The sequence below is a fragment of the Hydra vulgaris genome, chromosome 02 (assembly GCF_038396675.1).
Source record: "Hydra vulgaris chromosome 02, alternate assembly HydraT2T_AEP".
Classification (NCBI taxonomy): domain Eukaryota; kingdom Metazoa; phylum Cnidaria; class Hydrozoa; order Anthoathecata; family Hydridae; genus Hydra; species Hydra vulgaris.
The window spans coordinates 8,959,915-9,032,003 of NC_088921.1; the positions used below are offsets into that span (position 1 = coordinate 8,959,915).

The 72,089-nt window shown below is 27.2% G+C and overlaps 3 protein-coding genes and 1 long non-coding RNA gene across 4 annotated transcripts; 1 reads left to right on the forward strand and 3 right to left on the reverse strand.

Annotated features, from left to right (window-relative positions):
- Window positions 1-4,777: 4,777 nt before the first annotated feature.
- Window positions 4,778-7,807, reverse strand: LOC136075805 (uncharacterized). The gene has a single exon (XM_065789243.1). The coding sequence runs from the start codon at window positions 7,805-7,807 to the stop codon at window positions 4,778-4,780; it is 3,030 nt and encodes a 1,009-aa protein (XP_065645315.1).
- A 2,637-nt stretch (window positions 7,808-10,444) lies between these two features.
- On the forward strand, window positions 10,445-11,185 carry LOC136075806 (uncharacterized). Its single transcript, XM_065789244.1, has one exon. It carries the CDS (start codon window positions 10,445-10,447, stop codon window positions 11,183-11,185), a length of 741 nt encoding a protein of 246 aa, XP_065645316.1.
- Window positions 11,186-32,839: 21,654 nt separating this feature from the next.
- On the reverse strand, window positions 32,840-44,529 carry LOC136075807 (uncharacterized). Its single transcript, XM_065789245.1, has 5 exons — window positions 44,493-44,529; window positions 40,691-40,738; window positions 40,028-40,075; window positions 35,284-35,331; window positions 32,840-34,202 (listed from the first exon to the last, which is right to left on the reverse strand). Exons 1-5 carry the CDS (start codon window positions 44,527-44,529, stop codon window positions 33,760-33,762), a joined length of 624 nt encoding a protein of 207 aa, XP_065645317.1. The 3' UTR covers window positions 32,840-33,759.
- A 5,200-nt stretch (window positions 44,530-49,729) lies between these two features.
- On the reverse strand, window positions 49,730-56,016 carry LOC136076370 (uncharacterized). Its single transcript, XR_010636211.1, has 3 exons — window positions 55,841-56,016; window positions 50,866-50,913; window positions 49,730-49,768 (listed from the first exon to the last, which is right to left on the reverse strand). It is a non-coding gene; the product is annotated as an uncharacterized LOC136076370 (long non-coding RNA).
- Between the last annotated feature and the right edge of the window lie 16,073 nt (window positions 56,017-72,089).

A 72,089-nucleotide genomic window follows, 5' to 3' on the forward strand; every position in this document is an offset into this window, starting at 1 on the left:
CGTCTTGCTCTAAAATCTTCGTCTTTTCTCTTTCAGTAACTTCCAACTTTAATTAGTGGCTGCTTGCAGCCTTGTTAGAAGCGAAGATGTTTAAATAAAAAATAATAATAAGTTTTTTAAAAATATTGAAAAGCCGTTTGTGTCAGATACTTTTTTGACCAATGCGAGTATTAGGGTAAGTCTTTTAGTTATTGTTTTTCTTTTTTTGTTTGGTTGTTTATATCAACTGAATTAGGTGATCACATTAACTATTATCTTTTTTTACTTATCAGCATCGACTTAAATCTTTTTTTACCTACCTGTGTTAATTTCATATTCATCTTAGATAAATGTTACAGTATTTTTATTTGGAGTAGAAAATGAAACAAAAATATAAAAAGACCCAACAAACTTATTTTAATCTCGGCAGGGTTGGGAGGGGGTGGGGGAGGAGGTAGTGGTGAGATTAGGAAATATTTTGACTAATTCCCAATTTCGTCAAAATGCTGAATCAAATTTATTCCTTATTTACACCCCTTAACTTCTTCCGTAAAAAGATCTGGACGTTAACAAAAGTTTACTTTCAAGGACCTCTTTGTAGTTGTACTGGTTAATTCTGCCGTTATAAATGTTGTATGACCCTGTTGCTTTATGGGAGAAGCATTCCCATACTCCAAATGATCTCTGCCTTGTATCCTTGATACACAAAAACACTCTTTGAACTTTTCACCAGCCAGCCTCTTGATGATTAATCTTGACTTGCAATTTATCACCTCAATATTGGATTTGTTGCTGAAAATTACTTTAGTCTAGTCTTCTACAGATCAGTGAACTCTTTCTCTACACCAATTTAATATTTTTAGGCGATCTGAGACACGCAAAAGTGGTTTTCGAGCAGCGACATAGCGATATAAGCTTATCTTATTTAGGCATCTTCGTACAGTCCATCTACTAACACTAAAGTTACCAGGCGTATTCGTACCCTTCAGCAAGTTCGCTGTAAAAAATTTTAGGGTCTTGTCTATTCTTTCGATAGAGATAACTTTGGTCTCTTGAAGTTAGCTTTAAAAGCCTACCAAGCCTTGGTAAGTCTTTGACAACATTATGTAGCTCATGGTTTATCAACATTGTTTGTACACATTTAAGCGAAACATTGCACATTTGAGCTATTTCTCATTGGTTTTTTGTTTTATCTTTTAGCAGTCCTACAATTTGCCATCGTACCTTGTCTGAAACAGCTTTCTACCCATTTTTGTCTTTTTACTTTACCAAATTATTACCAATGCGAATAACTTAAGATAAAAAAATGATAATTTTATTTTATTTTCACAACGTTTATAAAGTTGAAAAGATATCAACCACCAAATTTTAGATCCCTCGGATAACATTTCATTGAGATATTTCAACTTAAGTCATTAAATTTTAATTGACTCTATATTTTCTACATTAGAAATGCAGGTATGTTCTAATTAAATTAATAATTACTCAAGACTGGTTCACCTAACAAGTTTAAATTATATACCACTTGATAGAGAATCAATTAATTAAGACATTTAATACGCTTTTAATTGTATTAATTAGTTGGTTTCAAAGATAATTGTGAAAAAAACAAAAATTTCACACAAACAAAGTAGTGACTCTATATTTATGCAACCCACTGTATATATATATATATATATATATATATATATATATATATATATATATATATATATATATATATATATATATACATACACATATACACACAAATATATATATATATATATACATATATATATATATATATATATATATATATATATATATATATATATATATATGTATATATACATATATATATATATATATATATATATATATATATATATATATATATATATATATATATATATATATATATATATATATATATATATATATATATATATATATATATATATATATATATATATATATATATATATATATATATATATATATACACATATATATAAAAAACCTTGATAATTTTAAATTGTAAACAGTGTCTCGATGCATTAGTTACTAATCCATCAAAATTAGGAATACTAAACTTCTGTTTATATCCTTGTACATAATTATTTGGGCAACCCTATGTTCTTAAAACAAGCTTTTTTAATTGATCTGAAAAAGTTTTGTATTTGAACGAGGGACATCAATCAAGTACTAAAAATTTAACTGTATCATTTCCTATATGTATTAAAGAATGGACATTGTAAACTAGTTGATCCTTACCATAAAGTTCACCAAATAACTGCACAAAATAAGTTAGTAACTGACAAGCAAAATCAACATACTTTTTCAACAAAATAAAACATTATAAAATTAGAACTAAAACTGTAAGTACCAAAAAGTTTGAATAGATTTTTGGCTAAATCATCCCCTTTAAACAACTGGCCAAGTATATATTAAAAAAAGTCTAAATTCAGTTGCTTTCCATTTTTTAATATCTAATTAAGACCTTCGTTTTCTAAAAAATTTTCTTGGAATGTATTGACATATCTGGAACAATCCACCAGATGAAGTATTGACTGTAATCTGAGACAATTTTCAACATTTAGGCCATTTAACCATAAGTTGATGAGTCTTTGCATACCCCTAAGCATACTAAATACATAAAGTCGAAAGGACTTATGTGTGTTAAATGGAATTAAATTTTGTCACCATGTCAAAATTTAATTCCATTTAACACGCTACTAAGATGTTCAGAATGCTTTTGATGACAAAAAGCTGAATCAGTGCTTAAAATTGATAAAATATGTGGGAGCATTATCTTGCCACACCACTCTCCTTTCTGAACACAACGCTTACATCAGTTATAACCATTGTGCCCCTAATACACTTAACAAGTGCTCTTGCTGGTGCATCACATATGATATCAGCAAGATTGATTTCGTACTCAATATTTTGACAGATAAAACCATCTTTCGGAAGAATTTTGACTTCTACCAAAAAAATTAGGTAGATAATCAAAAATCAAATTAGGTTTTTGGGCACCACTTTTTAAACAAATCTCTAAAAATCCAATTTGGGTCGCCCAAAATTGCGAGGCCTAGGCCTAGGCTCTGGCAGCAACATTTATAAACAGCAAAAACTTTTTGCAAATTTTATTTAACATTTTTTAAATGTATGTTTAAATTTTGTCACTATTTTAGATATTCTTTGAATAATTTCCTACATGTTTTTTTAAGATAAAATATTTATGGAGGATTATTCTCTTTTACTATCAGCTATCAAGCTGATTTAAATGACTTGATCAGCTTCAGCTTAAATTTGAAGCTTAAGAATTTAAAGCTGAAGCTGAACCCTCAGCTGCAACCCCTAACTTATAGACAACATAGTTAATGCGATGTATATACTTTATCATAATTCATGTGTTTTTTATACCTAATTTTTATATACTTTAAAATACTTAATTTTTTATTTTATAATACATGTTTTGTTTTAACAAGTGTTTTTTTATATTTAATAAGAAATATATTTAAGAAAATATTGACTTTTGCAGAATACCCTTTATATAAAAATAATATTTTCTCACATTACTCTAATCGTGGTAATAAACAAAGGTAGTATTTACTCCATTACATTAGTCCCCCAAAGTTCATGCAATTATATCATACATAAGTCTTTCACTAAATATTATTAAATAAAAGTGATTTCATTGTTATTATAATTATATTTACTAACCTGTCATTACTAATATTTATCAAAAATACATACTGGTTGTTGAAGTCACTTTTACTCATATCAGTATGCAAATATTGTTAACAGTCAGAGTGTACCAAGCAGAAGTATTCTTAAACATGCTGCAAAATACAAAATATACATAAGATACATATCATATAAGACCTATGTCATAGGTATAAAAGTATTAAGTTTCAGGTCATAGGCTATGACCTGAAACTTAATACTTTTATCCCAACATTTCAAAATTAAGTTTTGGAAAACAAAAACAGTGTTTAACTTACTTACTCAGTTATAATAAATAAGCATATGGTCATGATCTATATAATAACTTTTCTTATTTATCGTTATCTATGTTAAAGTTATCAAGTGAAATTAAAGTTTTATAATTAAAGATTGAATGCAAAAGTTCATATCAATAAAAATTTTACCAGCATTGTAAACATAGGTTAAGTATTATAAGTATTTACAAGTATAAGTATTGTAAGTATAAGTTATCATTAATAATAATAACTTATATATAAATTAATATATAATTATATATATTATTTTATATATAATAATTATTTTATATATAATATATTACATATAATATATTAATTATATTATTTATAATAATATATATTTATATATAAATAACTTATATATAAATAATTGCAAAAGGTTTGCCCACAGTTTGTAGATTTTTGACCTAACCCCAACGAAAGCACCCGGAAAAATCCTTTTGAGGGATGATAGTACATACCAATAGGAGTTCATAGCAATAAATCTTAAAATCAGGGATTACCGTCCGTGGGACTTTTTTGCGTTTAAAGTTCTAAATTAGAGTGAAAGTTAGTTTTCTTTATTTTCCGAATTCAATAATTAGTTTTACAAAAAACTTTATAAAACAAACAATGTTCTACATAAAATTCTAAACAACTCTTATCTTATTCATATTTTCACAAAAACGCGTTTTTAACCTTCTTTTAAAATTCGAGACAAAAAATCGGCATTTTGTCTACCATTATTATTATTATTATTTCATTTATTTAACACCCAATGTAATTTACAAGGTAAAAAAGAAAAATAAGAAAGTTATTTCTCGTGATTTTCACTTAAGAATTTTTTCTTCCAGAATTTGTTTAAAAATTCCTCTTTGCTCTTTCGCATTCCAGCACTCTATTGCATGTTTCAAAGTTTGTTCAACTTCGGAGGGAATTTCACTTTTAGAAAGTGCTATTTTTATCTTCTTTTTATTTTGAATTAAGTTTTGAAAATTTAGCATCCGAAAACGGCATAGGTCCTGAATATCGCCAACAAACGAATGTTTAAATAAGGGGTGTTTCAGTTGTGAAAAGATAATGTCTGAAGTTGTTTTATTATTAAGAAGACGAAGAAACAAGTTTAATTTATTTTGTTGAATACTTTTTGAAATTTCCTGGATTTTAAATAGCGAATTTGTATAGTTCTTACTGTGTTTTGAAACATTTAAAAGTGATTTTAGTGCACTCCTTCCAATTACATCTAGCTTTTTCATCAAATCAGAATTATTTTCACATATCTCCATACCATAAGTTAAGGTAGGGACTGCCAATAATTTATATATATAAGAAATAGAACTTGGGTGGGCAAACCGGATTCCAGATTGAATAAGAGTTTGAACAACAGCTCTAAAGTTTGAAATTTTTTCATCAACATTTGTATTATTGAGTGAAGCAAAAGTTGAATGTTTAGTATCCCATGTGAATCCCAGATGTCTAAATTTATTCTGAAGATTTATTTTATTACTAGATATCGTTATCGTATTGGTTTGTATTTGTGCTTTACCTGAAATCAAGAATTCAGTTTTTTCGGCATTTATTTTAATACAATTTAAATTACTGTAAATATTGCATGTTTTTATCAGCTTTTTGAGACCAGAGAGGGTAGAGCTTAAAAGTATGATATCATCCGCATATGCCACCACACCAGTGAAGTTACCATATATCGATGTGCCAACAATACCTTGATTTGTAATAGTTTCAAGAAGACTTTCAGTGTAAATATTATATAGGTGAGGTGAAAGAATCGATCCTTGTCTTACTCCTTGCTTTAGAAGAAAGGAGTTTGATTTACAACCTTGATATGAGACTGTTGCACTACTATTGTTATATAACGAAGAGATAGTGTTAACTATACAGAGTGGTAATTTTTTATCGAAATATAATTTATCAAATAGGATATTCCAGTTGCAGCTATCAAAAGCTTTTTCTACATCTAAAGAGCATAGGTATACAGGTGAATTGTTGCTATTGTAATGTTTAATTGTTTCGCTAATTAGAAATTCAGCATGTAGCGTTGAACAGTTAGCATTGAATCCAAATTGTAGGGGGTGAGTATCTCTAATATCCGGACATATAATAAGGATTAGGTATTCTAGAACCTTTGTAAAAATTGGTATAATGCTAATACCGCGATAATTGTTCGGGCTATCTAAAGATTTTTTATACGATTTAACAAGGGGTACAATAATAGACGTCAACATTGATAATGGTGTCCACCCATAATTAATGGAATAATTAAAAAATTTGATGAGCCATTTTGTTAAAGTATCACAATTTGCGTATTTCAAATGTTCTGCTGAGATACCGAAAGAGTCAGGAGATTTTTTAGATATTAGGTTCGAAATAGCCCTAATTATATTTTCTTCAGTTATTATAAAATTATCATGTTTTGTACACGGGGGAATTCTCCGATGATTTCCATTACGATGTGTTATTTTTGAAGTATTCAGTACTTTTTCGAAGTGGTTTGCAAATTCTGAAGTAATGGATTCTTTGTCTTTTTTATTATTTATGGTAAATAATCTAGAATTTATGTCTTTGTTTAAACATCTAAAAGCATCCCAAAAGTTTTTTGGTCTAATATTTTTTAACTTTTCAATTTTAGTATACTGTGCGCAAATTTTATTATTTTGAGCCAACTTGACGGCTTTGCGAAAGCTTTTACGAGCCATTAAGTAACGATTGAAAGTTACGGAGTTTAAATCTTTTAAAAAACCAGAATCCCTCCATTTGTTGAAATGAATTGAAAGAATAGTTTTAGAACGACTTAATTCAGGTGTCCACCAAGATTTTGAATACAAACATTGCTTTTTATTTTTTAAAGTTTCCTTAAAAGCTATTTGAGCGCTGCCAGCAATTATTTTATAGATTTGAATAAGGTCGTATTCATAATTATCAGTAAAATTAAGATAGTTAAAGCAATTGGTTAAATGATCATTATATGAATTTATAAAGTTAGAATCGTTCCAAGCGTAGCTAGGAATATTAGTATCTTCTTCTATTGTGGTATTGTATTTAGTGTGCTTACCTTCAACTTCAACTGATATTGAAAGTGGTAAATGATAGCTTAAGTTATTTGAGCACTCAGGATGAACAATGCATTTTAGACTTAGGAAATTTGTATATTTTGGTATGGCGACGTGATCAATATATGACGAATTCGGTAGCGTCTGGTGCCGATATGTATAATTAGGGCCAGAACCTTTAGTTACATCTACTAGTTCTAATTGATTTGTTTTTAAAAATTCAGATAAGTGGACAGAATAACTGTTTCTTTTGGAATTCGATCTTTCAAATAAGTCATATATTTGGTGTGGAAAAGATTGGAAATCACCGGCTATAATTATATTACCGTTACCTTCGTAACTATTAATTAAACCTTTGACGATATCTAGTTGACTTTTGTATTCTTCCAATGATGAGAGGCTGTTCCGCGATGAGGAGAGGTATATTCCAATAACTATAATATTAAGTTCATTTTTTTCGAAATTTATTGCTAAAATATGGTCATCCTCGTAAAGTATTCTAATATTTTGGAATTGATTTCTTCGTATAAAGAACGCATTTCCGCCAAATGGTCGACCTTTTACATGTTTATTAGACTGATGGAAATAAATGGAGTGTGTTTTATTAAATAAATCTCTTATTATGGAGTATTCAAGTTTAGATATCCAATGTTCACATAAAAACGTTATATCATAAGATTGTATAAGTGACTTTGTAAATTCAATGTTTGACTTAAGTCCCTGACAGTTAAAAGTACATATATCGAAAGTTGTTGAAGGCTTGTTTTTTCCTCTTATGCTGCTTGGATCCATTTTCAATTAAAATTTTTATCCTGGCTCCCGTTGGATACCAGATTTTGTTCACTGTTTTTGAAAAAGCGTTTTGTCCTAAAAGGTTTTACAATTATATTATTGTGCCATACCTCAGGGTTGAATATCTTTATTTTTTCCGAACTGTTTATTGTAACTCGAAACGATCTATTATACTCGTTTATTTTGTTTACGGCAACTAACAATGGCATAATGTCTATTTCACTTATCATATAATTTTTAAGATCTTCTTCAGTAACTTGATTGCATATGCCTCCCACAAAGACAACTTTCTGCCAAGAAGTTCAATTAGTTCATTCTGAATTTGTGGGGAAAAGTAACTAACAGATTTCTGCTTTATGATCATTTTTAAAATGATCAAAACTTTATATTTTGATCATTTTAAAAATGCAAACAGTGTTTCATTGGAATAGTTACTTATTTTTTAATAGTTACTGGAACATATGTTAAACATATATATTAATCTTTGTAAATTTATTTTCCAAAATTTAAAAAAATTCTCTTATAATGGTAATAAATGAAATTTTAAAACAACGTCTTTTTAATGGAGTTTCACAGTAAAAAAATACATCGAAAAACAAATTTTCTCTTCAATTACAATGTAACTATAATGTATACAAAAAAATGTAATGCATAAAAGTTAAATTTTTAAATTTATTTCACGCACAATACGAATTACATATGGCAACCATCGAGTAGGTTTTGTTACGATTTTTTTAATTGTTAGTTAAAACTTTTTGCGAATCTTATGGAAAACCCGTCAAATCCTCAGATCCTTCGGCCCTGATAAAAACCAGATAAAACCCAATCAAGCAAACTTGCTTTATTATAATTGGAAAATCTATTTATAGCCACGCAACCATACGCTGTTGTTATCGACCGCCAGATAGCGTAAGCGAGAACATGAGCATGTTTTTACAGCAAATGATATTACAAAAGATAACAACGAAAAGAAAAAGAACTTTCTTGTTGGTGATTTTAATATGAACTGTTTTGTCTACTATGACGATAACAAAGTTAGACATTTTTATGATCTGGAGTCTAATTTATGAATCTGGATCAATTCCTTTAATAATGCCCAACAAGAATACTAAAAAATTTAGCAACTTTGCTGGATAATATCATTTGCACAGATTTATTCAGTAGTGATTTATTCAGACCACTTTCCTATTTTTCTAACCATAAGCATGACCATTTGGTCAGTGACCATGCGCCTAAACAAAAACTAAATAAAATTATAAAAAACGTTTTTTTAAACCATCAAATATTGAGTCTTTCAAAAACCCGCTCTCGTCATTACTTTAGAAACACTTTAATTTTAATGAAAACGCAAATAATCTTTATGAAAAATTCTTTGAAACATTCACCTTTGTTTACAAATCTAATTTTTCGATTGTTATGATTACATTACAAACAAAACCCCTGTATTACCAAGGAATTTAAAAAACCATCCAAAACTGAATAAAAGCTATACGTAAAATATTTGAAAACAAAAACACCAGCTAGCGAAAAAATTTACAAAAATTACAAAAAACTGTTTGAAAAAATTCGAAAAAATTAAAATAAAACTAATTATTTAATCAAGATAAAAATGATTCAAAACCCACTTAGCAAATATTGAAAGAAATTACTAGTTTACCAGAAAAAACTTAACATACAGTCTTCTTGGTAAAATTCAGGTCGAGAGATTTTGATGGTTTATTTTTTGGTAGAGATAGTTTTAATGGATGCTCAAATGTTTGGTGGAAGTTTTGGTTTTGATGCGAACTGAGTTGATGCTGGTTTAAATTAATCATCTAATTTTGTTTGCCCCTGTAGAGGAGCTTTTTTAGATTTCTTTTGGCCGGACGTGCTAAAGGTGTTTTTAGTTTAAAGAAATCTACTTTTTTTGGCCTTTTTACGAGAGGAGATAATTTAGATTTTTTTTGTGCTGGAGGCGCTGCTGCTGGTTTAGCAGCTGTCAGGTTTTTCAAACCTTCCTAATATTGATCAAAGCCTATAAATTTTCACGAAATAATTCTTTGAGATCTTTAAGAGCTTGTTCTGTCGCAGGGTTTATCATTAAAGAAGTGAAGAAAATGGTGTTTAAGCGCCTAAAAACTCACAAAAAATTTAAGAAATGATAAAATTTTTATACGTCCTGAAAGAACTAAATGTGAACAAACTCAATTTAACAGGTGATGCGGAAGTTATCGGACAAATCCTAATTTCATTATTTGAGCATAATAATTAGTTTTTGTGGTTTTATGCGTCGGCATAAACGTTCTATAAAATATAAACTTTATTATTTGAAACACAATTATTTAATATAAGGTTAAATGCAGCTGAACGAGAATCTTTTCGAAAGCGACTAAAAATATTTTTTGTAAATAAACCTAATATAAAAAAAAATCGTCAAGCATTTTGAAAAGAAAGGATTTGCTCGAAGTACAATATATGATAACCTAAAAAGACTTGAGACTGTTCAATCGTTTTCTGATAGAAAGCACTCTGGTTGTCCGACATCCTGGACTAGAGAAAAGAAAGCCGAATTAACGAGACTTGTCAACAATCGAAAAGGGGTCAGTCAGAGAAAAATAGGTATTAAATTCGGTGTAAATTGGTCGTCAGTTAAAAAAAATGAATATTAAATATAGAAAACGTGAAAAGACTCCAAAATACACTATAGAACAACAAATAAAGGCAAAGAAAATTAACAGGAAACTAGTTAACCAACTCTATAACACAAAATCGCTTCTAGTCATCAATGACGAAAAATACTTTTGTTTTGCAGGGGACAACATGCCTGCAAATTCTGGATACTACACAAACAACAAAAAGACATGCCCAGAAAGTGTTCGTTTTATAAGAAAAGAGAAATTTCCAAAAAAATTATTAATGTGGATAGCCATATCTGACCGTGGTATGTCCGAGCCATTGTTTCGCACTTCCAAGGCTGTAGCGATCAATTCATCAATCTATATAAATAAATGTTTAGAAAAACGACTTCTTCCATTTATTCACAAGTATCATGGAGACTTTTACTATTTATTTTGGCCAGATTTAGCAAGTTCTCATTATTCTAAAGATTCTCTAAATTGGATGGACCAATATGTCTATTACGTTGATAAAGAATCCAATCCCCCAAATGTGCCTCAAGCACGAGCAATTGAAAATTTTTGGGGACATTTGGCACAGAAGGTTTACAAGGGAGATTGGCAAGCTTCAACAGAGCAAGTTTTGATTGATTGCATTAAACTAAAACTACAAGAAATTGATTTAAACTTTTTACAGTCGCATATGAAAGGCGTCAGAGCAAAATTGAGATCAATTGCAGATGGTGGTGTTTTTTCATATAAAAAAATAATATATTTTTATTAAAAGATAAATTGCTTTATTTAAAAAAATATAATAGTAGTTTGTTTTTTTATTTATAAATAAGTTATTGACGTTTTTATTTTGTCCGATAACTTCCGCATCACCCGTTAATGCACTCTATAAAAAGAAAGAAAAACTCAACGAACTTTTACTAATTAAAAATATTCTTACGCAGCCCTTTCGATTTTTGTCCAAGGCAACTGACTACGCTGTCTCGGCTTAAATATTTCGTTATTTTTGATTTATTAAGTATTTTTCGTAAATTTCTTATAATTGTTTGAGTTGACTTTAATTAGCCTTATATAGAGCTACTTAACTTGTATGTAAAAATATCAATTATAAATAAATTGCAAGTAATTATAATTCAATTAACAATAAATAAAATCAGATGTCAATCCTCTAACATTTTGAAAGCTTCGCGTATTATCGAATATGTGTTAGTCTCTAATTTAATGATATGCTATGCGCCTGAAAAAAAGTAAATAAAAATAATTAGAGAAGAAAAAAATATTTTATTATACATATATGCATAATGGAAAGTATACTAAAGAAGACAAAAAGTAGCGACAAACAACAAAGAAGAATTTTACAAATACGTCAGTGAGCTTCGAAGAGCAAAACAGACATATTTCCGAGAAAGATTTGCAAAAGTTGTTTGTAAAGAAAATATTAACAATTATGAACCTATTCTCAAAAGCGTAAAACCAATGAGATCTGCTACCTTCAAAGATTCTTCTGTAAAATGCTGCGAGCATATATTTAATCTTACAGGGGTGGACTTATAGGAAGATATCGATTGGATGCCAGAATTGGCGAAGCTTATAAACAATACTATAAATGCCGAGTTAACTCAGGCAGTTCAGCTGATTTTATTTAAAAGAGGCCTCCACGAGCTCGGCTATGATAGTGAAAGCAAAGTGTTCAAAATTGTAAATGGAAAAAAAGCCTTATGCTATTCATAAGAAATCAATTTTCATAAAGAAAATTGCTGAAAACACAGCTGATGAAATTATCCAAAAGATTCTATTAATGTCTGTTGAAGAGCGAACCCGAATTAGTGAAGCTGGTTCTTTCTTACTGCGAGTAAGATAGCTGTTTCATCCCTAGAGCAACCCTCGTAAGTTAAAAAGCAAATAATTTCATTGTTTTTTTAGTAGACCGCTCTTGCAAAAGCTTGAATTTGCCAAATAGTATTTTTTTTCTGACCCTCTATTAGGGGCTGTTCTATAAAGATACTCGATATATATATATATATATATATATATATATATATATATATATATATATATATATATATATATATATATATATATATATATATATATATATATATATATATATATATATATATATATATATATATATATATATATATATATATATATATATATATATATATATATATATATATATATATATATATATATATATATATATATATATATATATATATATATATATATATATATATATATATATATATATATATATATATATATATATATATATATATATATATATATATATATATATATATAAAGAAAGACCCATATCAGATTTCTCGTTATCACGCATGCTTTTGTGTTCCAATAAAAGTTTCACAAGTACTTGTAAACAAGACCAGGAAAACTTTCCTTGAAAAAAATAAAAAAACTTGATCGTAATAAATAAGAAATAAGTGATAAACTTACAAGGCAGATTTTTTAAATTTAGCAGAAATTGAATTTGGTACAAAAGATTTGCTTCAACAGCAATTTAACACAGCTCATCAAGCATGGCTAGCTGCAGTAAATACTCGCGTAGGTCGGCTTAACGCAGGTCTTGTGGCTCAGGGGCAATCTGGCAATCACACGGAATTAAATACCGCTATTAATGCTTATCAATCTGCTTAAGAAGTAAACGCTAATTTTGTTTTGGTATCACCTCTCCCTTAACCTGATTTTTTTAACTATGTTGTCCCTGAAAACATTGCTCTTTGTTATGATTACGCCCTTGTAGCATTATCTTTAGGGATTTGCGGACTAGATGCATCGATACTTTATTAAAAGTAAAAAAAAAATAGCCTTACAATTTGTACGGGCTAAGCTTTTTTTTTCTTTACTATAATTTTTTATTTTTAGAAGAAAAATAATTAACACCGATGAGGTAGTCAACTTAAGCTCCTCCAACAACAAACAAATTGTCATTAGTTCGTTGGGTTTCAAAAGTTGTATAAATATCCGATAACTCAGGAGAGCGAGGCAACGTAAGCAGTTCAGTTTTATTGCTTGCAGAAGGATTACCAAAACAAACTGAAGCAGCCATTGTAGATAAAAAAGCAACGGCATTTGCAACAGCTGCTCATATAACAGCAAAGTAAGTCGTTTTTTACTAATGTTGCATTAATCTAATTGCATTTTACTTAGGAGGGGCGATTGATGCAGAAACCCATTTTTTATCCATAAGCATTTGAAGCGTTGCTTCGTCTGCAAATAGATGTAAAAACATTTTTACAATATCTTTTATGTCAAAATTTAAGTAAAGTTTAAGTAGAAATTTTGAATTTCTTAGTGAGAGTGCTAAAGCCTAATCAGAAGTTTTTATATGAAGCACTCATTTAAAATGCCTAACCATGCGAATGTGCGCGTTTATTTTGTTAAAATGTTTTGCATTTGCTGCTTCAGAAAACGCAAGGATTTAAGACCTATAATAAATGACGAAAAAACATATATAAATCTAAATAAAAAGAAAAAAGATTATTCAAACCTTATCAAAACAACATTCTGTAAAGACTATTCTGCTAATACTTAGACCTTCCTACCATGCTTTGTTCAAAATGTAGAAAAAAGCTTGCTTGGGCTGACCCTTTCTTCACTATGCGACCGTGTTATGAAGGTAAAATATACATATTTATATATAATGTACTTCAGGTAAAATTTAGTTACGTTATTATGGGAACAATAGTTACTATAGCAACTATTGTTCCCATAAAACGTATGTCTATAGACATACGCTATGAAAGCAAGACCTGAATATTAGAGTTTGCAGAGGCAGAAAATGTGAATGTTTTATATGTGGAAATGGGCGCTAATCAAAAATGGTAAAAATATTGGCCCCTATGGTTGAATATGTTTCGGGAAAACCTGTTTATAAAGGTGTCAAAGGCGTTTCAAACAAACCTCTATAAAGATTTATTTGTCCAGATTGTTAAGTTTAAGTGTCACAAGAAATTCGAAAATCCTGTACGAAGTTAGAAAGACAAAAGAATTTGACGGCCATTGCAAGATCAACATCCCCTACAACGCAAGGAAAAGTTCTGTCCAATTCTATAAAAGGCTTGACCACAAATGAATCAGGGAACACTTGAGCTTTGAAAACTTTTGGTTTAAAGCAACTTGTTGTCTCTTTCGGAAAGAGGTTAAAAAACCTTTCTTTTCTTTGGATAAATTGAACAAACCTCAACTAAAACTACATACCAGGTAAGGTTTTGAAGCTTAAAAATTTTTTTTAATAATTTACTTATGAATTTAAAGCCAATTTTTTAAATAACTTTGTAATAACTTCTAAGTAATCGCAATATGAGTGAAGTTGCACACTTTCTGAGAAGTGAAGGAGGATGGAAACATGTGAAATCTGGTTTCCATATTAAACTGATTGAGAGCAACCAGTGATTAGAATATTATTCGATGGTGATAAGCTCCCATTATTATTAGAAGTAAATGAAAACAAAGAGGTAAGTAATCTATTACCTACAAATTTATTACCTACAATTTTTTAAAATAACTAGATAAATAAAATGCAATCTGTATCATTCATTTTGAATTTTTATTCATAAATAGTTGGTAGAAAAAGATACTACTATACACTAGTATTGCAATGACGTTGAAGAGCTCTTCATCGCAGACATCAAGAAACAAATGATGTTGATATCAAATTATGTGTAAATGGAGGGCAAGGTGTCCTTAAAGTTACTCTATCAATCACCCTAAAACCAGAGTTAGAAAATAATAAAATCCCAAATAAATTGAGAAAGTGTGACGTTATGGTTATGTATTCAAAGATTTCAAAGATACAAGTGTACGTAAAACTATTGTACTGGCTATTTTGCCTTTATTGAAAAAAAATAACCTGCGAATAATTTTGGGTAAATTGAACTTTTCTTCCTTAGATTACACAGTATCTGAAGATCTAAAGGTTTAGCTTCAAATGGTTGGAAAACAAACTGCAACATCAAAGCACCATTATCCGTTTCGCATGACCTCATCTCTTAACTTTCAAAAAGCAGATCATTATTCTCTAAAATCTTTGTGCAGATTATGCAAGCAATGGATATCTGATGGTGCAAAATTAAAAAATGCAAAAACTTTTATAAATGTTGTTCAACCCCTTTATATAAAAAAAATATAAAAAAATAATAGAGCTTGTAAATATTCCCAGCCTACATATACTTTTAGATGTTTTAGACAAAATTTTGAAAGAGATTGAAAAAAATTTGTTTAAAAACAAGGAGTGTGGGTTACAGTTTGTCAACCGATATCTATCTACGATAAACATCTGCAGAGTATCTTATTAAGGGCAGCATTGCTTGCAATAAACTGCTTAAAAACATACAGTTTTGAGCTGTTTTTTCAGGAGTCCGGTCTTAGAGATACCGTATCCAAATACATCATGTTACATGGAGATTTTGAAAAAGTAGTCTATGGCTATTTTGGAAAATCATTAGACTCTACTTATGTCAAAGATTTAAAGCTATTCTCTACGAGCTATAGAAATCTTGGGGCTTTGAAGGTACACAAAGTTGAGCAACATATTATCGAATTCATCGATATGAAAGGTGGAGTCTTTGGTATGATAAATTAATTTTAAGTTTGACAAAAGATAAAAATAATATTATCTTATTATGATAATAGTTAATAATTACTTATTATTACAATAATACAACAGTTTATGCGAGTTTAAACTTGCATAAACTATGAAGATTATTCATTCAATAGACTAAAACTTATTTTGTGCATTTTATATTCTGTACGCTTAGGTTACTGGACCAAACAAGCTCTTAAATCCATTCACCAGGATTTCAATCAGTTTTAGCGAATAAAAAAAGTTGGAGAACACAGCCCAAACTATATCGAAAATTTCTATTATCTTAGGAGACGTAGTTCTAGGAAGGGGGCAATTAAGGGTCGGGACGAGGTTGGGTTAGCTTTAATTACCTAAACTTTTTGCAAGTCATCCTCATTTGATACTAGTATTAAAAAACTAAAAAAATTTGAGTATGCCGCAGAGTTCTAGTTACATATCTTGAACAACAAAATCACTAGTCACTCGCCTAAAATACGTGATTTCTACATCGGCCCCCGGTGAAAAAAATTGTTTTTTACACTTTTGAAATAAGGAAGATTCTTCTGATAAAAAACAAATACAAAATTTCTGGGGATGTGTTGCAAGGTCTCAGAGCATGTTCCGATGCACCTTAAGATCTTTATCAACAGTATACAGAGCGAATGATTTGTAATATGGGAACTGGAGTTAGTAAGATGGCGACACTTGCTTACACCGGACTAGTAAAAAGATTGCTTCCAATCGGAGATCATGAAACTCTAAAAGCAAGCCTTGATAATAACCCAATACTTTAACAGACTTTATGCGTTCAAAATATTTTAAACATAAAACTTATAAAAATGAAACTATTTACAAAAGCTATAAGAATTCATTTTGAATATTAAAAAACAATAACAAGTTAATTATTTTGCTAAATTGCCTGAAATTAAAAAAGGAAACTCTCGAAAAAAGTGGAACGTTATTAGAGAATTAATTGGGGAAAAAAAATAGTAAAAAATAACTTACCTCAAAAACTTTTTATTGATGGAAAACTCATTTATCATAAAGAAGTTGTTATTGAGAAACTGAACAGTTTTTGTCCTTGACTTAGCTGCAAAAATTTCATTTAGTCAAAAAGGATTTGATTTATATCCTTCAACAACTGATATAACTATGGACGAACCAATTTTGAAAAAAAAGGGACTGATTATTATATTATATATATATATATATATATATATATATATATATATATATATATATATATATATATATATATATATATATATATATATATATATATATATATATATATATATATATATATAATAATGTTTTATTCATATTTGACGTAATATATATAAATTACATATTTTTCAAATACAAACAAGGATTCTTTGTATTTGAAAAAAATGTAATGTATATCTATTACGTCAAATATGAAAAAGAAGATCACAATGATCTTATCGTCAGAAGCCTTTTTCAAAGGAGAGTTAAATATTATAAAAGCACCTTTTTACAATAAGAGTACGTTCCCTGACGTAAAAATAAAACTTAAAAACATTAAATCGTACTTAGATAAGTGAAAATAAATTGTAAACAAGTATAAAACAAAACTTGAAGATAGATGACATTAAATATTATTTTTTATCACAAGATAAATTAAAAATATTCTAAGATACTTTCAATAGAGAGAATGAGATCTTTTAATTTATTTTCAAAAACAGGATAAGTTAGGGGTAAGCCGAAGTTAGGCAAATTAGTTTTGTTCCAGAGATGAGCTGCACGATAAGTGATACAGAATTGATTTAATAATGTTCAACAGAATGGTTCATTTAAATAATTATTACTCCTCATGTTTAACTTGTTTAATGGTTTCAAAATAAAAAGGTCTTCAAAAATTAAAGGAGATAAATCATACTTCCACATATAAACAAAAGATAAATTTGTATATACGTTTAGTTTATATATATCGAGGATTTTCATTTGATTAAAAAATATTGACGAATGGATTAACCGATCTGTAGAATTAATTAAACGGATTGCATGCTTCTGTCGGCGATAGAGACATTATAACTTGCTTTGCTCAGTGCCACCCCAGGCAATAACTCCATAACTTAAATAACTATGAATAAAAGAATAATAAAGTTTAGTTGAATTATTTTTATCTAAATGAGTACGCGCCTTATACAAAATTTCGATACTTTTTGAAACTTTCGAGCAGACATAGTTAATATGATTTTTCCATGTGATGTTCTCGTTATCTTGTGATGAGACTAATATTTCGAAGTACAGACCTATTACTGTCTTGCCCTGCTTTTCTAAACTAATTGAACGCATTATGTATAAAAGACTTTATATATATCTAACTGAAAATAGAATTTTATATTGCAATCAAAATGGTTTTTAAAAAATCATTCTACTGACAATGCAATAATTTAATTGGTTAAACATATATCAAATGGGTTTAATAGTGATTGCTATACAATTGGGGTTTATATTTATTTATCAAAAGCTTTCGACACAGTGAATCATGAGACTTTTAAAAAAGCTATAAAATTATGGTGTTAAAAACAAAAGTTTACTTTGGTTTAATTCATATTTAACTAACAGAAAACAATTTATACTTAGAAAAGATTAAAAAAAATATATAATAACTTGTGGGGTACCCAGGGTTCTATTTTAGAACCATTATTATTTTTACTTTATATAAGTGACTTATATTTAGCATCAAAAATAATAAACACAAAGTTATTTGCAGATGGCACAAACTTATTTTATTCTCACAACATATTATTGTTCTTTTTAAAACTTTTAACGGGTAATCAGATAAGATCAATGAGTGGTTTAAAAGTAACCAACTTTCATTGTACGTAGATAAAAAAAAGTTTTTCCTATTCCATAAACCTAGTAAAGCCAATAGTATTCCTCTTAAATTGCCCGATCTTTTAATCAATAACTTAATTATTAAAAAAAGGAATTGACTATAAAATTTCTTGGGGTACTTTTGGATGAAAAATTTTCATGAAAATACCGCATTAAATGAATAGAAAGTGAAATCTCAAAAAGTATTTCCATGTGATATCGAACAAAACCGTATCTAAAACATTCAATCTTTAAAAAGTATTTTTTTTGTTCATACAAATCTATTTTTCTTATTGTAACGTTACCCGGGGTAGCAATAATCACACTAAACTCAAAAAAATTTATAGCAAACAAAACCATGCTTGCAGGATAATATTTGGAGCAAACAGGAATGCACATTGCGAAACTCTCTTACGTCAGCTTGGAGCCTTAAACATTGATAAAATTAATATTCATCAAGTAATGTTATTTATGTTTAAAGCAAAACGTTATCTCCAGTACATTTCAATCTTGATTTAACGAAATCTCTCATAAATATTCTACCAAACTTTCAGTGAACAGCTTTGTCATTCCCATAAGCCATCTTAAATTAGGCTCGTACAAATTCGATATCGGGTACTTTTGTTTGGAAAACTTTTCTTCATATTTTTAATGAAAAACAAGACTTTTTTTGTGATTCATAACTTCAACGATTTGTATTATTTTTTTTTATTATTTATTCCGCTATCCGAGGATTGTTAACAAAAGTTTATTTTATTGCTGAAGTTTTGTAGGTTCTTATACTGTTTTATTTATCACTTATTAGTTATGTAAATTTTTAAAAACGTTTAAAAACAACAATGTAACGGGACTCGGTGATAAGAAAAAGTCTTCTTCTTGCTCCGGCCAGGATTTTCTAATATTTTAATTTCTTTGTTGGAGTTTTTAACAAACGGCAAAATAAAAAATAAAATAAAGCTAGCTAAAAAAAAAAATTTAAACTTGGAAAAGGAAGAAATAAAAATGAAAGAAAAATGGAAAAAAAAAAAAGAATTAAAAAAAAGAAAATTAAAAATCTTATTCTCTTGATTTAATAATATTAATCTTACTTATGTTGCTACTGGAGTAGTAGCAATTGTTGACATATTATTTTTAATGCAATTAAATAATGACAAGCCATTGAGCAAGCCAGATGAGCAATCTAAGAATCTTTAAGGAAGGATATGATACAGATGGGAAGGCCTTGTGCTATGGCATTTCCCCACTACATGCTTGAATTAGGTTTTTGAGTTTATTTTGTGTATTTCTAATAGAATTGAAAGAAAAACTTGGAAAGTAAAAAAGTTTTCAAAAAATAAATAATTATTGAGAAAAAAAATTATTCATGATAGAATGTTTGAAGAATTTGGTTTGAGAGTTAATGAACCAAGAACTGGCGGATCAGGAACTAGTAACACCGGAAATTTATACCGACGAGCTTTTTCTGGCCCTCTGGATGTTATATAAACTGATAATTGTTCTTTAATTGTTGAAGAAAGTATTATCTGATTACATAATTGCAAACAATCGATCCGAAAAAAATTAATAAATACTGCTATGATTCATATAAAAAGTTGTTAGTGAAACATGATTAGTTCTAGGTCCCAGCTTCCATTCACAAAGTAATAGCACATGCTGGGGAAATTATTATTAGTTCATTAGTTCCATTTGGTTTAATGGGAGAGAAAAAGGTGGAATCTTGACACATAATTTATAAATTTGGTTGTGAACATCATGCAAGGAAAAATAGTAGAAAAACAAATTTATTTGACATTTTCATTCGAGGTGTACATACTTCTGATATCCTAGTTAGTTCAATCTCATTAACTAAAAGATTGAAAAGTAAGAAAATATTGTGCCTACTGAAAAAATTTAAAATTTTCTTAGCAGTTTATAGCGGTGATAGAGAAATCAATCAGATGAAATAGAATTAGATGAAATTAATGACTAGATGAATTATATTTAAACGTTGAAAACGTTGATGAAAATCTATAATTAGATATAGATGTAGAAGAGTAAAGTTCGAAATTGTATAATCTGTATAATATAACTTTATATTTTTTTGTCTACTTTATAAATTTATTAATTATATAAATAATATTATATAAAGTATTAAAACTTTTTTTTCTTCCTAATATTTTGTCGTTTAAAAATATTACAGTAACTACATATATTTCACAATTTTTACATGATTGATGACAGGACTTTAGGAAGGATTCAGGATGATCTTGTCATGAAGCCCTTTACAACATATGGTTAACTTTTAATTAAAATACAATGTCTGTAGTGAAATAATGATACACCTTTTTGCAAAAATATTTAAAAACCAAGATAAAATTTTAAAAAGTCAAGATAAAATGTTAAACGAAATAATATACAAAATAAAACAACAACAACAAAAAAAATCAATTAAAAATAAATCAAGATATTTTCAATTAAAAATATAATTTTTTTAAGTTTTTGTTTGAATGAAGCAAAAATCAGTTGGGTAGAAAAATCAAAATTCGGTAAAACTATTACTTTCCAAAGATAAGAACCTCGGTAAGAAACAAAAAACTGATCTTTGCTTTTACGGCAAGAAGGGGCAATAAGATTGTTATTAATTCGAAGATTATATTTATTTAAGGTTTCAAATAATGTTTTCCCCGACCCCAGAATGAGAGTATTGAAAGGTCTTCATGATCATAACTTTCAGAAAAAAAAAGATTATTCAATGAAAGTTAAAATTTGTCAATGAATTTAAATTTATTGTAACATTGCGGCAAAAATCTTATTTTGGACTCATTCCTCTCATATTTGGGGAGAGGAGGGCTAATTTTGCGAGTATTTGTGATTCCGGGCTTCAATTACCGCAATTTTTTTGCAAAACATTGTATTTTGACTTAATCATGAACTTAACATGTTTGGAGCATTTGAAAATTGTCCATTATATAAACAATGCCCAAAAGTATCACATATAAAAAATCCAACTGGTGCCCCCATTGCTCATGTGGATTTTGTTCCCCTCCTTGCTGCGCCTATTAGCTCGCTTAACACCAAAATAAAAAATATTATCTTATAAAAAATATTATCTATTTTACTCAATTAAGGCTTAATATCCACATAAATACAACGATTATATATTTTGCCACCTATTTCAATAAAATATTACCACTGCACAGTCGAAAAGATGGCCAAAAATATTTTTCTAATTTTCTTAAAATTTTAATAAAATATATAAAGCTAAGTATGAATATTCAAAATTTCACTTAACTTTAATCTATAGTTTCCAAGAAACTTAACTTCGTAGTATTAGCGCAAATAAGATTTTTCCCGGGGAGGGGTTTTGGGATCAAACACCAAATCAAGATTTTCCTTTACTGTTATTTTTTATTCTAATCATCATCAATTTCTACATCTATCTTAAGGTTTTCATTAAATCGATCAATATCGCTGTCATCATCTGATGTGTCATCATTATTTTTGCCATTGCTTGTATTAACGTCTACTTTTTTTTGTTTTGTTTGGTTTTGTTCTTTTTATTACATTTTAAATAAGCATTTCGTTACAATATTTATAATACAAATATACAAAATATATATATATATATATATATATATATATATATATATATATATATATATATATATATATATACATACATACATATATATATATATATATATATATATATATATATATATATATATATATATATATATATATATATATATATATATATATATATATATATATATATATATATAATTATATACATACATACATATATATACTGATCGTTTTTTAAATAATAAAAGAACGCGGGAATTCGAAGAAGGCCATACGGTCTTGTCGTCGAGTACCGCTAAGAAATAATCGTGTTAAAATTTATAAGATATTTACAAGATAAAAGATAAGTTAACGAAGTAAGAAACTTAAAATATTCCGTTATAAATGCAAGATACATTAATAAATATTACAGTTAATAATGATACATATATAATTTTTATCAATTAAGGGTTAAATAGAGGGTAAAAAGGAAGATCACTAAAAAAATATCAAAAGTATATTGTTAAATCTTCGATTGTAAATAAGAGTTCTTTTATTTTCGTTTATAAGAAAAGTAGTTACTTTGATGAATAATATCCTCAGTAACATTTTTTAAAACTATTTTATTCCACAAGAATGGTCCGCGATAATCAATACAAAATTTAAAAAGATTTGTTTGAAAAATAGGCTGCTTAATAAAATTATCATTGCGTAAAATATATTTACTTTTATCTTTTGATGAATACAAATTATGGAAAGAAATAGAGGATGAATTGGTTTTACATTTAAACATAAAACAAAGAATATTAAAAGTGTTAAGCTCATATATATTAAAAACTTTCCTTTCAAATAATCGAGGCTTGGCATGAGTATAACGGTCTTTAAAATATAAAAGACGTGCTATATGCTTCTGCTGACAATAAAAAGGTTTAAGTTTATTTTTTCTTTGTACTACCTAAAGCAATGTTTGCATAGCTTCTGTGACAATGAATAAATGAGTCATATAATTGTACTAAAGTATGTTTATTTAAATCATTTCTTGCTTTGTACAATATTTCTATACTTTTTGAAATTTAACTTGATAAGTTTTTAATGTGATATTTCATTGTAAGATTTTCATGTATACAAGCACCTAGAAAGTTGGTTACTGTTACTTGTTTAATTTGGATATTGTCAATAACAAGATGATGATGGTCTACTTCTTCTAGTACTAAAAAGGTCTGTAACTTCTTTTGGAAGAATATAAGTTTTATCTTTTAGATCTCGTACTTAAAGATAATGCACTTATAATTGGATCTGATGAGTTTATTGCACGTGTAAATACATCAAATAAGTTTTCTTCTCTTGAGCACTTGTTAGTTATGTAATTATGTTACTTCCTGGATTTTTTTAGGATCCTTCTGCTCTTGGCTTGTCGATTCTCAATCCCAAATTTCTTAACATTAAAAAGTGTATACGTTTTTTTGCTTCAGCGTACATTTATTTATATCCCTTAATTACGCGCCAAACCTTTAATTCAATACGATAGGCAATATGTAGTAAGCATTCAAAAAATTGAACCCAACGGTGTTATGGTGACAGGCCATGTACAAGAGCATCTTTTTTTGCATTGAATTCCTTTAGTTCTACTTTGATAAACTTTTTGTTGTAGTTATTAAATTTTTTGGTGGACTTTTTTTTAATAGTCCTACAGCTTGGAAATCTAGCAGATGTTGTCATTTGTGTATCGTGCTATGAACTTTTTATGTGATTACAGTCGATGAAATAAACTTTATCAGCTGACAACACGTCATTGTTTTTTAATCTGTGTAATATTTGAATTGCTTCAGTTTGATGTTCTATAACATTTTGTAGAAGCTTAACCATGATTTAGTTTTGATTATTGTATGCTGATATTTTGATATTTTGGACCTACTTTCACGACTACATTTGTTATCTAAAACTAGTCTCAATGACCTTCCAATCAATGTATAAATGTCTAAGAAAATATAAAAGTTAATTATACATAAATCGGTTGGAACGTTAACCACAAAACTTCTCTTAGATGACCGTTTTAACAAAAAAATTTCACTTTGTAACTAAATATCTCGTTATTGATTTATTTTAAAAATTTGATATTTTCACATCTTGAATGTCTTAGCAAATAAACTCACCACATAAAAAATCGTAAAAAGTATAAAAAATTTTAATTTTTGACCACCCAACGTTCTACTGAGCACTGTGCAGTGGTTTTAATTGCTTTTTAAATAAAAATAAAACATAGTAATGGCGAACGCTGGGTAACTCCGAACATAGTAAAAACAGCATTAATTTTTTCTAAAAAATCTTCATCTTGTAACTCTAAGTTTACTAAGTTTAAGATGTTCTGTTATTTTATGTGATGCAGTGGTAAGGGGGTTCAAAATCACTGATTTTGAATCCCCTTACCACTGCATCTTTTTAACCCCCTCTTCCTCTGCGTACTCACGTATTATTAATTACAAAATAACGTCTTTTTAAATCCGACGCGAAAGTTTTTTGAAACATTAAAAACAAAAATTTTAATCAATTCCACGTTTCATTAGCCAAATTTATTTAACGCGGTCCGCACACTTATGTTTACAATGTAGGGGAAAAAAAAAAAAAATGGTAGCTTCTCAGTTTGATAAAAAATTAAAAACAAGTGTTCTACATCCTAATATTTATACTTTTTCTGACTAGATTTTTAAAACGCTTCAATTGATTTGTTCTTCTGCATTATGCTTTATAAAAATTTTAGTTCAAAAGATTCTAACGGTCTACTCAAAATACTCTCGTTTACCAAGATCAAAAAGTGTACAAAAAACCTAAATAAAGCTGTTTAAAACAAGTTTATAAAAAGAGATAAAATACAAACATTTTGCCAGACATTATTATTCCAGTTAAACAATAAGGAAAAAGATTAGCTAAAATAAAAATTGAATCAATCATAAAAACAAAGTGATATGCTGAAACAAAAATACAATTCAGCAAAAAGAAAATTATAGTTATAAAAATTATAAAAGGAACCCTTCATATTTACAAGTTCAAAAATAAACTTTTCAAAATATTTAAATTGCTTTTATCTCGAAAAAATTACAATGGGAACAAACTTTAAGTTTTTTTATAAATTTTCTTAATGGTTTTAACATAACAAAACCAAATTGCCAAATTTGATTTTTAACATAGCGAAATTAGATTGCAAAACTTGATTTCAAGATAATTTCAGTTTTTCATTTTCTTCCAACCATGTAATGAATTTTCTGTTTCTTCAACAATGACTAATAAAGTATTATTTGTTAAATTTAAAAACGTTTGATGTATTGGTCTCTTGCAGGTATGATTTAAAAACATAAAGTTTTGTATCTGCACACTCAATCTGTAGCTGACATTGAAAATAACATTGAGGGAAATTTTCTACTTGTTGTTCATGGCCCAACACAATCAACACAGCTTTGAGTTTTCTAGTCTAACAAACTTCAATCAGGGTTAAATATCTTTATCAAGGCTACAACTATATTTATTGTTCATTAGGTTAATAAAGTATACGCATTTTTCAACTTCAGCTTTAGAAAGAAGTTTTCAAATAATTTACCTTTTTGAATATTTTCTAAATGGCCTAGACCTGGTGTAGAAGCTATTTATATAGAAGGTTTTATATTTAAAAACAATCCAATATAATATAAAACTTTAAAAGTTTCCCAAAAAAAACCAAGTAAATTAAAAAGTCAACAGCTATACAGTTAACATGGCTCGTTTTGGAGCCATGCGGTTACTAAGATCAATATTTACAATACCAGTGTAAAAACGCTCTCTATTAATGAGAAATATGCCTTTTAAATCGTTACAAGTGCTTTGTACATGAGTATTTTCAGTGTTATTTAAAATGATATTAATGACACTTTTGGTATTATTTTTAAAAGTGTAATTTTTTTTAAAATATCACTATTATTTGAATCTTCTGTGAGTTTATTGATATAGAGGTCAATGTTTTCAGTGTTATCTATGTGAAGTATAATTAAATCAAATAATTAGGTATTAAAACAAATACAATCTGATAAAACAAAGGCAGTTCTTTGTAACTATTTATAATGTAAATGTTGACAGACAGATGATTTGCGTTTAAATTTCAATTTAATTAGTACAAAATAAACACGTTACAGATAAACAGCCACTTTTTTAAAGTGCTATTTCAATTTTAAAACAATTAATGATACATCTTTTTAAAAATAGTTTAGTTCTGGATCTGCTGATATAGCAATTATGCCATCTCTTTTTTTATTATTATTTAAGGGCTCTGTTAATTTTAAAAAATGGTTACACTTTGTAACTGTTCTGTGCAAGATAGAGTGAATCTTTTCTTTTATAGTTTTCATTGCAGTTAGTATTTTATCATTATTGTGTTTTAAAAAACACAAAAGTGAAAGTAAGCGAATGTACACAACTTACTTGAACTAACAGGACAACTGCAATGTTCTATTTCAGGATTTAATCAATCAAAAAGTAAGACAACTAATCTCAAATAGCGACTATATAATTTTATACTCTTAGATTTAATGATTTAATTTTCACTTCGTAGCATTCTTTATGCTTTTTCAGGAAGTCCTTCCTGAAAAAGCATAAAGAGTATTCCATTCTATTTTATGATCACAATATCTGTAAATGACATCTTCACTAATTTTCTTATCGTAAAATCTTGTTTGATGACCATTCAGCTTTAATTTTAGGTATTTTAAGTGAGACTGCATTGAAAATACAGGTTTGCTATTCAATAACAATATTCAATAGCCTATTAGGCTTTAGTTTAATTTTTAGCTTTAAATAACATAAATACATTTGCGTTTTGTTTCGCAATTCCTCGAAAGTACCAAATGATTTACAGTATCATTTACGTTTTTAATCATAATGAATTAGGAACTAATAGCAGCAGCAACGGTATTGTTTAGTTATTTTTTTTTTAATAACAAAGTTATTTTTTTTTAATAACAAAGTTACCATCTTTACTTTTTTCCCAACATCGAATTAATTTTGAGATCAGGCCTCTGAAATGAATTTGGCTAATAAAACATTCTGTTACATAACATAATAATAATTTTTCTTTAACTCGTGAATTTTATCGCTTTCGTTAAAAAAAAAAAAAAAAATCAAGTTTGAGGAGAAATAAAAAAACAAGCGCCGGTAAACCGCCCCTAGTACGCGCTAGTACGTTTTTGAGTAACCTCACCTCCCCCCATAAACTGTACCATGGAAATTTCATACAAATTCTATTAGAAATACTAAAAAATCTTTCCTATGCTAAATATAGAGTGACTATATATTAATACAAAGTCTTTAAAAAGTATACTTTATATTTTTATTATGCTATAAATAGTGACCATTTTTTAATACTAAATCTTATATAATATGAAATATATACTTTTTATTTATTAATGGTTGTCTTACCTACTGCAATATTGCTTGAGAAACTACTTATTTCAGTTAACTAAACAAATCTTCACTAAACAAAAAAATGTCCCCAGGATTATATTTGGCGTTTACAAAATGGTTAATTACGAATCTCTTTTTAGAAAACTTAATGCCCTTAATCTTTATAAACTTAATATACACCAAGTTTTACTATTCATGATTAAAACAAAACATGGTACATCATTATTTATCTCTTAGAAAAATTGTTATAATTTATTTAGTTAAGAAACAGTTTTCTTCAATTAGCATGTTTAATTTAATTTTATTACAAAAGAAACTTTTTAAGATGTTAACATTTTAAAATTAATATCTTATTATTAATTTACAATTAAGTCAACAACGTTATTTGTAACTTAAATGAAACTTTTATTTCCGAACAAAATAACTTCGAATAAAAATTCTACAAAACTTTCGAACTTTTTTATTTTGACAACAAAAATCGTTTGAAGAAACAAATGGCGAAATCCTTAAATTTTTAAAATAGTTGTTCATGAACATAAATATATTTAGTAAATCGAAAATTAAAATAATTCAATTTTTTCAATATTATAAAATATATTTAATATTTTATTTAAAAAATAAATATTAAACATATTCCACAAAAATGTTAAATATATAAAATATTAAACAAAAGATTTCCACATAACGTTATTAATATTTTCAAATTTTTTAAAACCTCAAAAAAATTTTACTCTACGTCTATGTTATTTAAATTCAATTAATAAAAAAAGAAAACGAAAATAATTCTAGTTTTTATTTATAACTATATATCTTATTATATTCATATAATAAAAATTATAATTAATGTTAATTAAACTAAAATTTTAAACATTCATTTAAGAGGTTGCTAAAAAAGTGTAAAAACTTTTTAGTATATTTTATTATATAGAATTACTATAAATATATATTGAAAGGAATAATTATGTTGCATAATGATAATAATAATAATAATAATAATAATAATAATAATAATAATAATAATAATAATAATAATAACAATAATATTATATAAAATAATTGATTATTTTACTATTACTAATATTTAAAAATAAAATTAATTATATTTTCTAAATTTAAATTTTAAACATTAAAAATATAAAACTAAAACATTAACAAAACAAAATTACTAAAACTAATTCGTATATTTTAATTATAAAATAATATATTAAATATTTCATTTATTACTTTATAATTATAGTGTATATTTTACTTAAGATACTAAACATTTTTCTGTGTTATAAAGTTTTCTAATTCATCGAGGTTATAAAAATCCTCCCAACGGTACCAGATCCACAACCACTTGACATTCGAACAACGAATCCATTCATAAATTTCTTCAATGAAATCGATGTCGTCGTGAAGGAAAAGATTTAATTTTTCACAAAGATTAATCCACGGAAGAAAATTTTCTTCAAAATCTTTTTTCGTTATTAAATAATGTGGGATGTATATCACCAACACTTCAATCTTATCTTTTGGTTTCCATCCTTCGAATTTAATTGGACAAAGAAATTGGACAACGCGAACATTTGTTGAACATTGAATTATAAGATTTTTTTCTTCATCACTTAAAATATTTTTATGAACACTGAACCCCGATAACTTTCTTCCAGATTTAATGTAATGATTTACGAAATAATTTTCACAAGAAGTTTTGTAAGAAGTTTTTCTATTGTCAATCGAAATCGTCCACTCTTCTCGTTCATTGACGATTAATTTTATTTTATCAGTAAATGATGATTGACTTTCATAAAAACATTCAATGAATAAATTATCATCGTTATAAGTTTTTGATTTAAGTAGACGATCTAAAGAAAAAACAAAAATAAAATAACAAATAAAAAAAAGTTAAAATAATAATCGAAATTATAATATTCTACATATTAATACATAAATAAATTAAATTAAAATTAAAGTTAAATATTATTAAATATACAAAATAACTTTACTTTATTATAAATGTAACATGCTTAAAAAAATATAAAACAAATTAATTCATATAAACAAAAAAAAAAAGTACTTCGTAATTCATTTCAAACCAACGTAGAAATTAATTTAAATTTACAAAAATAACTTCGTTCAGTTGTTTTAATAATACACAAGGAAATCGTTCTTCATTCAAATACATATTTTAAATAAAAGTTTGTAAATCGAATTCGTATTAAAAAATTAAATTAAGAAATATAAAATCGAAAACCTCCTTCAACTATCTTTTTTTGAAATATGTGAATAAAACCATAAAAAACTCAAAGAGTGAGAGCTTAAATATTCGATTTCGACGTTGATTTGAAACTCAAAAAAAAAAAACAAAAAAACATCACAGAGAATTTATGTTTTATAATACAAAATTAATCTGTTTATAACTTGTATATTTTATAATATGAAATTTATTATGTGATGAATTTTAATTAGAATAAACAATAAAATTTCACAGAGAAATAAGAAATACTTATAAAAAGAAATAAGAACAGGTCACGAAAAACAAAAGATTTTTATAACTTTTTAAAAAATTTTTTAAACAAAAGATAATTAAAACTTATTGCAAAATATTAATCAAAATCATAGTTAAAAATAATTCCATTGCTACCAGGGTTGTTGAAGCATAACTACCAGGGTTGTTAAAGCATAGCTACCATGGTTGGCATCAAATACATTTTACTAAATACGTTAATTCTAGATTCCCAAATAAAAATTCAAATAAAAGTCTATAAGTGGCATTTTCAAACCGAACACAAATATTCATATTTTAGGTTAAAAAAAATACCAATAACTTTTCAAGGCAAACCAGATAAAATGGTATACTAAATAGAAGAATGAAAACAAGTGAAAGATATCACTTGAAAACAAATTTTTAAATCAATTTTTAAATCAAATTTTTAAATCAATTTAATGTTAAAAAATAAAAATAAAAACTAACAACGAATCAATTGCTTTCTACCAAAATGTTTTTTGCTAATAAAATGGAAAAATTTTTATTTTTTTAACATTTTAATATTTGTTTTTTAAATATTTAAAAAACAAATATTAAAAGTCGTTAAAATCTTTATTTCACACAATCATTTTATAAATATATTTTTTTACTTTATATATTTGATATTTCTCTGTATTCTTTTTAAGACGTTCTCGGCGAAAATTAAACATACGTTGTAAGCAGAAAAAAAAACAAAAAAATCAATTAAAGGAATTATATCATTATTCCGGTAAGTAATATTGGACGATTAAAACTTGGACAGACTGTTAATTAACAAAAAAAAAGGTGCGAAATCGTGGAAATATATAGTAACTAAATAGATTGAAAAGAAAATCAATTAAAATTACAATCGATTAAGATCTCAAAATGTTTAAAAATCAATACGACAAGCTTGATTTTGATGTTTATATTAAAAAAATGAGCTTTAAATTAAAATCAATATTACTTCAAAAATGTTTAATTGATATCAAACGTTTAGTTTTCTCAACGAAATTATACTGTTCACTCTAATTAAACTAAATCAAAAGATCTGTTTATTCTTAAATTTTATGAAATAAATTAATGTATCAAAAAAAAAAAAAAAATGATATGCTCTATAAAAAAAAAATTGTTTCAAGCTATGGCCTTGTAACAATTTGAATTTAGTTTCAAAACAAGATTTTTAAATTATTAACTACGACAATTAATACTGAAGTATACTTACAACTTACTAAATTTAAAAAGTTTAGCTATTCAGTGTTAATTTCAATAAACGATGGTGACAAAATGATTCCTTAAAACATTTTAAGAAAAAAAACCAAATTGTGAGATTTTAAATATCAAAAACTCGATCATCGAACTTCAAAAAATCTTTCAGAAAATTCGAACAAAATTATAATCAAATTGTAAACAACCGTTTTGCTAATAGTTAAACGTATCGTAACTATCGCAACAATTTTTATAAAATGAGAATCTAGCGAATTGCGAACAAAAGTAAATTTTCGAGATTTTTTTGATCACATTTTATAAAATGACAAAAACCAAGTTTAAGGCTTGAAAATGTGATTTTTAATTTAAACTGTGCTAGAGAACATAAACAAATAAGTTTCTGTATAAAATATTATAGAAAAATAAAATAAAAATGGGAATAAAAAATCAATTGCGATTTTCGTTTATATTATCTTTAATTGACGTCACTTGAAGAAAAATGAAATATGTGAGTTACTAAGTGGACTACTAAAAATGAAATAACTTGTATATTATTATTAGTTTACCAAAGTAATACCTATTAAGAAACAAAATGAACTAAAAAATAACTCACATAACAAATTAAAAAACAATATATTTACCTATAAAACAAGACTTGAGAATTTAGGTAAAAAAAACAACGCTTGCTATGAACTGCCTTAACTCTGGTTAAAATTTAAAATCGCTAATATTAAAAATGGTTTAATATTATTAATATGCAATCTGTTATCACATTATATCAACTTGTTTCTCCGCGCAGCGGTCTTGTTCGTCAAGGTTCGTGTTTGTGAGTTATAGAGTTGAGAGAGGGTTATAACCACAATTAAGTAGCCTCCTCATCTGTAGTGGCCTTCTGGGCCTTGGGGAGGTGAAATAACAAAACAAAAAAAAAACAAAAAAAAAAAGATTGATATATATTTTTTTGTTGATAATCTTTGATTATTGTTAACTATAATTACTGATGACAATTTTAGCTTATTTTTAGTTCAGTAAAAAACACTGATCCTAAAGTTAAAAAGCTTAAAAATTTAATAAATAACTCAATATTTATTTTAAAACCATTTTTCGTTTTTCTTTTGTTTTAAAAACAAATTTAATTGATTTTAATCAAGTTTTTGTGATAGTATAAAAATAAATAAATATAAATTATATACATGATAACATTATAAAACAAGAAAAAATTTAGAAATGACAGAATTACTCTACTTACCCCCAAAATAATTTGCATTAACAAAAATATTTTTTTTTAGAAAAATAAGGTAAAAATTTGTATATTTTTCATACCTTATTGCATAATAGAACTTACCTAAAATAGAACACAAAAGTTCTTCAGAACCACTTTTTGAAGGATTTAAGTTAACAAGAAACTTTATTAAACTATTTTGGCTTTTATTAGTTAATCCACAAATCATCGATAAACAACTCTTCAGCTTTTTATTGGCTATAATCTCTTCAATACTTAAACAATTATATGCATATACAGATGCACAAAACTCCATTATTGTTAAGTGTGCAAATTGATAATAACATCCCTCATCTGTTTCAATCTTTTCTATAAATCCAAAAAGATTACTTTCATTGTTGTCAAAATCAATAATAAAAGTTTGAATTTCTTCTTCTGAAAAAATTACTTTATTTTCAACAAACAATTCATATGCAATTTTACAAATATTTAAAATATATTTTTTATTGGAATCGTCTTCAATTATCTTATTCATTAATTTTTTCGTTTTTATGATGTGATTTTGAAAAAAGTATAAAAAAATACTTGCATATAAATTTGTCATTGTTAAGAAAGAATTTTTATTTATTTCTTTTGAATTAATAATGATTTTACACATGGAACATAAATAAAATGGAACAGATGCCATGGCTTTTGCAATTGGAGAGTTGTTTAAAGTTTCTTTTACAACATCTTTTTTTTCTTCTCTAACTTTATTTTCTATATAATTATGTATTCCTATTTGGTTAAATCCCATTATTTGAATGTTTAACTTATCACTATGCTCTATAGATATACTTTGGTATCGATCAATTGCATAAACTCTTCCAGCAACTACATATTTGTAGCTTTGAATTTCTGTTAAAGCATTAACGATTGGATAGTTACAACTCGAACTGAAATTTATTAATTCATTTAAATATTTAAACTCGTCTAATCCGTCAATTATAAACAGTGCAGGATGATTACTAATTTTGAAATCATTTATATTATTTTGTAGAAAACATTTAGAATTTCATTAATATTAGAAATATTTGGATATTGATTAAGCCTTCTGCATTCCAAATAAAACACAAGTTCAACACTTTTCCAAATTAAATTATTTGACCAATCAAGCAAACATTTTCGAAGCAACCATGTTTTTCCAGTACCAGCTACTCCAGATATTAATATTACAGACTTTTCTTTCATAAAAATTTCATTATATGGAATAGGTGTATAGTTCATTTGCTTTTCAAGAAAAATTTTTCGTTCAAAATTAAAAACAACATCCATTTGAGTATTAACTGCATCAACAATACATAGATCAACAAAATTATCCATCAGATCGACATTTGCAGGTACTTTCAACGGTGGTTGAACTTCATTTATTTTCCCATATTTTTCACGATAATAATTTTTCAGTGCTGTGCACATCTCTGATGTATCTAAATATAAACAATTGATCAAAGTCATCATCATCATCACATCTTAAATATTTTAGTATGCACAGGTATAATATTTTTGAATTCAGAAACTATACATAACAAATATTACATTTTAATTCTGAAATTTGAATTTACAATTAATTTGAATTCTTGACCAAGTGTTTATTTAGATTTTCGTTTTATTATTTTGAGTAAAGACTTCATATTACATTTTGTGATGAGTTCTGTTTAAGCAAGAGGCAATAAAAAGGCTGGATAGCCAATGATTACATTTCTTTTAATGTCAAAACACTACAAAGAAAGCAACATGATAAAATGAGCAACATGATCAATCCAAAAAAAAAAAATCAATTCACAATATTTTATATTGTTATGTCCGAGTGAGTTAGTATATTTTGTGACAATTATTCTAGTAAAATAATTGAGTAAAAAATACTTGTGGTTTTTTGGATTCATTTTTAAATAATTTTATTTTCCGTATACCTCAAATCACTCATTATTACACCAACCATAAGTTTGAATGTTGTGATTTTATTCATTATTACACCAACAATATGTTTGAATGTTGTGATTTTATTCATTATTACACTAACCATATGTTTGAATGTTGTGATTTTATTCATTATTACACTAACCATGTTTGAATGTTGTGATTTTATTCATTATTACACTAACCATATGTTTGAATGTTGTGATTTTATTCATTATTACACCAACTATATGTTTGAATGTTGTGATTTTATTCATTATTACACCAACTATATGTTTGAATGTTGTGATTATAATAATTATTACACTAACCATATGTTTGAATGTTGTGATTTTATTCATTATTACACTAACCATATGTTTGAATGTTGTGATTTTATTCATTATTACACCAACCATATGTTTGAATGTTGTGATTTTATTCATTATTACACTAACCATATGTTTGATGGTTGCGATTTTATTCATTATTACACCAACCATATGTTTGAATGTTATGATTTTAGAGAATTTTAAAGAAAAATAGTCAACTGTAAATAAAAAGTTTATATACCCTTTCTCATAATCATTGTTAATTTTAAACTATAATTACCTTTCTTAACACAAAACTTGTTATCATTATCTGGTGGATTTGAAGGAACTAATAGAAAAAAAAAGTTATTAATTCTAACTAACTTACTAAACATTAATAAAATTATTAATTCTGAAAAACTTTTCTTTTAAGTTTACTTATTATTATAATTATCTTCTTATATAATTTATTCGAAGGAATTGTTAAAGAATTTGTTTAAAGGAAAAGTTAAGGAATCTCATACTCAAAGTTCAATATGAGATTTCTTAACATTAAAATTACCTAATTACCAATTTTTGCCTTTTTAAAAGTTAAAAAAATTTGTTGTTGAAAAAAAACTGATAGAATAAGGTAAGGTGGAGTTATTTAGACATGTGGGTAACAAGGACATGTATTTGATTAAACGTTTTTATTAATGTTTAAATTAATTTAACAAATGTTGAAGCCAGATGTTTATTTAAAAGATGTTAAATGAACAAATATAACTACTTTTATCCACATATTAGTAAGTGTAAACAACAACACAATATGGAGGGCATAAGTTAAACTTATTTCTAGTTTTATGGTTGTCGAAAAACTTTAGTCTGAAGATAAGTAAAACTATACATATAATATCATTGTTACATGTGTTTTTATGATGTTGTTTCAAAATACTAAGCATTTTAAATTTTTTTGTTGCATTTTTGTTTCAAACCTATATTTCAGTTTTGAGATAACATTGACAAAAATGCTTAAGTCATCCCATGAATCAAATAAAAGTTGGCGGAATGTCTTACATCTGATGAATCTTTCACAGTTACATGAAATGGAATCAAACAAACCCTAAATTAAAATGTTCTTAAAAGAAAGAGAAATGTACCAAAACATCAAATGTCAACAGATCTAAAAACTGACACTTGCAAAAAGTTAAAATCCACACCAAACAATGTTGCTTAGTGTTGGTAAGAACAAAACATCAAAACCTGCAAATGTAAAAAATTATCTTGTTGTTTCTGAAACTAAATCAAACACTAAAAAATTTGTAAAGAAGAAACCCAATAAAAAGATTACAGCACTGCAGGATTTTGTTGAAATTAGATATCAAGTCATATTATGTAGAACTTAATAGTTTGACAATTCTTGGAGAAGAAATTTTTAATCATAAATTAAGTTTGTTATATTTTTTAAGTAGACATTAGAACTGAAGCTAATTGATGTCTTTCAAAAAATAATACAACATTATACTTTCATTGCAATTTTACAACATTTTAATGCTGCTTATTTTTAAAATGAAAATGTAAGTTGGTGATAATATATATTAAAAATGATTTCTCTATTTTGTTTGTCAATATTCCAATGATAATCTTACCCCTTATGATGTAACTTTAACATTTACAGCATAAAATATACTACTGTCAATGTTACCCCATATAGGGATAATATTGACAGTTGAACCCCAAAAAAGAAATTAATTATCTTTTAATAATATTAGTTAAGTGATTAAATTCTTCATCAGTTTCTGGCAGCATTATCATTGGTAAACACATAGAAATATTGCATACCAATTTTAGTTACAGCTGAAAAAAAAATATTTTCTAAAGATGTGTCAATGTTACCTCACACTTACACTTTACCTTACACTTAAATTCTTGTATTCCAGTAGAACACATCTAGAATTAATTATAAAAATATTTTTTTAACTTAGAAACATATTTTTTAATCTAGTTATGAGTTAAATTTACAATAGAAGCTTGACAGGAGCATGGTTTTAACTTTTAAAATAACTTTCAATTAATACCTTTTATTTGATTTGAATTCATAAAAAGAAGATAAAATATGATAACATAATTGATTCTATATGATGTTAAAGTTGATATCATTTTGAAAAGAGATATTTAAGTTGTCTATTTTTGAAATATATGTAGTTTAACATTATAAGTCTTTAAAACATATTTCTTTTTGTCTATAAGAACTAACTGATTTGATTTAAACTGATATTGGTCAGATTAGCTGACCCCAAGTTTAAAACCCAAGTTTATTTTCTCCCAACAACAAATATATATTATTAAAAATAATAGTAATCAAAATTCCTATTTTCGATTTATTTCTTTTGTTGGGTTGCATTGTAGCATGATCTACCCTAAAACCACAATCTTTGCAAAAAAGTTATAATGAACTAAATCCGTTTGGTCCTTTGATGCCTCGCACATTTTAATTTTTTGTACTTAGTAGCTGTAGTGTTTTCAGTAAATGGTTGAGTTGTTCGACTCCTGTAAATATTCTGCATAGTTCTCCAAACTTATATAGTGTCCAATGTCTCAACCATTTTTACAATCGTAAGTAGAATTGCAAACTCTTTTAATTCAAAAAATTGTCAAATAATTTATAATTAGTAGGCTGCATTCAACCTCCAATATTGCAATCCAGTATTTCACAACTTCATCTCTTAAATCCGCTGTGTCTTTAAAAACCTTTTTAATAAACTTCTCAAAGACTTTTAATATAAAAAGTTTTTTTTAAATCGTGAGAAAAATATATTTATATATATATATATATATATATATATATATATATATATATATATATATATATACTTGCTGAATCATATATGTATATACACACACACGCACACACATACACTAACATCCATAATTATTTGAATGGTTGTATTTTTTGAAATAAGATATCAAAGCTTTACTTACTATTGGGAGAGAAAATTAAAGCAAAGTCTACCAGAATTATATGTTATCTTCCTATTCATTAGGTTTACAAAAAAATCAATATTAGGTCCCATTAGATTAGTTTTTAATTTACTTGCTTTTTAGTCACCTTTAGCGACAATAACAACATACATATTCTTGAACAATAACAACTAATCCAATTTGTCAAAGTCAATTGTATGCCACTTAATAATAAGTTTTTTCCACATCTTATGCATCATTAGACATTATTTTTTGACATTACTTTTAATTCCTCCCATAAAAATCCAATTGGAGAGAGATTTTGTGATTAGGGAGGCTAAATCATTCTATTCAAAATTTGATTGTTTTCGAACTCAGTCAAAAACACATACAATTTTTTGAAAAATATGTTTTAGATTCAAGTCGTTTTCTTCGGAATAAATAAATAGCTTCCCATTAACCTATCTTTCTGAAGGTGAAGCATGATTTTTTAGGTGTACAAATAAACTATTGTCAGTACTTCCTCTATTTTTACAGTCACTAGTGGCATTCCAGCCAAAACAGCCTCACACATTAACATTAAATCCACCATGTTTTACAGTCAATAATTCACTCTATTTTATCATACATTAAACAATTTTTTTCTCCAGACAAACAATCTTATATTGAAACCAAAGATTTAAAACTTCGACACGTCGGTCCAATTTTACAATTATTAATGGTCCTTTTTTTTTTTGCAGTTTTGCACACTTTAGCATTTTTATTATTCTTATGATTTTTACAAAGCATTTTAATCAAAATACTTTTAAATTATCAAATACCAAGCAAATACTGGACGTACGTATAATGTATGTTCAGTTTATGTCCTGAACGTCCTAGACCTTCTTGAAACTAAAATTTTTTTTTTGATCAGCGTGGAACGTTCATAAGACATCTGAATTATATTGAGAAGTGTGCCTTATTGTAAAGAAACACAGATCAAACAAATATGTAAACTAAAATTAAAATCACGTTTTATTTGTGTTGAGTTTTTCATTTACTCTAACCCTGTTGAAGTTACGGTAAAAAATGTAAACGTTAACTTTGTGAACAAGAAAAATGTTAAGAAAAAATGCCAGAACTTTTGAAAATTCACATTTTGCAAATTAAAAATTTGAATGTGTTAGTACACTATACACAAACTAAACATCTTTACTTAAAACTTTAAATATTTCTGCACATAATTTTAACAACAAAAATTCAGTTTTAACAAAACTTTTTTTAAAACCCAAGCTGCATCCATTGTTTATTTACAACATGTTGTTGAAAAATTTCCTCTGATTGCAGATTTTTTTGCTCTCAAATCAATCGAAAATCTTTCTTAGTACTTTGAAAACCAAGGATAACTTCAGTTATGCTTATCATGTATTTTCTTTTTTCTTATGAATTTTTAACAAGTTTTTTTTTTATATAGATATGTATTTTTAAAACAAATTCTCTCCAAATAATTATATATATATATATATATATATATATATATATATATATATATATATATATATATATATATATATATATATATATATATATATATATATATATATATATATATATATATATATATATATATATATATATATATATATATATATATATATATATATATATATATATATATATATATATATATATATATATATATATATATATATATATATATATATATATATATATATATATATATATATATAAATATTTTTTTTGTTTTACAACCCCTTCTCTTAAAACTATAGCTCTGAAACACAAACTCAAGAAACTCAAACAAGACCACTGCACAAATAAACATATTGAGCAAAGTATTACTAGTGATATGGTTGGGTCTTGGTCCAAATTTTTAATTTTAAAAAAAATCAAGGATAACTTCTGGTATTACAACACTGTAATACAATTTTTACTTACAACAAAAAACCACCAAAATAACTTAAATCAGTCACTTTTTTTTACCTTTTTACATTTTAAGCTTTAACTTTACTTTTAAAGCAAAAGAATATTAAAACCTTATGGCTACAAATCATACAAATTTTGGAATAAACTAAATGTAAAGTAATTGAAAGAAACATAAATACCTTTGTTGGCAGAAAATCTTGAAGTTATTTCAGGTGAATTTGGAGTTTCTAAATGATTTAATTTAAAAGTTTCAAAAAAAATAACCTTATGGCTATAAATCATACAAATAAAAACTTATGGCTACAAATCATACAAATCATACGAAAAAAACCTTATGGCTACAAATCATACAAATTTTGGAATAAACTAAATGTAAAGTAATTGAAAGAAACATAAATACCTTTGTTGGCAGAAAATCTTGAAGTTATTTCAGGTGAATTTGGAGTTTCTAAATGATTTAACTTAAAAGTTTCAAAAAAAATAACCTTATGGCTATAAATCATACAAATAAAAACTTATGGCTACAAATCATACAAATCATACGAAAAAAACCTTATGGCTACAAATCATACAAATTTTGGAATAAACTAAATGTAAAGTAATTGAAAGAAACATAAATACCTTTGTTGGCAGAAAATCTTGAAGTTATTTCAGGTGAATTTGGAGTTTCTAAATGATTTAATTTAAAAGTTTCAAAAAAAATAACCTTATGGCTATAAATCATACAAATAAAAACTTATGGCTACAAATCATACAAATCATACGAAAAAAACCTTATGGCTACAAATCATACAAATTTTGGAATAAACTAAATTTAAAGTAATTGAAAGAAACATAATTACCTTTGTTGGCAGAAAATCTTGAAGTTATTTCAGGTGAACTTGGAGTTTCTAAATGATTTAATTTAAAAGTTTCAAAAAAAATAACCTTATGGCTATAAATCATACAAATAAAAACTTATGGCTACAAATCATACAAATCATACGAAAAAATTTTTATATTCCAGACATAGTTTCATAGGGTGGTAGAACTTTTGTATTTAATATTATTGAATGATGATTTGTGGTTGCTGTATCTGGTTTTCGACTCACCTTCCGTTAATCCGATATAAACTTTGAGGGTTGGTTTTTTGCTGCAATGATGCATTTATATATAATATTTGTGGATTTGCACTAACCATTCAGGGGGCATTCTGCTTTGTTTTGACAGTTGCATTTTGGATCATTATTTTCAATTTTTGGAAAGATAATTTTTTTGTTGTGGTTTTTTATAATTTTTTATATTTTCAGTGCAACTGTACTTTACCTTTATCTTTCTGTTTAATATTTTGTGAAGTTTGCGCTAGCTGCAAGTTTTTCTAGCAAATACAAGAACATTTTTGCAACATTTGTGGAGATGTTTTTATTAAAATGGGGGTTGAACCATATGATATTCGCCTTACGATTTTCTGGGGTGTTTTTTGTTTTATCTGATATTAGAGGAGTAGTTTTTGTATCCGCTATTTTTTAGTGCTTGTTTATATTTGTTTTTAGATTGATTAAATATAACTTTGCTGAGGAATTTTGCGTATAGCCTGTTCCATATTGAAGTAGGTAAGTGTTTAATAATTTGTGGTGGGTGATTATAAGATATGTGGATATATTGAAGATTATCGTTGGGTTTTTTTGAAAGGCTTATGGTCGTTTGGGCTAAATTGAAAGTTACATAAAGTTACATAGAAAATTAACTGATTTTAAGATTTGCTTTTATGTCTATTTGAAATGACGTCTTAGTTTTGGATTATATTTCTTTGCATTTGCTCCATTTTGGCCGTTAGAATTGTGTATTATCAACAAGCCATCATCACGGTAAAACCATGTCGGTTTTTATAATTATATTAGATAATTCGTTGAGAATGTAGTATCCTACAATGGAAATTTCCAGTTGTGATCGTAGCTGCCCATTGTTACATCAAAACTTTCATGATTCAATTTTTTTATCCATGTGTTATTGTTGTAGTAGAGGAGGGATTTTTGGCTATGTATTATAATTCTAAGTTGGTCATATTCTGTTGCGGTGTGTTGTTTTGCAAAATCTTCATCAAATATTTCTGTAGTTATAGATGGATAAAATTCAATTATGTCGAATTGGATGAAGAAACAACTATTTTTGTCTTCTATGCAAGTTGTATCTTAAAAACGTCGGTGGTATTTTTCCATTGGTTTACTTTTAGGCTATTCCTAAAGTATGTGTTAGTAATGTCTAAGATTTTCTTGCTTATTTTTCCAATTTTGCTAAACAAACAATTTTTAACAATAATTAATAATTTTAAAATGAAATTTAATAAAATTTAATAAATAAAAAATCTTAATTTAATTTTATAAAATTTAATTTAATTTAAATAAATAAAATTTAATTTAATAAAATTTAATAACCTTAAAATAAAATTTTTACCAATAACAAACAATAACGATTTTAATAACAAACTTTGCTAAGCAAATAAGCTAAAAACTTTAAAGTCTAGCAAAAAAGGGGTGAATTTATTACCAAAAAAAAAGTTTTTTGTGGAATCGACCACATAGTATATGTATATGTATATATATATATATATATATATATATATATATATATATATATATATATATATATATATATATATATATATATATATATATATATATATATATATATATATATATATATATATATATATATATATATATATATATATACATATATATATATATATATATATTTAAATGACGACAACTTGTATGAGAGTTGAATAAATTTAATATATGAACATCAATAAATACAAATTCTCAATACTAATTTTTTTATTTTATTTAAGAAATTTTCGCTAGATTATTGATACTAGCAATTTTAGCTTTAAAATTTTTGCTAGACTTAAAAGTTTTTAGCTTATTTGCTTAGCAAAGTTTGTAAATATTATCATCTTCAAGTTTTTACCATAAAATATTAGTTTTAGGTTTCTTTTTATTTTGAAGACCAAAATAAAATTTTTTTAGTTATTTGATAGACTGCCTGCCCCAACCAAATCCAGCTAATTGAATATACTGTTTGAAGTCAGGCTATTTTTCAGTTCATGTAGCAGCACTCTGTTGTGAGTCAAGCTATTTGTCAGTCAATGTAGACACTGCGTTGCTAGTCACGCTATTAAAGATAGGTTGATGTAGCAACACTCCAAGGCGAGTCAGGCCATAAGATAGTCGATGTAGCAACACTCCCTTGTAGCAGCAGGCTATAAGATAGTCGATGTAGCAACACTCCCTTGTAGCAGCAGGCTATAAGATAGCCTGCTGCTACAAGGGAGTGTTGAGGTAGTAAAATTGTTGTTAAAGAGACCTTTTTTTACATTAAAAGTCTCTTTCGACTTTGAGATAAGGATATATATATATAAAATTAAATTTTAGAAAAAACAACTTTTAATGGAACTTAAAGTTTCATGCCTATTTGGCAATCATCAGCCATGAAGTACAAAATTTGTCTGTTGAAAAAATATATATTTTCTTAAATATTGAGCACTTTACAACAATCAAGAGTTTAGTATTTTTATTACTAAATCATAATAGCAATATATATATATATATATATATATATATATATATATATATATATATATATATATATATATATATATATATATATATATATATATACATACATGGATTTTTTTATTTCTATTTTTTATTTTATAAATCTTTATTTAAAATTGATTAGCATTACAAGTAATGAATTGTAGGTTGTCCTTTAATATTAATATTTTGCCAAGAATACAGGGGAGGAACATATTATTTTATGCATTGAAAAAGCAGTAGAGCTTCCAATATTGCTAGGGAGGTAGAGGTCACTAACGTAGTCAAGAAGGATTTGGAGGTATTTTTAAATAAAAGTTTTTGTAGTTGTTTTTGCAGTGTTAAGAGCATACGGGAATCTATTAGGGTTTCCGCTGTTGGTTAATTTAGTAGTTATAGGATGGCATGGGGTCTGCAAGGATCTTTTTGAGTGTATTAATACAGATCCTGTCAAGTAACTCTTCATGTTAAAATAATATTGAAGCTGCTTGAATTGGTTACATCAATTCCAATAATTTGTAGGGCATTTTTATGAAAATGTTGGATCTGTCTTTGTAGCAGCACTGCACGTCGTAAGTGAGAATAGGGACACCTATATATCAAGTGACTAATAAGCGTAAGATCGGTAGACCTGTAGTTTGGCTGAGTGTGTCCAATTTGCTTATCTTTGAGTAGATGGGCACCATTTATACTGTAGTGAACTTTTGTCCATTGTTCATTCCAATTAGTACTTCTCATTGAGCATGATTCCAAGATATTTGTGGCTGCTCACTATTTCAAGTTCATATTATTATTGAGTACAATGGATGGTAACGAATTTCAGAGCATCTGGGAATAATTCTTATGATTTTACATTTCGGGCCATTAAGTTTCATTTCGTTTACCTAAGACCAAAGAACGACGCCATCAACAATGGATTGAGGCAGGTTGGTAGGAACTTTATCATTAATTATATAGGTCAGTATGTCATCAGCATATTTTTCAGGTATCAAGTGGAAGATAGACGTTAATGTCGGAAATAAATAGAATGAACAGGATTGGACCTAGAACACTACCCTGAAAGACTTACCTGCTTCGTCAGCATTTCCAGTCAGTGGCGTGATCATTTGTTTTAATTCTTTGTTGACGGTTAGATAAGTAAGCTGCGATCCAAGAGGTGAGCCAGCTAGGTAGAATGTTCACTAACTTTAACAGTAAGTCATGACTGACAAGATCAAAAGCTTTTTCGAAATCAAAGAATATTGCATAAATTGATTTGTTGTTATCTTTTGCATGACTCACTTCTATAATTTTAATAAATAGCGTCCATCGTACTTCGGCCTGAAGGAAACCGAACTGTTTGTTTGAGACCCATAGGTGCTTGGTGTGATGGACAATGAATATGGTAATAATACGTTCAAAAACTTTACATAATGCGGATGTAATGGCAATTGGTCGATAGTCATTAGACAATTGTGGGTTAGAAATTTTTGGAATCGGTCATGTTTGCTGATTTCCATTGGTCAGGTAGGTAACTGTTTTCTATGAGGCGGTTGAATAGGATGCAGTGATGAGGCAATTTCAAAGCGAGCAGGTTTGAGTAAAAACGGAGAGAGATCATCTGGTCCTGAGAAACCTGGTTTGAGTTTGCTGAGTTGGTTGATAATGTTATTAAAGGTAAAAATGGGGGTAGTAGGCAGGTTGTAGGGGGTAGTAGCAGGTGCCCTCGGTTAATGAAGCATGAGAATGTGGGTTGTTTCTCTTTCCAGTCCAAACACTTTGAAAATGATCATTTAATTGGTTTGCTCGTGTCTCAGAGATAAGGGCGATTTGACCTTTATCAGCAAGACTGATTTCACGTGAAAAAAATCTGTTTTTCTAGTAGTGAAACGCCTGTTATAGATTCTCTTTCTTTTGGTAAGTAGTTTACTAATTCGATTTGCAAGTGCTTTCCACTCTTTGTAGACCCGGAGAAAAAGAGTTTTTGACGTTCTTTTATACGGCCTTGAATAAGTGGTGTCATCAGGTTCAACGAGTGTTGTTGATTTTAGAGGTTGGCAGATGTCTTGGGAGAGAAGTAGAGAATGATGTCAAAAGTTGTTGCAAGCAACTTGTATTTCATACGGTGAATCAACTAAGATTTCAATATTGGTAGATCGTATCAGTGCAACAGTGTCAGCAATTCTACCTGACCGGTAAACAACCTTGTGGGGAACTGGGCAAGTAGATTTATAGAGATTTAGAGGAGGTTGACTAACTACAACAAGGCATCTGAATTACCTAAAACTAGGAAGGGTATCTTGACACATAGCATTTAGGGGCGTTACCAAGATGATGTCAAGAATAGATGTTTTCTGGTGGAGTTTGTATTGAAATAAATGAGAAAACGACAAATAAAGTCAGTAGGGCAGCCATTTCTTCTGCAAGAAATATTAGTAGTTTATTGCCGATTGTATGTATATATATATATATATATATATATATATATATATATATATATATATATATATATATATATATATATATATATATACATCAATACTAATATATATATATATATATATGTATATATGTATGTATATATATATATATATATATATATATATATATATATATATATATATATATATATATATATATATATATATATATATATATATATATATATATATATATATATATATATATATATATATATATATATATATGTTATATATATATATATATATATAAATATATATATATATATTTATATATATATATATATATATATATATATATATATATATATATATATATATATATACATATATATATATATACATACATACATATATACATACATATATATATATATATATATATATATATATATATATATATATATATATATATATATATATATATATATATATATAGAGGGAAGCCGCCTATGATGGCATACTGGTCATATTTCCATTAAAATTTGGCCAAAAAGTGATGTACCTACATGACAATACTGACTTTGAAATAGTTTTAGTAAAAATACGTCCCTTGGGCACAAATATTGTTTTTATAATCAACAAAAATCGATTTTAGGATCATCTGTTGTAGTTTTATTCCCTTCATATATCTTAGATTGTGATATTATTATTAACTGTGCAGAAGGGAATTTTCATGGTTTTTATATCCAAGTTTTCGTTCTTAGTAGAATACTTACTTTAATTTTATATTTTGAACAATACAGACACATCTTGTTTTAATGAAAATGATGACTTCTTATCATGATGACATACTAACAAGTTGGGTGTGTTGCAATATTGATAAATTGGGAAAACTTATTTTTAAGTAAAGTACAAGGACAGGGTTGCTCCAAAAGTTTTTCTTTTGGTCTAAAAAATACATAAAACGCAGATATCCTATGCTCATGCGCGAAACTTTACAATGCTGCTATGTAGCATGAAATCAGGAATGTCCGGATAATTCAGCTTTTCTGAGGTAAGACTCTAAGGTTAAATGATCAACTTACCCTTGATCCAACCCGTCCATAACATAACCATCATAGGAGCAGTTGCCTCTGAAAACGTAGTTGTGCTTTTTTTCAAAATAGTAATAACTTATAAAAAAAATAAAACTGATGAAAACTCCGAAGGTTATTATTGCTCAAAATCTGGTCTAGAAAGTTTGTGAATTAAACGTTCAAAATACAGAACATATTTTAAACGTTTAAAAATATTTTCAAGACCAGTTTTGTATAACTGCACTTGAACGGAAAGTCTTAAGTCTTTTTATGACGTCTTTATACGTCTGAAACAGATGTTGAGCGTCAAATCTAGAAACAGCTTAGAATGTGTCCTAGACGCACCATCTACATTTATTGTACATTTAAAATGAGCAAAAAAATAATTGTTAAATAAAAAACCTTTTTAAAAAAGTTAATGCCATTAGATAATTATGAACGGTAGTGTATATATATATATATACATATATATACATACATACATATATACATATATATATATATATATATATATATATATATATATATATATATATATATATATATATATATATATATATATATATATATATATATATATATATATATATATATCAGTGCATGTGATGACTTGTTAGCGTTATATTTTGCGCTCGTATTACTGAAATACGTTATTACAAGCTCCATTCTACCGTGCTCGCCATTAAGTCTTTGAGAGCGATATTCAGTACCCGGTTGGTTACTATGGGGTCATCTACAAATTACGTATGCAAGTACAGGAAGGGGGTCACTCAAAAGCCTACCAGTGCGTACAAGGAAAGGGTGGACAATTTTTTGTTTGAATTTTTTTAATGTGAAGTCCTGGAAATCAGACAAAAAAGCTTTGGTTTTTTAGTAATTGTATTTGTCTATCTACTGGAAAATATGTCACTGCAACTTTGATATTAAATAAAAACAATGAAATACTGCCATTTAAACTAAAAGATGACTACATAACTTTATAACCCTTTTGGATGAAAAGTCATTGCCGACATTCTAAACAACAGAAACGTTTTTAATTTGAATTGATAGATAAATAATAGTTTAAAAAATAAAAAGATTAAGAATATTTTCTTTTATTTACAAAAGATGTGTGTAAAATAAAACAATAAAACAAAAGAATCTTATATTTTTACTAAATCTTGTAGATTAAAACTTTTGATTTTTTAAAATTCAATCAATTTTCAATTTTTTAATTAAAATTTTCTGTTCTCATTGGGATGAAACGTTTTGAAAATAGTAAACATTCCCTTCTATCAGTACAGTAATGACTTCATAACTTTTCATTCATTTTTTGTACAGAAAAGAAAACTGCTTTCTAATTTAAAATGAATGCACCATTTAATTATTATCAAGTGAATAATACTTTATATACTTGATTATATACTTAATAAATATATTATAGACTTATACTAATATAATATATATTATTGTAAGTATATATATAAATATAATACATAAATAACTTATATACTGACATTTATTTTAAGAAGTACGTTGTGAAACTAGTGATGTAATATTTTCTTTTGTTGTTTGTGAGCACGCTTCCTAATGTTTCAATTCAAAGTTGTATAACAAATAAACTAATACGTATTGTTTTAATTTTTATTCAATTTTATGAAAATCAAGGCCTCAAAGTATTTCTATTTTTCTAATTTTTAATTAAAGTAAAATTTTTTGTTAGCTAAATTTTTTCATTCTAACCCTGATGGAGTTACGGTAAAATGTAAGTGTTAACTTTGTAAACAACAAAAATGTTAAGAAAAAATGCCAAAAACTTTTGAAAATTCACATTTCGGAAATTAAAAATTTGAATGTGTTAGTACACTATACACAAACTAAACATATTTACTTAAAACTTTAAATATGTCTGCACATAATTTTAACAACAAAAATTCAGTTTTTAGAAAACTGTTAATAACATTTTTCTAAAACCAAGCATCCATTGATTAATTACAACTGCATCCATTGTTTAATTTACCTTCATGTTGTTAAAAAGCTCTCTAGTTGTGACATAAACTGAAGCGTCTTACGGAATGCAAATGTTTTTTTTTTATAACCAACACAGACAAAATATAAAAGAGAAAATATAAGCTAATTATGTAAACTTAATCGTTAAAAAACATGCAGTGAGCAAACACATGATATTAAAAAACAGATATTTTTTAACACAAAATACAATGCAGATATGTTATACTTTTTTTAGTTTGTTGACAAAATTATAGCTGAGATCTGGTCTAATGTCTAGATTGAAAAATTTCCTCTGATTGCAGATTCTTTTGCTCTCAAAAAAATCTGAAATCTTTCTTAGTACTTTGAAACCAAGGATAACTTTAGTTTTGCTTATCATGTTTTTTTTATGAATTTTTAACAAGTTTTTTTTTTTATATAGATATGTATTTTTAAAACAAATTCTCTCCATATAATTTTTTTAAATATATATATTTTTTGTTGATGCAATTCCTTCTTAAAACATAGGTCTAAAACACAAACTCAAGAAACTAAATAACAAGACCACTGCACAAATAAACATATTGAGCAAAGTATTACTAGTGATATAATTGGGTCTTGGTCCAAATTTTCATTTTCAAAAAAATCAAGGATAACTTCTGGTAAAACACTGTAATACAATTTATACTTACAACAAAAAAACCACCAAAATAACTAAAATTGGTCACTTTTTTTACCTCTTTACATTTTAAGCTTTACCTCTACTTTTTAATCAAAACAAAAGGATATTAAAACCTTATGACTACAAATCATTTTTGGATACTTAATGTAAAGTAATTTAAAAAATATATATAATTACCTTTTTGGCAGAAAATCTTGAAGTTATTTCTGTGGAGTTTCTAAACGATTCAATTTAAAAGCTTCAAAAAAAAATTTTTTTGTGAGCGCAAGAGAACACAAAACTTACAAAAGAATAAAAGTAAAAAACAATGTTCTAAACAATCTTACAAAGAATAACAATCTTCTATTACAAGCAATAACATCCTTCTATTTCAAGCAATTACAATCTTCTATTACAAGCAATAACAATCTTCTATTACATGCAATAACAACTTCTATTACAAGCAATAACAACCTTCTATTACAAGCAAAATCACAGGATAAATATCTTTGATTTTCATTTAAGAACATTAATTAACAATAATTATATTAACTAATATTGATAATATTATTAGCCATTTTCGTTTGAAGAGCATTGATTAAAATTTTAATTACAAACCGATTTCAAAAAAGCTACACCTATTTTTTTAACAATATTTTGTAGTACTGCTAATAACGTAGTGAAACTTTTATAAATAATCAAAATTTTTCTTTGTTCTTTAGTAAGTAATATTAATGTTAGTTTACTCCAAACACTTAAATATTTCATTTATAACTTTGATGTTTATAAGATTCTATAAGGTTTTTAAGGTTATGCTTACTATTATTACATTTAAAATAAATTAAGTGATGGCTTTGAATAAAATTGAAACCTACATAACCAAAATGCAAAGGAGGAAACTAAAAGTTAAAAAGACAAAAATGTTAAAATCTGATTTTATTTAATGCAATTTTTTTTCAAACGTAACATACTGTCTCAGAGTTAACAACCTGATAAAAACCAAATTAATACCAACATTCAGCATTCAACCTAACATTGAGAGTTGAATGTAATTGCCTAAAATATATAATATATAAAATATAAAATACAATATTTATAAAAATAGATATGATGATAGCAGATCTAAATTTAGAAAAATGACAACTCAGAAACTTCCATGCAATCATTTTTAAATTTTATCTAAAACAACCAAATAAAAGTAAAACTACTTCTTTTTACCTTACATTTAAAGGTTTACCTTTACTTTTTAAGCAAACAAGGTTATTAAAACCTGATTACTACAATTCATTTTGGAATATACTAAATGTAAAAGTAATTAAAAAAAAACATAATTACCATTGTTTGCAGAAAATCTTGAAGTTACTTCTGGTAAACCTGGAGTTTCTAAATGATTAAATTTAAATGTTTCAAAAAAAAATTTTTTGTGAGCAAAGAACACAAAACTTACAAAAGAATAAAACTAAAAAAACAAAGTCCTAAACAATCTTCTATTACAAGCAATAAAACTTCTTTTACAAGCAATATAAATTCTTTCTTCAAAAATGTATGCTCTTCCTTTGCATATCATAGAATTAAAAAAATGACACTTGAGATGAAATTTCTTATTGTAAACTTTGTTACTAGTAACAAAAAATCCACAAAAAAATTTTTTTATTACTCAAAATTTTATTAACATTACAACTTGAACTCAAATGCAAAAAAAGCTACGTTATTTTCTTAGGAACCAAGAATTTTTTCTTTCACTTTCATTATCATGAGAATCAAGGCCACTAAAACATGTTTTCCTACAATTTTTAACAAATTAAACCAAAATTTTTTGTATTGATATTCATTAGCTTGATTTTTTCATTTTATTCAAAACCTGTTGGAGTTCGTGCAAACGTATCTGTTAATTTTGTAAACAATAAAAATGTTAAAAAAAACTGCTAGAGGATTGGAAACTTCACATCTGCTAATTAAAAAAAAATTTGGAAATGCTTGAACTAAGGATCTTTATTTAAAACTTTGAATATGTCTGCACACAATTTTAACAACTAAAAACTCAGTTTTTAATAAAACTTCAGAATAAACAAAACTTTTTGGATTTTAGTGAAGGAGAATTTAACCAAATCATTCTATAACTGTTTCTTATGAAGCACTTAGTGTTTTTGTAACTGACATGCATTTTTGTCAATATACTATTTTTTCGTATAGTAATCGCTTAATATTTATTTATATATAGTATCTTTGCATTACAAGCAATAACAATCTTCTATTACAAGCAATAACAATGTTCTATTACAAGCAATAACAATCTTCTATTACAAGCAATAACAATCTTCTATTACAAGTATTTCATATTTCAAGCAATAACATCTTCATTTAAAGAACAATTAAAGTTTCTACTTACAGGAAACCCAACTTCAAAAAAGCAACGCTATTTTTGTAACAATATTTTATAGCACCTCTAATGACGTAGCGAAACTTTTCAACAAATCAAAATTTTTTATTTATTTATTAGTAAATAATATTTTATATTACTTTACTCTACACACTTAAATATTTCATTTATAACTTTGATATTTTTAAAAATTGATAAGGTTTTTTAAGGTTATGCTTACTAATATTACATAAAAATAAATTAAGTGATGGCTTGGAATAAAATTAAAAACTACATAACCTTAATGCAAAGGAGGAAGCTAGTTCTTGATAAAGACAAAAATGATAATGATTTTATTTAATGCTACTCTTTTTTCAAATCTTTGAACATATGTCAAAACAACCTGACAAAAATCAATTTAATACCAACATTCAGCATTTGGTAGCTGACACCATGATTTTAACCTAACATTGAGAGTTAAATGTCATTGCCTACAACACAATATTTACAACACAATATTCACAATATTAAATGTCATTGCCTACAACACAATGTGTACAAAAGTAGATTGTAGCAGATCTAAATTTTTAAAAATGAAAATTCAAAAACCTTCTTGCAATCATTTTTCAATTTTACTTAATACAACCAAGTAAAAGTAAAACTGATCTACCATTAAAAAATGAACATTAGGTATTTTTTAGAAACAATAATATCAGAAAGAATTGGGTACGAAGTATTAAGTAGCAGAAAAAAATTTCTAAAAAGCACAGGCATCAAAAAATAGAGTAACATGAATAGTATGTTTTTTTTTAAAAAAAAAATTCATAGTATGTTGTTTTCTTGAGAAGTATAATGGCCTTGCAACTGTTGGCCTTGTTTTGGCCTTGGCCTTCAAAAAAAAAAATACATAAAATTAAAGAATTAAAAGTTTTCATTCTTTATTTTCATGTATTTTTGTTTTCGGCTTTATACATATCTACAAGTATGTTTTCTTATTGACTTTTAACTTTTTTTTTTTGCACAACCTTAGTTTATTTTTACATTATTTGGTTTATTTTCAGAGTAAACTTCGTTACTTTTTGTTAATAAAAACCGGGCTCAACGTTAGACAAAAACTTAAGTCTTTGGTCTTGAAAATGATTAAGTAGGCCTTGGCGTTGAAACTCCTAATTTTGGCCTTGACCTAAAATCTTGGCTTTGGTCTTAGCCTTGCAACATGTGGCCTTATTCGTGCTACTTTTGGCCTTGTTAACTCTGACTCAAGGATGCAAATCAGCATCGGGGAAAGAAACAGTGTCACATTTCAAACCATAAATTCAAAGCATTGTTCTATGAAGTTACTCAAAAAGAAAATGGCCAATCATGAAACTTTGTTCAACGCACTGAAGATTATCTCTCTAACACGTATTTGTACAGTCTGAGCAAAAACTTTTCTGTTGCTGAATTATTTTGGTGAAAATTCGATCCAGAATGAATGACAACTTACTTTTTATCAATATAACAATTATCAATTAAATCAGGAAGAATAAAAAATAAGACTAACATACAGATCATTTGAAGATCTGCTCCAGATATGGTAACAGTATTTAATACAAGGATGGATAGGAGATATATAGAAATAAAGAATAGAAACCAGAAGAAGAAAGCGGCCATCATGATAAAGAGATACAACCTTAGACAGATGGTTCATAAATATTCATTCATCCATTCATAAATATTTATTTATTCATCCATTAATAATTATAGGATGATCTAGATTGTTATGAAAAAGATAAGCCAAAAAAAATTTAGTTTGTCTGAATTAAAGTTCTCACTAGAAGCCCTATGCTAATAGCAGAAGTGAGATCCTTTTCAAGTTAAATGCCCCTTAAAGCAATCAGAGAGTATTGGCTTCTTATCAAGACAAGAATAAATGGTAAGAATGTTCAGCATACAATACCACCTTAGATGTAAATTTAAAAAAGTATAGGGCTAAGGATATGGGATAAGTTAAAGGAAATGAATAAGTGTGCTGTCATTGAGAATAACTTTTATACTATAATTGGTACGAAAGGTTTCAATAACCTTAAAGATGTTACCTGATACACCATAAAAAGAGAGCTTATGGAGAATGCAGATGCCCAAGTTTATCGAAGACTTTATAAGTGTAGAGAGCTTATAAAGACTTTATAAATGTAGATAGATGTTGTGAGCCTTAGCCTCACAACATCTATCTAATGCAGGATAAAACCTATAAGTTATTAGCATTAACAAATCAGCAGAAGAACAAGAAACACTCAAAATCCATATTGATGATATTATTTATTAGATTCAAGATGAGAGATTAAATGTTTGTTAATTAAAAACTTAAAAATATTGCTAATGATAGGAAGAGACTAATGGGAAGGTAGTTGGACCGAGTTTCGTGATCGAGAATTTTCAAAAATAAGGAAAACACACGTCACTTTCCAACAGGCTGGAAAACATGACTCTGATAAGCACTTGTTAAATAGTTTTGAAAGTATAGAAAACAGCTTCAAATAACACTTCTGCAGAGACTATAGCAAATATGTTGTATTGGCCACAAGCTGTAGAGAGTTTTTAGATAGAGAAGCTGGAGAGATATGAATGCCAAGTAATGGATCGACCTGTTTGTTGGCTATATCAGTCAGGAAATGTGATTAGTGGAATCAAGAGATGAGATTGATGAAAAGTTGTCAGCTTCGTCTTTAGGCAAGATTGCAAAATATAAAGCATGCAAGAGAGGTGGAATAGTCTGCCTAGATTAAAGACACTGTTAAAGATTCTCCAGAGTTCTTAATAGCATAACATTTGAGATAATATGAGATTTTGTGATCTGAGAATAGCGTGCTTCAGCCTTAGACTAATCCTTTTACATTGGTTTCTAGCAATAGTAAACAGATGTCTGTTTCTAAAGAATTGTTTTCACGTTAAATATGAAAGTAATGGTTACAATTGAAAATTGCAGCAGCGCGATAAGAGGAAAACCATGGAGAAGAGTGAAGACTACATGGAACTGTCAAGAGGGGAATAAAAGGTTCCATGCCAGCCTGAATCCAAGGAGTTACATAATAAGGGAAATTTATCAGCAGAAACAAAGAAAATCATGGCAAGAGCCCAAGTCAGCTTAAGGGTAGTTGTAAGAGATATGATGATAGGGGAAATTCCTGAAAGTCATTAACACTAGTACAAAGCCATTAGTGTGATAAGCATTAACAATACCAAAAACAATGATATTGGCTTAAGAATAAAGAAAGGACTCGATTAACTTGATCAGAAATAATATCCAAAATAATAGTCTTAAAATAAAAGAGAGCAGTATAGAAAACAAGAAAGGTGATAGAGTGAAGTAGTACTCAAACGAAGGCACATAGTCAAAATTCAACAAGTTTCTACAAATGGTTGAATTCTTGCAAATATAAATGGCCAGACCAAGCATGTGACTATTTGAGTCTTTACAAATTAAAGGAAAATAACCACCAACAATAAGTCTGAACTTTGAAAGAGATAAGACTTAGCTAAGAAAGTTACTTCATAGACCACAAATATTAGAGAACTTGGTGATGACAATGGATTTTTGAGTTTTATAGTTTTTTATATTTTATTAAGTTTGAAACAGTTATCACTGTAAAACTTATACTTCAGAATATTTTAGGATACATGATCACATTTAGAATTTACAAAACACTAGTATAACACTGTTGGACATATTTACAAAGTTTTCAGAAGTTTAGATAATGCTCTTAAGTCCGTAATATTATAACCAACTTAGTTTAGTTTTATTTGAATAGATTTTGTAATTCGACTGTCGTAGCATGAACATAGCATGGAATTAAATAGTCTTTAATAGCATCACTATCATTGAATAAGAGTTTTTCTGTAGAAAATCTAAGTATTTTGCACACAAAAAAATTATCAATTAGTTTATTATTATTAGTTAAAAATAATTACTTGTAAATTTGTCAATTTTTCTTATTAAATCTATTCTCTTCATGTTTCTTAAAGCTGTTTTTAACTCCTCAAATGTTGGATTATCACTCATTTGCATCCATGTAGTTAACATTGAATACGCCTTTTCGTCAGTTTTAGGATTATCTTCATCAATCATACTTAAATAATGTTCTTCAATATTTGGACGTCCAAGAATTTTCAACTTACTCCAATGCATTCACTAAAACTCAACATGAACTCTGGGCTATAAAGAATGTTTCACACTTCTTTGCATATTATTTGCGCCATTTTGATGTTTCTCAAAAAAAAAATTAATACATACTTACATGTATGTATATATATATATATATATATATATATATATATATATATATATATATATATATATATATATATATATATATATTAATTAATTGCATTGCAGCAACATCTTCTTTATTTTGATTTATAGCATTTATTTGCCATTTTATAAAATTTTTTATTTATTAAATAGTGTTAAAACTTTTATCGAACAACACACTATAGTGGCTGAAGTGGTTAGCTCTATGAATGGAAAATACCAAAAATCTTACTTTGGACTACAAGCAATCTTTTAAAATTTATTTACATTGTAATACACCTATTGAGAATTCATGTTAAATATACTGCAGTATATTATGGAATCGTAACTTTAGCTTTTATTCTTGAACTTGTGAAATTTCAGATTCTTGAATGCTATACTTAAGTGAAGACTTTGCTTGGTATCTGCAATTATTTTAACTGTTGCAAAGACATTTAGGCAATAAAATATTTGTGAAGGAAATGAAAGAAAATAGCTACAACTACTAGCATATAAATTTTTTCTTTACTTTTACTTATTAAATGAAACTTTTTAAAATATTCTTAAGTAAAAACTAGTTTTTATGAAACTTATAGATTTTTTTTTTTTATTTATAATCATTTACAAACCTCTTTTAGTTTTAATTAAAACAATTTGAAGCAAAAACTCACGATGCGTTGCTTAAATACTAAATGAGGAAATAGGCTTTTAAATAAAGGATTCAACATATTGAACTGATTTTCATGACGTCGAATTTTTGTTTCTATTTTTATATTTAAAAGAAAAATATTAGGTTTCTATATAAAAAAGTTTTTTATTTTTTTTCAATTCATCTACTAATTTTAGATTAATCTTTAAAGCTACATTAGGATAATTTTTTTCATTAAAACTGAAAGCGCCGATATTTATATAATTTTATGAATTAAATCAGAAACACAATTTAATAATAAAATGTCATTGAAAATAATAAAAAAATCTGCTATGATCTGATTCTTCGCTTTTTGGTTTTTTAAAAGTTCCTCAACGTTCTATTCTAAATAGATGTTTTTATTTACTTGTGGCTATGAAAATAGCCATTTTTTAATTCATTGCAGAACAGCTCATCAGTATGGTTCTTCATTTAGTTCATGGTCTTTCTTTTTCTTTTTATACTTCCTAGAATAGTTAATTTATATCTGGTCTTGAAGTTGTGCTATATTCATATCAATAAATAAATCTCGAAACAACTTAATCATTGTGATATCCTAGTTCAAACTTCCCCCTGTCACGATCGGATAATTATCAAATTTGCAAGCAACATTTTCAGTTTTGGTTGTGCCACTTCCTTTACTGACAAAAGAAACCCAGACTCGTACTCGAATAAATGCTGGAATTTTTTTTTGCTTTCAAAGAAGTGTTTTGTGAATATTTCTTCCTTGCTTTACTGCTAAGAGTTTACAAGCAGTATTAAAAACCAACTCCATGCAGCGCATCCATAAATAAAGACTGCAAATTCCAAGTTTCAAAACTTGCTTGCTTAAATTTTTATTTTTTTTCCAACAAAGTTCCAAATTAATCTCCTTAGAATTTGCAAGACAAACATAGCAGAATTGAGATGAAATTCTTTTTTCTTAAGCATATTGGATACAACAGTGTTTAGTGTTTTACCATCATTCATTGTGGACAAGGTTGAGAAATCAGACTTTACTACTAAAAAACTTTCACCTAGATTAAATTCAATATTGTTCAATACAAAAAATTTAATAAAAACTTAACAGAAACTTAATAAAGAAAAAAATTAGTTTTCTTCATACCCGTTTTTTATAGAGGTCTACATTTTTACAAATAGAAGTTCTGTAGTATTGAACAAGAATTGTTTACTAAATGACTTATTTTTATTTTCAACCACTTACTAAAAGTTAAATGAAATAAAAAGGCTCTTATAAAAAGACTATATAAAAAATAAGTTTAGATATGTAGGTGTGAAATAGACTTACCATGACCCCATATTATAAGGGTCATGTCAAATTCATATACGTTCAAGTCTAACTTTAAAATTTCTTTAAATTTTTTATACCAATTGTAATTAATCAATACATATCAAGCTGGTATTTTAAATATTATTTAGAATAATCTGTCCGGATACTTATAATGCACGGATTGTGAAACAACTACAGAAGAGTATAAAATATTTAAAAGTCAACTATATTATAAATTATTTTTTTATTCATAACTTTAAAAGGTAGACAATATGCATAGTTTTTTTAACGCCTACTAAAAAATATTTAAAAAGTAAGAAATAAGTACAGAAATGGTAGAATTGACTTATAGATCCATGGGTCAATAGATAAAATGTGTATATTTCAATATACTTTACATTTTTCTTTTATTTATATGTACATTTTCGATTAGGAAAAATATAAAGAAATACAAACAAGATAAGAATTCTTCTGGATGTAATCAAATAACAGTGATTATCAATAAAGCTTCTTCATTTTAAGCTTTATATTTCTTTGTAAAGGTGAATGAAAATATATATACATTTATATACATTTTTTGGTTTTTTGTTTTGCCATCTTAGATAAAAATTTTGCAAGAAAAATCACTACATTGTTTTTTCTCATGAAACATTGCAACCAACTTGATTTTTTTGGGAGAAACAGATTTACTTCCTAATTATTTTGAATTTTACACAATTACATTCTAAATATCACATTTGATAACATTATTTCTGTTTGATTGTATAAAGCGTTTAGTTATATTAGAGAAACTTTGTGATAAACTTTTGCATAACAAGTGAAATACAAAAAGTTGTATTAGGCTTGCATGCGTTAATTATTTATATAAATGCTATCAGTGTTGTACTCAGCATTAATTTAGGAAATACCATTTATGAAAAGATTCTTCTCCTTCCACCTTCTTTTATACAAAGAGTTTTACAATGATAATGCATTCTGTATTGAAAAATTTTAAATTTTTGTAGAGTGGCACAAACACTTTCTTGGCACTTTTTCACAGAAAAAACTAAACAAAAAACATTTTTGGTTCAAAATGAGTCAGCAATAAGCAAGATTTCATTCAGAAAAGATTTCATTCAGAGTCAAAATTGTTTTGGTTGTGTTAATTAAGGCAAAAAGATCAATATTGGAGGAAAACAGTCTATTGATTATCTGATCAAAGACTATCTGAACTCAGTCTGAACCTTAAGTCTAAAATCTTATCTGCCTGGAATTTGCTGAAGCTGCATAACTTGTATTTTAAAACAGAAAGATAAAGCAGTCAGTAAAGATTTGGAGACTTTCTGAATAAATGACTGTCATCAAGTTAAAAATAAATAAAAAAGATGACAATTGCTATTGGAGCTGTTTGAGCTAAGGCTAAAAAAAGTACTAAAAGCAGTACTAGAACAACTGAAATCAGTTGTTCACATAATCTTTCTAAATTTATCTATCTGATGATTATTGATGATAATCTGAGATAATTCCATTATAAAAAAAAAATTATCTGCTCAGAATGCTAAAATGTTGGCACTCAACCTTGCAACAAAAAAACAACTGCTGAAAACTGCTATGCCTTAATTACATCAATAAATCAAAATACTTCTGACAGAGTTGTTTCGTAAGCTAAAAAAATATCTATTATTGGTGATAACACAAGTATAAAACTTGCAACAGGAGGCAGCATTCTTCCTGTTAAAGTATACAGAGACCAGTCACTTAGCATATAAGAAACAAAACAATCATAAAGTTGACGATAATCTTTTAAATGAACAGTAATAGAAAATGCAGCTGATAGGTTAAAATGCTAAAAGAAGAACACCTATGCCAAAACACCTATGCTATTACAGGGGCAGAACACCTATGCTGTTACAGGAGAACAGCTATGCTGAAGTTACAAACAGAACACATTAATTGAATAGGTTTTATGACGTGATAAACGTCGACTTTAAGAACAGTAAAAAAATTTTTTGAAAAAGATATTGTTAATTGTACTGAACTATCTATGCTGGTAAAAGAAGATACCAGGTCTTTTTAATTCAGTTATATGCAGGGATGAAAAATGGGAGTCCAAAGTCCAGGAGTTCCTGTTTTTACCTGGAATTTGGAGTCCTGCCTGTCCTTATAATTTTAGGGAGTCCCGGACTTTGGGAATTTTAAATTTTATATCAGCATATAAACCTTTCTTTACTAACAAACCGTTATTAGCTTCTACAAGTTTATTAGTTTAAAATTGTTTAGCCACAGTAACGTAATTTTAAACAGTGAAAGCTTGAATGTACTGAATTGCGCTGCATATGGCAAGCTCTGCGTCATATAATTATTGAGATTACAAACACAGTCTATAGCATGCAGGTTAAGATTTACTAAAAGACTTACATTTTTCTATTCATTTTCCAAGACTTTTTTTTTTAAACTTTTTTTTTTTTGTACTTTGCTATTTGGTTTAATATTTTGTAAAACGTATTCAAAATTTCTTTGTCATAATTAGTATTAAATAAAATAAAAAAACAGTTTTGCCAAAATTGTTTGTCAATTTATTCTGAAATGTTTTTTTCCAGGTATTTCCACCACGAATCCATATGTTCAGCTTCATCATGAATCCATAACTTTGTGTAAAAATGGCTTCACAGTTCGATCTAACACTTAACAGAGATAATATGAGTATTCAACTTTGCAACCTTGCCATAAAGCATCGCAAAGAAAATAAAAATGTCATATATAAACTATGGATTTATTTAAAGTTGATTCACTGATATATATATGTGTCACTACCTTGGTATTATTAATGCCCTACACTTTAAAGACAATCAATTTATTGTTGTCAATCTTAGCACCATTGATACAAAAGGAAACAAACTGCAGACTACACTAAAAAGATTATTGAAAAATGTTTAGATAAGTTTGGAATTAATAAAGCTACATTCTTATTTTTTATCATTCATTTATTTAAAATTGAAAATGATATGTTTATGTATTTCTTCTTTATTTGTTTAAGGTTACATAAAAAAAATATATTTTTGTTAATTACAACATGATATATTTTGATCTTCTTTATTTGTTTAAGGTTACACAAAAAAACTATATATTTTTGTTAATTACAACATGATATATTTTATTCATGTTACAAGATAATAAAATTAAAAGTTTTTAATATTCTGAAAGCCAATTTCTATGACAAAAAAACAAGGTCTTATTTGTAAAATTCTGGATAAGTAATTTTTATTTTATATTCTTTTAATTCATCATGATCCTAGTTCGTTATTTTACGCTAGTTATATAGCTAATTTTACGTGTAGTCATATAGCTGTTAACTCAGTGGCAAAAGGATTAAGACCACTATAAATGAAAAACTTGCCACAGACACCTTTTTTCAAGAGTAGTTTTAGAAGGTAAGATTTTCTAAGAACCAAAACACATCAAATTTGTTTGAAAATTTACATGTAGATTAAAAAGATATAAGGAATCAACGGGAAGCTTTTTAACATTTATACATAATTTCTAAATACTCAGCATTTAAAGTTTATTTATTAAAAAAAAAAGTCTTATTAAGCTCTTTCACAACCATGCTAACCATATATAAATATATTGACAAAATCAAAAATGTTATTCAGAAAGTAGTTAGAACATATTTCCAAAATATGTGTTTTAGCTGATATAGTTGATTAAGCTTAAAATTAAATAAGAAAAACCAAAATTCATAAATAGAGTTCAACTCTTAAAAATAAACGTGATTACTATAATTTTTAGAATAAAAATTTGAGATATCAGGTCGGATATATGTCAAAAAATAAATAAAAATTTCTATTATAAATTTAAAGTGTCTTCGTATTTTTATTTGAAAATTAATTAAAATATTATATTTAAGATATTATAAATATGCTTGACTATTATAAATAAAGCTAGTAATTATAGATATTATAGATATTTGAGAGATATTAGGTCGGATAAAAGTGAAAAAAAAAATTATATTATAAATTTAAAGCTGTTGGATTCAAATAAAAATGTTAATAATATCTTTATTTGAAAATTAATTAAAATATTATATTTAAGATATTATAATAAATATGCATGGCTAAACAATAATAAGCTAAACATTAATAACAATAAACTTACATTCCTATCATACATATAAAACACTCATTCAACACCCCTTCCTTATTTGCGTTAACAGAATGTTTATAACTTTTATTATAAGTTCGAGGCAATGGTACATTACTAACTTTTGGTTGCATTTCAAACATGTTCACGTTGTTAAGGATGATCCAAAGTAAGATTTTGACTTTTTAATAAAACACAGACTATTTAATTCATTATCTTTCGATGTTCAACTCTGCGTTTTGTTATTTTTTCAAAATTATATTTTGAATCATCCTAAAGAACGTTAACCATTCGGTGCGGCTTTTCCTATTCACGAATATTTATACCAGTATAGAAAATATACGCAATTGCGTATGCATAGTTGCGTATGCGTAAGATTATAGCTAATCAGCTCTAATCGCGTTTTAAATAGTGTTATCAACATCAACTAAATGCACTAAAAATTTAATTATTATTATTATTCAGTGATCAAATACAAATACAATAATCTATTTATAATTTGATGGAAGAGGTGCTACACCAGGCCCCTCTATGCTGACGAACATGGAGATACAGAAGCTACAGACAAAGCAGCAATTGTATCTATAAAGTTACTTTCTATGCTTGAAAGCATTGATGGATTGGAGAGTTCACTGCTTCTTGCGAAAGCGCATTCTATGGGGCGACAATTTGATTTGAAAAAGTTATACCGCTCCTCGCAGTTTTTTACCATCTGACGTTCTAGTTATGGTCACGGCCTCTTAGAATATACTTATCTTCATCGAAATGTTTTGCGGGACAACAAAACTAACAAGCTCGAGTTTACGAGTGATTTTGAATTGTCGATAAGATCTGCTCTTTTCGCGCGTTTCTTCAAGAGTTGTTCAACCGAGCCGTTGGAGCTTGATCTTCATAGGTCATGTGTTTAATAGTCGATATTGTTTTGTCTCGATGTTGGACTTGCTCAACTGCTGGAATGTCTGATTTTAAATGCGGCTACGAGGCTTGTACAGCAAACTCAAGATGGGGGCGAATGTAAGTGAGATACAGAGTGCGCCATAAATAAACTGGAAATGTTTTTCGAATCGCCCATCCTTATTTCGCTACTGATACGGCTGACTCTATTTGCGGTCTAATGTTAAGGTCATTCGAGACCTCGATTTTCGGTTTCTTTTGAGAGGACGACGGGTGTCGTCGACGTTTGACATTGAGTATTTGTATGTATTGACTTGTTACATCCGCGCCCAACATGCATTACTTTGCATTTCTCAACGTTGAAATGCAAGAGCCAAACTCGCGACCATTTCACTGCTCTGTCAACGTCATCTTGAGTGATGTTTGTCTATTCTCTTTCAATCATCCCTATTATTTTGCTGTCGTCGGCAAACAGTTTCATATGATGAGTAATACTGTCCGGCAGGTCGTTTACAAAGATTACGAATAGCAATGGGCCCAAGACTGAGCCTTGAGGCACTCCACTAGCGGACCGCTTTCCATTCAGAAGTAATGCTGTTTATCAACCACTCGTTGACATCGATTGCTTAGCCAAGCTGCGATCCAGTCAAGAAGAGCGCCTTGAATACCGTACGCTCTCAGCTTATGAAGAAGGCGTTTATGTGGTACTTTGTCAAACGCCTTTGCAAAGTCTGTGTAAATGACGTCTACTGCATGTCTGCAGTGAGTTGCTTCCGTCATGATATCCCAAGTTTCTAAAAGGTTTGATACACATCCCTTACAATGAACAAAGCCATGCTGATTTAGAGAAATTAGACCATTAGCAACGCAGTGTTCCATTATTCTTTTTTTGTAAAATACCTTCCATAATTTTGCAAGGTATGGAAGTGAGCGAGACTGGCCGGTAGTTGGATGCTTTAAGCCTACTACCCTTCTTGAAAATAGGTGTTACATTCGATTTTAACCATAATTCAGGAACTACACCAGTTGCAAACGAGCGCTTATAGAGAAGCGAAAGAGGCTTGGCAAAGGTAGCTGAACATTTACTAAGGACCCTTGGATGTAATCCATCGTAATCCGGTCGATTTTCTTTCATCAAGGTTGTTTAGGCATTTTTGTACTATATCGATAGTGACAAACTGCTTCAATACGACTTTCAGAGCCTGCATTGAACCTAGGCTCTAAAACAAAGACTGATTGAAAATAGTTATTTAACGATGCGCATATGTCGTCGTATCGGTTGTGATGTTGCTATTGACTGTTCAAACCGATGTAATGTTGTTACTGATGCTTCTGCTTGTCTTTAACATATGCGTGTAAGCGTTTAGGGTTGCTTTTGGAATCCCTGACGAGTAGCTCTTTATCTTTCCGCCTGCCAGCTTTGACAATTTTTTTAACTTTTTTGCAGGCACGATGCGATATTTTGAGAAATGTGTATCTCTCATGGATTAATGATTTGGCCCAGTAGGTGTGTTTAGCTTCTCGATCCCGCTCAATGTTCTGGTGTTACCATTGTCCTGTTTTTCTGTAAAGGGAGTGGTAGTTGACGGAGCGTGTAGGTTAGTGGCTTCATTATACACGTTTGCTAGAAGCTGGTACTCATCGTTTGCATTTAGCCCAGTAAATACTGTTTCCCATTCAACAGCTGCAATATGTGCTGATATTGCTGCGTAGTTTGCTCGACTCCAAATGAGTCTAGGTTTTAGCGGCAAAGTAGGCGAGTTGTTGAGGCATGCAACAGCAAATCGACCTTTGATGAAGCAAGTGAAAATAGTGGTTTTGCCAAAACACATAAAGGGCCATAGGTCTCGGGCGAAGCTGCCGATGACACTTGCCAGAGTTCCCACCTGGTTAATTGAAGTGTGTATCGTGGGTATACTACAAGGCCGACAACACTGAGAGGGGGGCGCTGAGCGTTCTCCTCCCCTATTTTTTTCTAAAGGATCATTTATTTTTTTATCTTTTTTTAAAAAAAAAGTTTAGATATAAAAGACTTTTTTTTTAAAATTGACGATGCATCCCTCCCTTTTGTTGACGGCCGAACAGAAGACGTTAATGAATTATTATCATTCAGATTACTATTTGTCAGTTCTTATTTTGAAAAAGGAAACGTAAATGAAAACGATCAAACTAATTCTACGAAAAAATGCGTACATATGAAGATGTGAGAAAGAATAACTCTAATTGCAAATGATATTCAATTTGCAATTAGAGTCAATTTTAACAGAACTTGCTTAGAAAATTTTATTATTTGCAGGTGGTAGTGTACATAGTTATAGGCTATTTTAGGAAGTATAACATCTCTAATTATAACTATTACTTATTTTTTGTTTACTCGAAAAGTTTTATCAAATTCTTCGCATATTAGCATTATTTTGGCTTTTTCCTGTAATCTGTAATAAGACCGTAAGGACTTCTGAACTTCTAATTTTCACAGAACGGCCGCGTCAAGCTGGCTTTTGGAGGAGTAAAATTAAGTTGTGAAGCTCCAAAATTACAAAACAGTTTTTATACAATCATATTGTAAATATGATTGTAAAGACTTTGATATATAGCAATTATTTAAGTATTTTAAGGATATTTTGAGTAAAATGCGTATATAATATATGAAAACATGGAAACTCGAAGAGGATCATAAGATCCTGTCACTGAGAACCGTTTAGCAATACAATAATAATAAACCAATTATTTCAAAAAAATATAAGATGAAATGAAATTACCGTTTTTACAAAACATACGTACAAATAAGATAAGGTATCTTAATTATAAAACACCGTTTAACAAAACAATAACAAAAAATATATATTTTTTAAATTACATTTAGATAACACTTATAAAAAAGAAACGAAATCAAAAGAACTCGAATATATTATTTATTGAGAAAATAACTTGTATTAGTTTATTTTTGACAGTAGAAAAATTCCAATTTTAATAAAAACAAAAATTTTTAAAACCATTTGGCTCAAATTTGAAACCAAATTTTGACTCCAATATTTGGAACCAAAAAATAGTCAAATTGTTCTTATTACTAACTCTTGGAGTACAAAAAACTCAAAAATCAGCCAAAAATTGTTTACTGTTGTTTCTTAGAGAATTACTAAAAAAAGAAATTATATTATTGTTTGCTTACAATGCTATTTACATAATCTTGATGACTTTAAATCGATTCAGAATCACCAGATAATCTTTTAAAACTCCAGAATAAAAATGGAATTGCTGAAATTACTAACCAGTTTATTTCTACATAAAGAAGTAAATTCAGCATCTGTCTAATACCTAACCGACTCGTCATGCGAAACCAATAATTAAAAAAACTAAAGCTGAAATATTTAGACAAATGATATCATATATCATTTCTGATATTTTATATCAATTATTCTAAACAAAAACAAACATTAGCGAAAAATAACAAATTTTCTTTCCTCCTTTAAATTTTCGTTTTTATTTTCTCCTTAAAATTTCCTCGAGTAAGTAGTTTTTCAAAACAAGTTAAAATTTTCGAGTCTTTTCTTTTGAGACCGCTGTGCGAGACCGTGGCTCAGAACCCAGAGGTCCTAGGTTCGACGCCAGCTCTCAGCCCAACAAGCGACATTGGTACGGAAGGAGGCGTGAACTTCCTGTTAAATTCTCTCCCGCGGTGCTCTGTGAAAAGACCGTAAGGACTTCTGGAGCACCTAAAATAACTACAAAAAAAAAAATTTGCACATTAAATGAAGTAAGCATTTTAATTTAATATGAAAAACTACAGACCCGAGAAATTAAAAATTTAGTAAATAAAAATTTTTATTAACTAAATTTTTAAATTAATTTACATTTTTTATAATAAATACCAATATTATATATCAACCCATTTATAGTACTAAAAATGTTTTTTTAATTATTATGGTATTTTACAATATATTTTACATATATATTTACAAATGTCACATACTTTTTGTGTTTGCTAAATTAGAGCACTTTTTTGATTAATGAATGACTATTATTCTGACATTTACATTAATATTAAACATAAAAAATTAATTTATTTCAAATTTTTCTCATTTTTCTTTGATACACATATGAACTCTGTTTAAAAATTTATAACAGATGACAATACCGATAAAACTATTTCATCCCAAATTTTTAACGAGCAAATCCTTAGAACTTTTTAGTTATTGCATTTTACATTTTTTTAGTTTTCCAACATGAAAAACATCCAATAACCAATAGGTTCAAATCTGGGATGTTGGCAGGCCATTCTGATACAGGAATGAAACAAGGGAAATTTTTTTTTGAACGGTTTTTGCATTATTTTTGAAATGCTAAATTCTGCTGGAAAGTAGACTTTTTTTTTAATTGTTTTTTTTTGCCGTTTAATAGTAATACACTTTCGAAGCATATAAATAAAAATAAATATTGGCGGGTGAATAAGAAAAAGTATATAAGATATTATCATTTTCTTAAAACTTAAAACTTAAATTAAGATTTAAAAATAAAAAAGTAAATAAATTAATATACAATTTAGAAATAACATAAATAAATTAGTATACTTCAAAGAAATTACGTAAACAAATTAGCAAACGCCATAGAGGTAATACCATAATTAAGGTAATGAAAAAGAAAAACGTTGATACACTCAGTAAGGTAATTTTTGAATTTTTTTTTATTTTTGAATTAATTTTTAATAATTTATTTAAATAATTTAATTTTACGTAATTTTTGAATTATCTTTTGTAATTGAGATTTAATTTAAAAAAACATTTAAAATCGGATAAATTAAAATCCATAAGTAAGAATACCTGTTTTGATTCATTTTTAAACTCCACTATACTAGTTTTATGTGTATTTATAATCTTGGGAAACATTTTCCACAAGTAAGGTCAATGGTAAAGAACTGAATGTGAAGTTAGTTTTAAATTACATTTTGGGACAACAAAGTTGTTATTTGAAAATTTTGTTGAATATTTATGAACTATTTTGTCAAAATAGGATTGAAATGTTTTAGAAAATAATCCTAAATTTGTTTTATACGTGAACATTAAAACTTGGTGTAAGTTGATTTTATATATGTTTTATGTTCCAAGTAAAGGCAGAAGAGGCTCACAAGGGACAGTTCTATCAGCTCCAAAAATGCATGTGTGTTTTCGTTTACAGTACAATTTTTTAATTTTGCATGGTTTGTGATCTACGCAATATTGCAATAAATTAAATAACAATGATTGAAACTTTTTAAAGAAATATTGTTTAAAAATGGTTTGTTTCTATATATCATTGCTAAATTTTTTGATATTTTATTTTCAATACTTTTTATATGTGAACTCCAACGTAAATGTTTATCTAAGATTACGCCTAGAAAGTTTACTGAGTTTTCTCTTTAATGTTTGTGTTATTGATTTTTAGGTTAGGCAATTTGATAGCTTCTATTTATTTACTTTGTGGAACAAAATAAATTTAGTTTTATCCACATTTAGAGAAAGTTTATTACTTATAAACCACTGATTAACTTTCGATAATTGTTCGTTTCTTGTTTCAAATAGTGTATTAATATATCTGTGGGAATAAAAAAAGATTGAAGTCATCTGCAGAAAGAATACAATTTAATAGGTAAACCCCGCAAGTTACGGCAGACGGGAATATTTGTTTTTGTTCATACACTATAAATTGTTTTCTATTGGTAAATAACTTTTGAACGAAAGTAAATTGTTATTTTTTACTCCATAGTGTTCAAGTTTTTTTACTAGTATATTATGATTAACGATATGGAAGGCTTTTGACAAATGAAAACTTTTAAGGTAAAGTAGTTGTCATTAATGCACTTGATAGATGAACCCCAAACATTCTATTAGTATGAGGTTTTACAAAATAGAATATAAAAATAGAGCTCCTACTTAAATCTCAACTTCTTTATCAATAAATTATTATATAAATTAAAAAATTTAGTGCACGCTTTTTGCCCTTGGAAAATGCACCGAGACCTTTGCATGCGTTTCTGAAAGCTCTCACATAATGTGGGGATCAAACTGACTCAACCATTTTGTCAATTAACAGAGCGCTTAAGCAGGAATAACTTTTCATTGGAAAAAGTTGTCGGTGGTGTCGTTTTCTTTATCAATTTTCATCTCTTAATACGCTTAAGCCTATTTCTGATTGTCAGACCAGAGATAACAGAGCAACTAACTTTTCCCCCCTTTTTTTTCAAAGAAAATTCTAGATATAGATGTCTTTTTGAAAAATGTATTATATAACTTTTTCCACTTTGAAAAACCAGTGTCGTCAGCCCTGAGATAACTATCTTTTTATTAGCTTTCATTCATAACTTTTGTTTTAACCAAATTTCTGATGGATTTGGAATTGGTTTCAAATTATTTTGCAACTGATCTTCCTGATTTAAGCCTATTGCGTCTATAGCGAATAAGCTTTATGAATTTTTTGAGCGGATCCTTCATTCTCGGGCATTTGAGGTTGCACATACTCATTAAGAAAAAAACTTTTGTGAAAACATAAACTTTAAATAAATAACTGTAAACATTATTTACATATATTTAACAAACATTTTTATTTTGCACTTTTGTCATTCTTATTTTTACTATAATTTTATTAAATCGAGATTCAAATTACTCTTTGAGAGAGATTCTTCTTTTTAAAATAGACGATGACGTAGCTACAATAAAAAAAAAAGCTTAAAATATTAATTTTTTCTATCTTTATTTCCAGTACTTTTTAAATAACAAAATTTTAATTAGTCATTAATAAATCCGACATAATATGTCGAATTATCTAGCTAAATAATAAAATCCGATATAACATGTCGGGTTTATGAACTAATAGTAAATCCGACATAAAAAAATCGGATTTATGAAAATGGAATAAAAAGTTAAGCTAAATGATCACTATTTCCGATTGCAACATAAGATTATCATTCTTTTACAAACTCGACGTAAGATATGAATGTTTGCGACGTAAGATATAAATGTTTGCCTGATAAACCTACAAGAATTTGTACTTGAAAACAGATCGGAAATAAAAATGATCATATAAAAATGATCAATGGAAGCCATCATAAAACTTTATTTCTAATGTTTGTGCCACAGAAACACTTTGCAAAAAAGTGCATGACTCAAGAATCAACAAAATTAAAAAATGTTACCAGATTATCTTTAATATTTTAATTGAACTTTTCACAAAATGTTTATTCAAATAATTTGATTATCGAATATTCAAATACTTTAATTTCAGATTTCCGAATACTAATTCAAGTTCAAATATATGTAATGGGCATTTTCTAACATTAACCTAGCTTAATATTTTTAAATTAGGTTAAAAAAATTGATAAAATGGTATGCTAAATAAAAGAATGAAAACAAGTCTTTAATAAATATCTATTAAAAACTAAATTTTAGTTTATTTTAGTGTTAAAAATGAAGAGAGAAACAACAAGAAATATCTTGGTTTTAAAGACTTTGGCCACCCTCTTGTTCTAGATGGTACTTTTAGGTATAATAACGCTTTTTAAATTCATTCCAGTTTGTAGTTGTCAACTTTCTTCTGGGTATGAGTTTTGAGTAAAACTTATTTTTATTTAGGGCCAGCAAAAGTCCTAGAGCCAAGCCAATAAGTTTGATAAACATAAAAGTCACCAATAACAACAACATTGGAAAAACGAATAAAGAATAAAAAGACTTGGTTAATTTGACTAGAAATAACACCAAAAAGTGTGTTGAAAAGGTAATCAAGTGAAGAATTGCTAAATGAAAGCACGTAAAGGAACAGTTAGAAAATTCAAATCTGATTTCAAGGTAAAAATTTTTTTTTACTGTTTCAGCACTAATAGTATTATTATTAATATTTGGATATATTGAAGCAACTTACATTGTTTGCTTATTCGACGTGTGTTCCTCGCACTACCTCAATTCACCCCAAACCTGAAATTTAATATTTTCACTTCAGAATAACATTTCAAAACTAAAAATAAATTTCTATACAACGCGTTACTGTAAATCTATAAACTTTAGTTGGCTGAAGAGCTTGCGCAGTAAGAGCGGTCAATGCCTCTATATATTACCTGGAAATAAATGTTAAACTTAATTCATAGTTGCAGTTCGTTAATTGTTTTGAAACTATATTATTGATTTATATATAAATTTAATTCTAAAACATAAATCAAATAAATAAATATATATTCAAAATCAAGCAAAAATAATGATATATGGAGGAAAAACATAAAAGTTTTCCAAAAGATAGAAAATCTAAAAGTTTTCAAGAAGATTATTACAGAAAAACATAAAATACTATGTTTTTAGGTTTCCTTCAATCAGTAAAGAGTGCGATAACAATAATGTGAAATTATAATAGCTTTAGAAAAAATAAACTAACCTAAGCCTAAATTATAATATTTGTAAAAAAAAAAAAAAGAGAAGCAAAATTATGAAAATGTGATAATGGTTGGAGGTTGGCTGCAAGAGCAGGTTCAAACATGTTCACAATGCTTGTCTAAAAAAAAAAGCATCATTAGAAAATATGCCCGTGATTTTTTTTTATTTTATTCACCTCCCCACTAGAAGGCCACTACACTACTATATACATATATATATATATATATATATATATATATATATATATATATATATATATATATATATATATATATATATATATATATATATATATATATATATATATATATATATATATATATATATATATATATATATATATATATATATATATATATATATATATATATATATATATATATATATATATATATATATATATATATATATATATTCTCATGCATGCTTCTAATTAATAAATTATTTTGACGTCCCCCTGACATCAAGATAAACCATCTTATATTCCGTAGTAACTTCAAAGTTCCACTAAAAATACGTTTTTCATTGTATGTCAGGAGTACATCTTCGCCATTGTCTAAGTTTTTTTT

What these genes read in the sequence shown, in the direction of transcription:
- LOC136075805 (XM_065789243.1), bottom strand. Translation starts at nt 7,807, where the DNA reads ATGGATCCAAGCAGCATAAGAGGAAAAAACAAGCCTTCAACAACTTTC.
- LOC136075806 (XM_065789244.1), top strand. Translation starts at nt 10,445, where the DNA reads ATGAATATTAAATATAGAAAACGTGAAAAGACTCCAAAATACACTATA.
- LOC136075807 (XM_065789245.1), bottom strand. Translation starts at nt 44,529, where the DNA reads ATGATCACGCCACTGACTGGAAATGCTGACGAAGCAG. An exon ending in TGGAAATGCTGACGAAGCAG is followed by an intron (nt 40,739 to 44,492) that starts GTAAGTCTTTCA and finishes TAAATCATTTAG; the next exon opens with AAACTCCAAGTTCACCTGAA. An exon ending in AAGATTTTCTGCCAACAAAG is followed by an intron (nt 40,076 to 40,690) that starts GTAATTATGTTT and finishes TAAATCATTTAG; the next exon opens with AAACTCCAAATTCACCTGAA.